This window comes from Lissotriton vulgaris, chromosome 1_2 (genome assembly GCF_964263255.1).
Source record: "Lissotriton vulgaris chromosome 1_2, aLisVul1.2, whole genome shotgun sequence".
NCBI classification, from domain to species: domain Eukaryota; kingdom Metazoa; phylum Chordata; class Amphibia; order Caudata; family Salamandridae; genus Lissotriton; species Lissotriton vulgaris.
This window is the reverse complement of record NC_141686.1, coordinates 200,164,356-200,236,444: the sequence shown is the minus strand read 5'-3', so window position 1 is coordinate 200,236,444 and position 72,089 is coordinate 200,164,356. Positions and strand designations below refer to the sequence as shown.

Below are 72,089 nucleotides of genomic sequence, written 5' to 3'. Positions count from 1 at the left end.
TAATCTTAACAAACTGGAAGAACACGGCGAAAGCAAACTTCAAAACATGGATCAACTGGGTCACCTTCCTAAGAGGAGCAGACAACATCACGGGTAACCTCTTGAAAGAACACTCGCCCCAAGAGCACATGTGGAAACAACTCGACGAACATTTAAAGAAGCCACACTAACCCCCCCCCCAACACCCCCCCCCCTCCTCTTTTTCTCTTTTCTCTCTCATCCCTCTCTTTCTCTTCAGCACTGTTGTAAGACTGCCAATGTATATGCCACTTTATTTTTCAATAAAAAATCTTTAAATCAAAAAAAAAGAAAATTACATTCAAAACAAAGACTGTTCGGGTGTAGTTACGGGCAACAGATTTCCAAAGGGTTTCTTTGAAAACACTTGAATGTATAGGCCTGTCTGGACCAATTAAGAGATATGCACTACAAGTACCACAATGCACTTGGGGCAGCCGAACATCGGGCCTGACAAATTATCAGTTGGAATTAACTCATAAGATCCTACCTCCTAGAAGTGACCGTATTTCTGTTTCCCGGTAACACAGATGACGGCAGAGAAAAAAGTCCAAATATTTGTGTCCAGGAACATTTACCATTCAGACCCAACTCGTTGTCGGGGGTCCTTGACTTAGTGACGGCAGGCTTGGAGTATAGAAAAATGTGCACCATGTCCGTAAATACATTTGGGGTGGAAGGTCAGGTTGCTTCAACATAGAGAGCACCCGAAGAGTCAGAAAGAAGTATGCACGTGCTGAGTCAAAGCTGTTTAAGCCCTCGGGGGCAGGTGATGCTGTGACCATTACTGAGTTTTCTGCTAATAGTTCTCTTTCAAGGAATATATTTTCTCAAGAGTCAAAGTATGCAATCTTCATTTTGAGTGGTTTTAACAATATGCTGCTTGATGAAAAACATCTCCATTATGCTGCTGCCCCCACGTGGCCAACGTGGGGCACAACAATTGCGTGTTCGTGTTCCGTCGTCCTACCTCTTTCCTTTCCATTTTCTACCACGGCCTAATTTCTGCCGATAGTTAACTTGAATCCCTCTTTTTTACGCGTGATTATTAGCATTAATCTTTCCTCAAACACCATCGTCAAATTATGTGCAGTTAACGTTCCTTAGGGGGCATATTTACAAGGGCTTCATCTCCATTTTTTTGGCTTAAAAAGCGGAGATAAAACTATCGCCCTATTTACAAGGGGGTACAAACATGCATAATCGCATGTTAGCACCCTTTTTCCAAGCGCCTCCCTTTGCTGGGCGTCACTGGGGGTACCCCGGATGGACTACCTTGCAAATATCTCTGATGTTCACAACGCAATATTTACAAGGCAGCACACAGGATTTTAGCAGACGTTAGATTTTGGCGAAAACTGCAGTTTTCGCCAAAATCTAACGTCTGCTGAAATCCTGACTTACCTATGTTTGACATAGGGGGTGGATTATGCTGATACGACCACAGGGTCGTATCAGCAAGGTTATCGCCGTTTTGCAGGGAACATCGCTGGAAAACCAGCGATGTTCCCTGCAAAACGGCGATAACCTCATTATCTCTAGTATTATTATCGCCTGGGAGAAACGCGTTGTTAATAACGCGCTACCAGGGCGATACATTCCAGAGATAGCCTGTGATAAGAAATTCATCGCTAAGCACGCCAGCGATAATTATCGCTGGCCGTTGATAATATACAACAACGTACTTTAAGCACTGTGTGACTGAAAGCTGAGTTGGGCATACAACAGACATGATAAATAGAGCTCAGTCAGGAGCTTTGCTTGCCCCTAATAACCAAAGCACTTGACAAACTATTGAAAAACCTATCCTGTCATCCAACATAAATATCTAAAAAACAAACAAGACTACTTACTGTGGTGTTGCGGTCTAGCCTCCCCGCATCAAGTGACTAGTGCGCGTGAGAACGTGACGTGGGGGGCGGGCATTCTGACCGCGGCACAGCGAGATGGAGAACGGTTCTCCCCTGTAAGGATTACACCTAAATAAAGTATAGCAGTAATTCACCCACAAAGTCTCTGCCAATTATTCGAGGGGCATTGCATCGTTACCCCACAGTAGCGACGAGGCGGAAGGACCAGTCACTGCCCAACTGCGGCAAGGTAGGGGAGAGCCGGCACCGGACACAGGGCAGGGGGAGCGCACCGCTTCTTGCGCTCTGCCTTGCCTCCACTCCTAGCAGCAGCCTTACAGCAGTGCAGCATCGGAGCACAGTCCACCGCAGTGAGCTTACCACGCCCACCTACTCTCGGCACGCAATTCGGCATGCGGCACGAGCACCACGCTGCTCCTAGCTAGGCAGCCTGCAACAGTGGCAACCATCTCTAGAGCCGTTCCTAGAGGGGCCAGCTTCTGTACAACATAGCTTGGGGGTGCAAGGGACCACCAACCGCAGGAAATAGGAGCAGCCACTACCAGACACCATTCCCATAGGGGCCAGCCACTACACAGCACAGCATGGGGCACTAGGGGCAACTACCACCAGGCCTTGGTGCAAGGAAAGCCACCTCTACTCAGGAAGGCCATGCGCAAGGGAAACCCCCTCAGGCCCACCTTCAAGAGGAGCCACCCCGACAAGTGGTCATCTCGGCACGCACCTTCCTTTCCGCCGATTACTTCTACAGAAGGGCCCCCAGTTGGCCTCCCGCGGCCTTGGCGACAATGTGGCCACACAGCAGCCTTACCCACCATTACGAGAGGTGCCCCGTAGTGGAGAGTGGCGGCATACAACCCAGAAAGCAGTGCCCTCTCAGCCCACCCAGGGGTGCACCTCCCCCAAGCCAGGTGTGGCCCCTGGGCTCCACGCATACTGTAAGGTTCCACTGTTGGCCTCCCCCTTGCATCGGGTTCTGCTCAGAGGCAACAACGGACAGAGCGGGCCTCCTACTTCCTGAGCTTGGTCCAGGAGAGGTGAGGTCTAGTCCCTGGTCATTCTGGATGTGAGACACACGAGTTGATACAGAGGAATAGGAAAATGGATTGTTCACATATATCCTTTATTTAAATTACTCTTTCTTTATTCATTATGTAATCACGCAGTAGCAAACGCTTAGAACAGAGGCCCTGAAGAAAGCCGTGGAATCATTTTCCCAGTCGGCTGAAACATGTTGGCCCCTCCTTGCAGTTATATTTGAAAACTGCTTCCTTTGCACTGTTCTTGTTTTTAGCTAGGGAAAGGGCAATACTTATTAAAACTGTTCTTGACTCTTTACCCTATTTTAAGTCACCACATACTTTTTTGTTTTGCACTGCACTTTGTTTCCATCAAAACTTTAAGGTCATGGTCAAGAAAGTGATAACGGGCGTGACCCAACTCAGAGTGGGTTATGGAAAGGTCTCGATGAAGAGACAGACCATCCCATTTTGGATGACCAAATGATAATATTTGATCTTTACAATAATTTTGATGGGAATTCAATATTTTCTGCTTGGGTCTCACTAACAATCAAATGTGTTTCTGTTAAGTAGGTTTCCTGGTTTTCATGTATTTAGATACATCCATTTGTACTATAGGCTTTGACTCACTTTGTTAGGAGTTCTCAGCTTATTGGAGCTTCTGATAGCTCTTATATAGACCCCCAGTTTTTCTTGTTGTTATTAATATCCACTGCTGTCCTCCCAACACACACCATATATGCACAGATCTTCTCCCTAACCAACCCAGTGCTCTTCCTGCCTAATCCCGGGGAGCCGGCCATGAAATGGGCTGATTGGAATGTGTACTTCTTGAATTACCTCTCAGCGCTGGAGGTCGGCGGTGAGGAAGAATTCTCAAGCAAGCGGCAGAAGAAGATCCTGTTACATAATCCAGGGCCGGAGGGTTTGCGTGTTTACGACCAGATGGTGAAGAAGGCCATGGCTTCGACTGAAAACAATGTTTTCCAACACTCCCTCGAAAACCTGGACAGCCATTACCAGCCCGTGATATGTACGGCCATTGAGCGTTACAACTTCTTCCAATGGAAACAGGTGGAAGCGGAGTCAGTAGAGGATTACGTGGCAGCCCTCAAGGAACTGGCCATCAACTGCAAGTTTGGCACCCTGCACGACGACCTCATACGAGACCAAATTATCATGCACTCCACCCACACAAGTGTCCAGTAAAAGATTTGGGTTAGCGGCGTAGCGGCCCTTCCAGAAATCATTGCGATTGTGAAACGGGCGAAGTTATCCAAGCGATGCTCTATCGCGGCCAAGAAAGACGCGGCACCACTAGCCACAGTGTGTAAAATCACTGATCGCAAAGTGCCACCTCCAAAGACCACGTCAGACTCTGCATCATCCTGCCAATCGCCGTATAAGGGCAGAGGTCCCGGGCGTGCCCCGCAGAGTAAACAAGGTGCCTGTTACTGATGCAGCAGCCACTCTGACATGGCTAATGACAAAAAATACCAGGCGTTCCACGTAAAATGCTCATTATGTGACATCATAGGGCACTTTGGCAAGGTATGCCTTCGGAAGGGCCCTGGAATGCTGAAGTCAAATACATCCAGGACGTCTCTGATGATCAAGAGGGAGCAGATTTCTCGGACCCAGAAAGTATTCTTTGCATTGAAGGTCACATCCTGGGGGTGTGGCAACAAAGAAACCCTCATGCCAGTTGTCGATCGGGGGCGTCCACGTTGTCATGGTAGCGGACTCCTGGTTGCCCTACACCATCATCCAACAGATTTGGGACCGGGACTTCGCCCGAGTGGTGGGCGACCAGTTTCACCCCACGGACGTCCATCCAGTCACATACACGGGAGAAAGGATCCCCATGGTTGGCTTCCAGCAGCTCCTGTTCGAGTTCAAAGGATGGCACACCACAGTGAAATTGTACGTGGCAAAGAAGGGCCCATCGGTCCTGGGGTGGGCTGACCAGGGAGTGCCCGGCATCCAGCTCAACTCCGGTAGTGGCACGCAGGTGCTCCTGATGGATGACCAGTCCATGCCGTCCTCACTCCAAGCAGAATTCCCCACTGTCTTCAGCAACCAAATTGGAAAAATTTGCAAGTTTTCCCACAAGATCGTACTTAAAGACAGAGCGGTACCAGTCGCCCACAAAGTCAGAAACATCCTGCTCAACTGCTAGAACGTAAGCGCATAGAAGACGGCGGCATCATTGAACCAATCGAATGCGCCGAATGGCTTGATCCACTGGTAGTGGCGCGCAAACCAAGTGGGAAGATCCGTCTTGCATTGATCTCCGCGAACTTAACAAAAACATTATTGTGGACAAGTTTCCATTACTCAAAATTATCGAATTGCTCACCCAGACCAAAGGTATCAAGTGGTTCTCTACCATCGACCTTAAAGCCACATACCACCATGTACCTCTCCAACCGTCATGACTAAAACTTACAGCCTTCATCACACTCTTTGGATGCTACAGGTTCATATGCCTGCCCTTTGCTCTCGCATCTGCGGCAGCCATTTTCCAAAAACTCATGCACAAGCTGTTCCAAAGTCTTCCAGGAGTTCTCTTCTTTTAAGATGACATCCTCATCATCGGGAAATCAAAAGCTGAACACGACAACATCTTGCACACCGTCCTACACACGCTCGCAGCTAATGGCCTCAAGGCCGAATTGGAGAAAAGCAAATTTGTTCTCCGCAAGGTCACATATCTAGGACATGAAATCAGCGACACGGAAATCACCCCCAAATCGGCAAACGTGGAGGCATTCATGTCAGCTCCCTCCCCGACAACCAAAGACGATGTTTGCTCTTTCCTGGGGCTGACTGAGTTCTACAGTAACTTTGTCAAGAGTCAAGAAGTTTGCTACTAAGAAGCACAGCCTATGCCAACTGCTCAAGGAAAATAATAAGTTTGCCTGGTCAGAGGAGACGGAAGCGGAGTTCTTAGCTATCAAACAGAACATCTGCAAGGCGTTTCCTCTACATGGGTTTGACAGCTTTGGATCCAGCATCCTCACCACGGATGCCAGTTACAAGGGACTGGGAGCAGTCGTTTTCCAGAGGGCTTCAGATGGCAACGAAACCATGGTGGGGTTTGCATCAAGATTCCTCACACCCAGTGAAGAGAGGTACAGTGTAATTGAGAAGGAAATGCTAGCCGGCATCTGGGCGATGGAGAAACTCCGTCAGTATCTGTGGGGGTCACGATTCACACTCCGTACGGACCACAAGCTCCTGATCAAGGTCCTCACATCCAGCGGCAATGTGACAGCCACTCCACGCATCGCGTAAATGACATTGAGCCTGTTGGACTTTGTCTACGATGTGGAGTACATCTTGGGGCCGCAAAACATAGTGGCCGATTTCCTGAGCAGGGCAGCAGCCATGGAAGAACCCGTCACATCATCGGATTGGGATGAATACAGCGTTGCATTCATCGCAGATCATGAAAACACCATCAGTGCCCAGGACTGGGCAGAAGCCTACACGCAGGACTCAGAACTATCCCAAGTCAAGCAGTACATCATGCGAAGCTGGTCGGATAAGAAGCACATCGACTCCAGCCTCATAAAATTCTGGGAAGTCCGCGAGGAATTCTCCATTCGTGAGGACTCCATATTCCTGCTATGAAGTGACAAAGTGGTGCCCCCGAAGGCTCTGTACGGCCACATTCTTCACATCAACCACGAAGGACACCTGGGCATAGTAAAGGCCAAAAGGCGGATGAAACTCTTGTCACCCTGAAGCCCCCCATGGGTGAGTTCTCCACTCCCAACAACCCCTGGGAGGACTTATCCATTGACATGGTAGACCCGGTCCTAGACACCTGGGGCACACCCAAACACCTCATCGTTGTCATGGACCGTTATTCCAAGTGACCAGAAGTCGAAATATGTGAATCGGTTGATTCCCATGCCGTCATCACCTTCCTCACCAACATCTTCTTGAGGGAGGGCATCCCCAAGTCCATCACCAGCGACAATGGACCCCAATTCACATCAGCCAAATGGACAGCCTTCACCAGCAGAAACGGAATCCAGACAAAGTGCACTCCGGTCTACACCCAGCGGGCAATGGCCAAGTGGAACGCTTTAACCGGGTGATCATGGGATCGATCCAAGCAGCCATCAGTGCTGGTAAAAACTGGGAGTCCGAAGTCAGGAACACGGTATGGGCCTACCGTATCACACCTACCTTGACAGGCTACAGCCTGTTTAAGATCCTAAGTGGCAAAGAACCCTTCACCAGAGACAACACAGCCTGGATGACCATGAGACTCTAAAGCAAATGGTCCCCAGCCATTGTCCGCAGCAACATAGAAGAGGCGCAAAGCATCTACAAGGCACATTACGACAAAAGGAACAGTGTGCGTGAAACCTCGTTGGCAGAGGGCAAGTGGGTCAGAGTCAAAAAAGGCCAACCAGGACTCAAAGGAGACAGCAAATTCAGTGAGCCCCTGCGAGTGGTAGAAGCATACACCCGCTCTGCTTTACTGAGTGAATGCAAGGTTTGGTCCCAATCCAGAATAGCCAAGTCCAATAAGAGCCTGCATTGGGGCATGAACAACAGTGAGCTAGAAGAAAGCCCCAGTGTAGCAGGAGCGAGAGCACCCTCTACAGACCATGTGAGTGCGGCCAAACCCGCAGCCAGTGTGGAGGGACAATCACCCGGACAGCCGACGCCGTGTCCACCCAGCCAGGAAGCAGACGGAGGAGGCATTCCAGGCGAGACATCCAATGCATCCAAGAGAGACCAGGAGGAGGGTGCGAGGTCAGACAGACCCCGCCGAGGAAGAGAGCAAGGGACCGGAACGCACACCCGCAAGGGCGCTTTCGCTCTATCTTTCTATCTATCTATCTATCTATCTATCTATCTATCTATCTATCTATCTATCTATCTATCTATCTATCTATCTATCTATCTATCTATCTCTCCCCCACACCTGTGGGTACAGTTACACTTGTGTCCGTAATTGTTAAGGTGCAAGATGTGTGGTGTTGCGGTCTAGCCTCCCCACATCACGTGACCCATCGCTAGTGCGCGCGAGGACGTGACGTGGGGGGCGGACATTCTGACCGCGGCACAGCGAGACGGAGGACGGCTCTCCCCTGTAAGGATTAAACTTAAATAAAGTATAGCAGTAATTCACCCCATAGTCTCTGCCAATTATTCTGAGGGTAATTGCATTGTTTCCCCACACTTACTAAGAAAAAAACTGTTCAAATTTGATCACTCCTGGGAGTGACCTTTATTGAAACTTGGGTTCATATTAACAAAAGCCCCTTTGCATCACTCTTGCACCACACAGTGTGGACTTTAGTGGATTCATAAATCCCGAGTAATGCAAAGCAGCACAAATCGCTGTGTTGCATTACTCTGCACCAGGGTGGTGTTTCCATGGATGTTGCATGGGTGTTCTCATGCAACATCCATGGTTTTTCATGCATTCCCAGATTTACCAGAAGAGGTAGACCATGCACCAAAAACCTACAGCTCATTTAACTCTCCTTGTTTTTTCCTCTTTCTATGTGCATTGCATTCTAAATGTGGTGCATTCCTGCCCTCTCCCTGTCACGCAGTGTAGCACAGCAAGGTGACTTGATGCGTTGCATGACTTGGCCTTAAATGTAGCCCTTGGAAATTCTATATAGTTTAAAAATGTTTGGGAAAGAACGCTTTGAATATTTTGTTGTGCATTAGACAAGACAAACTCTGGTGTTCCCTTTAAAAAAATGGATAGTACTACTTTATATGGAGCAATATATATACATTATTGTATCGGGTTTATTGTTGGTCAGGCACATATATAGTTTTACAAATTTAAATCTCAGTTTAAATAGATTATCCATTGTGATTTATCAGTATTTGACAAAGTAACACAATCGTACAAGCGCACATATCAGCTTAGATAATTAGTACAATTGTTCGTCGGAACTTATCAGTATTTGATAGAGTATCACAGTTCTCTCGATCACAATGCTTGGCGAATTTGGTCTTATATTTGTTTTTGTCTAGTATCACATTCTTGTTATACCACATGTTCAGATTGTAAATATTGTACAAAGGGATCCCAGAACTCCCTTGGGCGAGATGACTTTGGTAGTTCCTTTGCGTAGATTTCGCGCTGGTCCTTACAATACGTCATGTTCGCTATTCATTGGTTTATATGTCGCGTGTGTTTGCTACCCCATTTCATAGCAACGCATCGTTTGGCCTGTAATAAAGCTCTGGCCAGTAGTTTGCGTCTGGGTGGCTGTTTTATTTTATGTAGGCCTAGGAGGCAGACATGTGGGGAGTTGGGGATTGGCTTTGCAAGTATTGTTCCCGAGGCGTTCGTCACCTCCTCCCAGTATCTTCCCATTGGGGGGCATGCCTAGCCTACGTGCATGAAGTCTGCTTGTATGGCATTGCAGCGCAGGCATCTATTGTCTTCTCGGAGGCCATATCTGTGTAGTAGTGCTGGTGTGTAATATGTTTATTGCTATAATTTAAAATGGATGATTCGAAGGTTGCAGTTTGGTGTGAGTGCTTGCATGAGTGTATATGTTTGTCTTATACGTATTGGTTAATTGGTGTGTATTAGCCTTTGGCACTAGTGGTGAGGGGTTGGATTAATTGTATATATAAACGAGCACGGGAATTGGTAGTATCACCTAGTTGGGTGTGAGCAGATGATTCATATCATGTTCTCAAGAGATTATATGTACATAATTGATTATACCTATGTTGTTTTGTAATAGATTCATGGTGCAATGCATGTCCTGATGATGGTCTCGATGAATGGCTTTATGTGAGACCGAAACGTCGACGATATTGACGCTTTTTTTATATATATTATCATCACTGAATGGATTTCAAATATGTATATAATTGTTAAAAAATGTATATATGGTTGATTTGTAAATACTGTCCATATAGCTGAGAAAAGTGTCAAAACGTACTGCACATTTCAAAAAACTGAGTAGCAGTACAGATTTATGTTGCCGTACATGGATGGATATATGGAACAAGACCTATGCAAATGAAAAAGTATATGTTAAAAAATTGATATAAAAAAAGAAATTATTTTTGATAAATTGACTCTTGAGTACTGTGATTTCATGTTCACTAGTGTGACAAATTTAAAATTATAAATAGTGTAAAATTATTCCTTTAGGAACAATTGTTTGCTTGTTATTGCATGAGTGTGCAGCAATATTCCCACTCCTGTTTGGATAGTGGAGTGTCTAACAAGCTGTTCCATTTTGCCAGTGCTCCTTCGTTTTGCCTGTGCTGTTTTCGTTGGGCTGTGTTGTAGAGCTTGGTTAGGACACATTGGCGTGTGGGTGCTGTGAGCAGTAATTGTAGCGTGTTATGTGTAGGTTGTTCTTGGGGGAATGTGGGATATATATGGGTTTTATCGCAGCTCGTAGTATAAGATATGCAAAAAGCATTAGCAGTGTGTGGTTAGTGTCTGGCAATATGTCCGATGTGGTTATTAATTGGCCATTTTGGAAAACGTCTTTCATTGCAGTAGTTTTTATGTTTTTTGTTCTTCTGTCACTGTTATCTGCAGGTGGTGCTGTAGTGGCATAGCGGGAGCATATAATGGGAGCTTATTGGCCTGCCGTGCCAATGCATGCCATGCCGCTACGGTGCTGTGCACATGGTTTATCTCTGAGAGTGGAGTGCCCTGTTTTGGTTGTGATACAAGGGCGACTAATGGAGTTGGATGGGAATTGTCTGCCTCCACGGCTACATGTGGAAGATAATTGTGTGGGTGTATCCAGTAATATGCATTTTGTGCCATGGCACAAAGGTAATATAGCTGCAGATCTGGGGCCCCAAACCCACCTTGTGTATAAGGATGTGTGAGCTCTCCCCACCCAACCCAGGGTTGTCTACCCGCCCATGTAAGTGTGTTCATACAGTAGCACAATTTTGTGTAAAACTGCTGTGAGTGTGTGATGGGTATGTTCACAAATTGGTAGAGAAAGTGCGTTAGTACTACCATTTTTTGAATTGCGATTCTGTCGGCTAGTGATAGTGGCAGGTTGCTCCATCTGGCCACCTGACTTTCCAGGTTCGTAAGGGCCATACCGTAGTTTTCCCGTAGCACCAGTTCCGGGTCGCGTTGTATCCAAATGCCTAGATATTTGACCGGCTCTGTTTGCCATTGTAGGGGGAAATCTAATAGGAATTGTTATGTATCAGGTGTCAGTGGGATTACCCTTCATTTGAACCAATTTACACTCAGTTCGGAGTAGCGCTCAAAGCGCATGTATTCTCATACTAGTGGGTTTAAATCTACCTCTGGGTATCGGCTATATAGAACCATGTCATCCACATATAATGATATGCTGATGGGTCGTAACCAGAACCATAGTGCTTAATTTGTATGTTTTTGTCTGATTTTGCATGCCAGTGGTTCAAGTGCTAGGGTGAACAGTAGTGGTGATAATGGGCACGCTTGTCGTGTTGCTCTATGGATTAGCAGGAGAGCGTCAGTGTTGCCTTTAATCCAGAGCCTGGCATAGGATTCTGTGTATAACAGTTTCATCCAGTGTAGGAATGGTAATGGGAATCCCATTTTTGGAGGACTGTGAACATGAACGTCCACTCCACTGAGTCAAATGCCTTGCTTGTGTCTAGTAGGGCGGCCGCTGCGGGCAGTTCCAGTTGCAATTGGTGGAACAGTGCAAATATAGTGCGCAGGTTGTGTGCCTTCGATCACGTTGGAATTAATCCAGATTGGTCCGGCAGAATTTAATCCTGCATTAGTGGTTGTAGTCTCAGGGCTATTATTTTGGCTAGAATTTTGGCGTCTGAATTTATAGGGGACAGAGGCCAGTGGGAGTGACAGTGAGCCAGGTTTAATTCTGGTTTGAGTAACATGATCAATAATGCTTCTCGTAGGGAGGGGAGAAGGATCCCATTTTGTATGCCTCCTAGTAAAAAGCAAGTAGATGGGGGTTCAACAGGTCACTCAGGAGCATATTAGCAAGAACTTCGTTAAAATTATCGCCTTTATAGCGGCAGGAAACTGCCGCTAAAACAGCGATAATGGGCTTGCTAATATGCGTTATACAATTCCAATAGAAGCCCAGGTTAGATGAGCAGGACTTCTAACCTGGGCTTTCTTTTGGAATTCTATAACACATACTAGCAGCCCGCCCCAGCGTTGCCTGGGGCAGAAGGGGGCTGCGGGCTGCATTTTCCCAGGGCAGAACTCCCTCCCGCCTCCCGCCTCCCGCCCCCCACCTCCCGCCTCCCGCCCGGACTTCAACAACACGGCGGTGTACCCGCCGACTCACTCCCGCCTCCCGCCTCCCGCCCAGACTTCAGCAACACTGCGGTGCAGCCGCAACCTACCTCTCACTGCTCCTCCACTTCCCGCCGGCTCCTCCGGTTCTCTCATACCGGCGCTGTTGTCCTCCGGCTCTTCCTGGTTCTGCTTCTCGCCGCTCCTCCCCTCACTCAGACGTCGCGCTGCTCTTCCTGGTTCTGGTGAACGCCGGCCGCTCCTCCCCTCACGCAGACGTCGCGGCCGGCGCTAGTTGCAAGGGACTACTTTGTTTTTTAATTTTAATTTTTTAATTTACGTTTTAATTTTATTTTATGGAGCCTATGTCCATCTACACACCCTGAGGATTACAAAAATGTATTGGGTGTGTGGATTGGCACTGTGGTTCCCGAGTTTACCTTGCCAAAAGGTGCAAGTTCTCTCTTTATAATAGTAGTATAGATTAGCAAGGCCACTATCACCGTTTTAGCTGCAGTTTTCTGCTGCTAAAATGGCAATAGTTTTAACGAGGTTCTTGCTAATATGCCCCTCGTTTTTTTATAAAATTCACTAGGGAGGCCGTCTATTCTCAGGGCCTTATTGTTTGGAAGAGTTCTAATTGCCTCTTTTACCTCATCTTCGGTTATTTGGTGCATAATGTATTCTCTGTGTGCATCTGAGAGCCAGGCTAGGGTTATGTCATCAAGGTGTTTAATAGTGTCTTCATCTGAAGTGGTTAACTGTGTGGAGTATAATTGCGCGTAATATTCTGAGACTCATTCTATTATGGATGGTGTGTCATAGTGTGTTTTCCCTTGTGTGTCTATAATCTGCACAATTTGTGACGTAATGTCTAGTGATCATGTGTACTCCTTTTCTAGTGTCTGAATTTCCTTTTCTACCTTATGCAGCTGCTGCCGTATATATCCCTTAGTATACCAATGTGTTTGCCACTGCAATGTCCCCGAATTGTTACTTTATAGCCTTCCCAGAGTGTTTGGGCGCTAGTGAATGTCCCCGTGTTGTGAATGAAATAGTCTATTATAGCTTGTCTTAGATCTGTTTTAAATACTTGATCTAGCATTGCAGTTGTAGGGAAACACCACGTAAACGGTCTGGGAGTATACATAGGGAGTGCTAATACCAGTTGTACGGGTGCATGATCAGATGGTGTCTTGGGTGTATGGTCTATTGAGTTTGTCCATGAACTAACTCCCCGCGTTGCCATCCAGTAGACTATTCTTGACCACGTGTTGTGTGCTTTGGAGGTGCAGGTGCCCTCCCGTCGCCCCGGATTTCGCAGTCTCCATAGATCAATCATTCCCCACTCCTGCATTCCATCTCTAAGCACTTTAGCTGCTTGTTTACTATATTTGTTGTTGCTTGTTGATCTATCCATTGATGGGTCTAAACATGTATTGAGGTCTCCTCCCCAAACTATTTCTGCTGGCCCTAGTTCCTGTAATTATGCCCATATTTGTGCAAAAAAAGGCGGGTGATCTGTATTTGGTCTGTATGTGTTTACTAGCGTTAGCATTGCGCCGCCTAAGTTTCCCTGGACTATAATGTAGCAGCCTTGGTTGTCCTTGAATGTGTGTAAAAGTGTGAATGGGGTGCCACGCTTGACTAATATTAGTGCCCGACGGGCATACCTTGAGTTTGAGTTTAAAAATATTTCTTAAGCGCACGTACACCTAGCGGTTTCATGGCGCTGTCTAGTACTGAACCCCAGAGGAGCAGAAAAACAAGAGCGCGGAAAAGGGGTTTACGGGGAAAAGGCTTGTGTGAAAAGGAAAGTTTTCAATGTCTTGCGGAAGAGTGAATACTGGGGACAGGATTTCAAATGAGCCGGGAGGGAGTTCCAGAAGACAGGGGCGAGTGTGGAAAATTTGGATCCTCCCCACTTTTTACGTTTGAAACGAGGGACTACGAGCAATTGTTGAGTGGAAGAACGCAGCTCCCTGGGAGGAACATAAGTATGAATTTCAGAAGTGATAAAGGCGGGGGCTGAGCCGGACCGGGCATTGAAGATAATACAACCTAGTTTGAACTGGGCTCGTTCACGGATGGGAAGCCAGTGTAAGGTCTTAAGGAGGGGGGTGACGTGGTGAGACTTTGACAAATTGAAAACCAGGCGCGTTGTAATAAATTGATGTCCATAAATCCAGTATATGTAACAATTTAGGTTTATTGTAGAATAAAATCAGATCAGGTAGATAAATAGAATAAGATTGTATAATGATAGAAAAGACCCCACCAGGAGCAGATTGACTTCAGCTCAGCCTCCAGATGTAACTGTTCCAGCTTTCAAGCAAATACAATTGGAACACAGATGACATCATAGAGACATGCAGAGATAGAAATGAGAAACACTAAAGAAGGACAAAGAAGAAATGAAAGCAGGATGTAACACATCTCCCCCCTTGACAAAATAAAATAAGATAAGAAAACAAAAGAGAATAAAACATTGACAATAGAACATATAGCATATACACAGGAAGAATTATGGTAAAGTAAAAGAAAGAGATAGAACAACAAAAAGCGAAAGTACAAAAGAAAATACTGTAACCCTCATGGTACAGAATCCATACCACAGAGCAAAAACACAGCTCTTAAAACACACAACAATATGAACACCTCTAAACTTAGAGCACTTACAAGTGGTTCAATATCTAGATAAAAGATAGCGAACACAAGAAATTCTACAAAAGAGCAACCAGCGGCTCTTTAAACATCAAAGATAGCAAACACTTGCTATTCTACAAATGAGCAACCTGCGGCTCTTCACATTGAAAATAAATGAAACTCCTCTAATATAATAGAGCTCTAAAGCGGTACACATCCTAGTATATAGCAACTTTCACTCTCACAAATTCCGAATACCTGAACACCTCTAACAAAGTTAGAGCACATTGTGGTTCAGCAAAAAAAACTAGAACTCTTCAAAATTATGCAATCTCATGAACATGGCTCATCTTAAGATGCAAACCGTAAACACATGAAAATACAATGAAAAATGGCAACTCTTCAAAATTATGCAATCTCATGAACATGGCTCATCCTAAGATGCAAGCCGTAAACACATAAAAATACAATGAAAAATGGAGCACCTCAATAAATGAGCACAAAATGTGGCCCCCTTCAAAATACACATGTACACATCCCATGCACATGTCAAACATGCAACCCACAACGGATTTAAATAAAACACTTGAGCACCTCAAACAACATTGAGCATAAAAAATGGCTCACTCCAACGAATAACTAACACACCAGAAATCTGAATAGAAATTACAGAGCACCTCAACATACGTTGAGCATAAACATGGCTCTCACATTAAGGACGATACTATCTGACTGTAGTATAACTAAACACCTTGCAAAATTAAAACGATACTATCTCACTGTAGTATAACTAAACACCTCAAGCATCATGGAACATGTGTGTTCTATCAGTTCCAGAACACACATACAAAGTACACACATGCAAAGTACACACATGCAAAGTACACACATGCAAGCAAATCATATGAGAAGCAATACATGGCAATAAAATGATGCGCAGTCCACCCAAAAATACATATATGAACACCTCCCTCTGAAACATGAGAAAAGTAGTCAGATGCAGATGCAGCGATGTCTTTCTGCAAACAACAACACTTGAAAAATGTACATCAGCTGTGTACATCAGCGAAGTAATATCTTGTAAAGGAATTGCAGACGTCGAAACAATGAACCAAACTCCCCAAATGGTGAGAAACGATCCTTAGTGTTCCAAAATAAATGTTCCAGAATAATGTTTACACAGATCGTTGTGCCATATCTTCTTACAAAATCTACTTTTTAAATGTGCAGTTCTCTCTTCAAAATGTACGAAAACAGTACCTTTTCCTTCAAATTCGTATTTAAATTCAAGTTGCTGTCAGGATATTATTAAACGCGTTGATGCTTCACGACGCGATGTGCAACAAATATGGCCGCCAATGACGTCATACGTTGTGTTGCGTACGCCGTGCTGCGCACGCAACGTTGATGACATCAGCTGCTGCCATGGACAGAGAGAAGACGGAGAGCACAGCGTTGTCAAGGTGATGACCATGCTCAGAAATCGTTGCGAGCGCTCGAGCCATTGCTCCCGTAAGTCGTTGTCATTATTATTTAAAGATCGCCAAAAGAATTGAACAGCAGGAAATGTGCAAAAATCAACACGGGGCCTTAAAACAATACACGGGTTTGAAACATTTGAACATCCTTTGTCGAAGCCACAGCAGACACCGCACACAGTGCTCTGCTCACAGATGCCAGCGTCGAAAGTACAGCAGACACCACACTCTGTGCTCCACACATAAAATCCAGCATTTATCTTGGAGAGCCCAAAGCAAAACATTATGTCCATTCTCACGCTGTTCAACTTCTTTAAACGTCTAATACAAATGAATGTTGCACCTCCATTCACCACAGCAGATGGCAAAGGCGTGTCTCTCCCAAACATGGCACACATCCTTCCTTTTAAAAGTTCTTGACAATTCAGTCCAAATCAGTTTAAATCTTAAAAGTTTTCTTCAAATCATGTAGTTGTAATTTCTTCAGATTTAAGCCAAATCACGCAGCACAAATTCTAACACCCTAGGGAAACAGGCTGTCCAGATCACACAGGACACTGGTGGGGTTAATCAGGGTGCTCTCATAAAATACCTTTTCCTCCTCTTGGCTTGAAAAATTCTTCAGTTGCAGTAGTTCAAAAAGTCCTTAGTTCCTTATTCTTTAAGTTCCTTAATTGCAGATCTCCATTAAATCAGTCGTTTTCCACGCACAGGTTCTTTACCTCGTCGCCAAAATTGTAATAAATTGATGTCCATAAATCCAGTATATGTAACAATTTGGGTTTATTGTAGAATAAAATCAGATCAGGTAGATAAATAGAATAAGATTGTATAATGATTGAAAAGACCCCACCAGGAGCAGATGGACTTCAGCTCAGCCTCCAGATGTAACTGTTCCAGCTTTCAAGCAAATACAATTGGAACACAGATGACATCATAGAGACATGCAGAGATAGAAATGAGAAACACTAAGGAAGGACAAAGAAGAAATGAAAGCAGGATGTAACACGCGCCCCCTGGTTCTGGACCAGTTGGAGGCGTCGCAGGTTGTATGCGGGCATACCACAATAAAGGGCATTGCCGTAATCCAGGCGGGAGATTACCATTGCCAGGACTATAAGTTTAAGGGCAGGGAAGGAAAAAAAGCGGGAGACTTTACGAATGGTGCGAAGGGAATGGAAAGACGAGGACACCACTGTGCTGACTTGGGTTTGAAGTGAGAGTTGGTGATCCAGTTTAAACCCAAGAGTTTTTACAGAGGTTGATGGAGTAGGAGGGGAGCCCAACGAGGGGGGCCAAAAGGCAGACCAGGGACTGGAGCAACCACCTGTTAGCACCAACTCCGTTTTGTCGGGGTTGAGCTTCAGGTGGTTGTGGTTCATCCAGTCCCGGATGAAAGTCATGACAGACTGAAAGTTAGAAATGGACTCTGAGGAAGAGGATAGGGAAAAAATAAGCTGGAGGTCATCTGCATAGTTGTTGATGGAGACCTCCAGCTGGTGGAGGGCAAAAATAAGAGGAGCAATATACAAATTAAATAGCAACGGGGAAAGGGATGAACCCTGGGGTACCCCACATTTGACTGGCTGGAAGTCCGCTGAGAAATCACCCAAGCGCACTGCTTGGCTGTGGTCACTCAGAAAGGAGGACAGCCAGACCAAGGCCGATCCACCAATTCCCGCCGCTCTGACACGGGACAGTAAGATGGAGTGGTCAACCGTGTCAAAAGCGGCGGAGAGATCGAGGAGTACCAAGGCCTGGGGATGGTTGGGGTCCATACCCTCTCTGAGGTTGTCCAGGACCGATAGTACAACAGACTCCGTGGAGTGTGAGGGACGGAACCCAGCCTGCCGGGGGGCTAATACCCTATTCTCCTCAACGAAGGTGCTGAGCGTTCTAGTTACATGGCGCTCCAGAACCTTCGCCAAAAAGGGTAGGAGTGAGATGGGGCGATAGTTAACAAGTACTGAGGTGTCCGCTCCGGGTTTTTTTTAAGATAGGTAGGATGACGGCCGATTTGAGAGATGGAGTGATGATGCCCTGTGATAATGAGCTATTGAGGAAAGAGAGGGGGGGCAAGACACAAGCAGAGTAAATCTGTTTCAGAATATGTGCAGGGCAAGGGTCTAGAGGGGAACCAGATTTGACCAGCGGTAGAAGAGAGAGAAAGGATTCTTCTGTGAGGAGGGGGATAGAGCCGATGCATGCTGTGATGGGGGGGCATTGGGGATTGACAAAGGAAGGGGAAGGAGGGGGGATATTTGCTTTAATGGTGGAGATTTTTTCGAGAAAAAAAGAATTGAGGGAGTCACAGAGATGCTGGGAGGGAGAGGGTTTGAGGGAGGCTCTGTCAGAGTATGTAAGATCATGCACAATAGTGAAAATTTCTCTGGACTGATTTTCTGCGGCTAGAATTTTAGAGGAAAAATAGGCGTTCTTGGTCGCCAAGATAGATTTTTTATACTGGGCCAAAAGAGTGATGTACTGGTTTCTGAGTGTTGGGCAGTAGGCCCGTCTCCAGGAGCGTTCTGCCCGGCGGACGTTGAGTTTTTGTGCTTTGAGATCCTGACTGAACCAGCGATTAGCGTATTTGGTTCGTCTGGATGATACCTGCCTTAGAGGGGCGACTGAGTCGCAGCCTGAGCACAGCCATAAATTGATGGACTCCGCTTGTTCCCGAGAGGACAACCCGTGAAGATCCGGGCAAGAAGCGGAAAGTGTGGCAGACAGAGAAGTCACATCTGCATGGTTCCAGGAGCGCGCCCAGATGTTTTTCGGGAGGGAGGACTTGCAGGCTAAACTGAAAAGTAACGAAAAGGAAATGAGAAAATGGTCAGACCAGGTACAAGGGAAAATAGTCAGAGATGAAATCGGGCAGTTGAGGGACCAAATCTGATCTAGGATGTGGCCCTGACAGTGGGTTGGGGAATTCACAGCTGGGGCAAAGTTAAAAAAACGGAGAGACTCCGAGAATTCTTTCGATGTTGAACATTCGGCCGGATCTGAAGGCCAAAAATTGAAGTCTCCTAATACCAAAATGGCTGAGTTATTTACGACTAGGGTGGCCATCAAGTCTTGAAAGCTTGGCAGGAAGCGTTGAGGAGAAGAGGGAGGGCGGTACATCAGCACACAAGTGAGCGGAGTGCTGAAAGAGAGTGTACGGGCAACTAAAAAATCTGATGTGCCAATGAGAGGAAAGGCCAAAAGTTGAAAAACAATTTCTGTTCGGGCAATCAGGGCGACGCCACCACCCGGTTTTCCGGGGGGACAATCGGCACGAAGAGCATAATATGAAGCAGGAAGCATTGCTAATAAGGGGGGAAGGGAACTGTCACAAAACCACGTCTCCGTAAGAAAAAGGAGATCGGGTTGGTGCAGGTCCAGTAAGGTGAAGAGTTCATGATAGTGCTTGACTGCTGACCTGGTATTAAGGTAAAATGCAGCTAAAGTGGTAATGGGAGAGTGAGCTGGCGAAGCAGAGAGGGAGCCAGTGGTAGGTGAAGGAGATGGGGAAGGGGAGTGAAGTGAAGCGAGTGGAGGGGTCAATTCCAGTCTGTTGATTTGTGCGGTCACAATTTCATCCAGGGGCCACGGACCTTGGAGGTTAAATAGCTGTGCAGAGGTGTATTGTGTGGACTGAGCAGAGTGGCTGGCCCCTAGCCCCGGTCGGACACGGACGGGCGCAGACGGGCTAGCCTTAGGCGCGCCTTTGGCGCGCAATCGTCGCGCCCGCTGCGCGTCCGAGAGTGGCACATAATTTATAGCTGGAAGGGGCGGGGCCGGGGGGAACGTGGCCTCTGAAAAGGGGGCGTGGCCTGCGGCCTGGGCAGTATGCAGGCAAGGAGAGTCTGGCTTCGTGACAAACAGCGCTAAATCCGCTGTCCAATCCGAGCTGCTAGTAGCAGGTAATTGAGTTTAAAAAGCAATTTATTACAAGTGACAGAGTGGTTAAAATAACAAAGAGACTCCCGGCTTCCGCCTCAGGAGTTGGAGCAGTACTAGTAGCGGCGCTAGTGATCAGCGTCACTAAATAGTCTTGGCGGGGGCGTGGCCTCCGGAAAGGGGGCGTGGCCTGCAGCCTGGGCGGTATGCTGGCAAGGAGAGTCTGGCTTCGTGACAAACAGAGCTAAATCCGCTGTGCAATCCGAGCTGCTAGTAGCAGGTAAATGAGTTTAAAAAGCAATTTATTACAAGTGACAGAGTGGAGGATGCTACCCGAGTGGATGCCCAGCAGGGACCTATTTTTAACTCTGAGAAGTTGGTTAGGTGTTTTCCCTGAAGGCAAGCCACCTCGACTCCTTTGCAATCAAAGTAGGCTAGCACCAGCAAGTCTTCTGTGGGTTATTTAATCCTCTAATATTCCATGTGGGCAGTGTTAGTGATCTAAAGGTTGTGCCATGTTGTGGTCTAGTAGCTTTGTTCAGATTATGCTCCTGTCAACCACGCTGCTCTAAGAGCATGACAGTCGTATTGCTTGTGTCTGTGCCGTTGACAATATTTTTATCCCCTTGCCCACAACCACCTCCACCCACTCCGGTACCCCAATGGTATTGGAGACATTACCAAATCCCAACATCTCCTTCCCCCTCCATCCTGAAACGCTTCCCCAGGAACTGTATTAACTTGGTGAGGTACACACATGTGAGGAGGAGTGACCCGCCGGGAGCTCCCATGGTTGGAGTTCATGGGGTGGCCGTTTTTTCTAATATAAGAATATGTCTGAGTAGCAATAATTTGTCATCTAAACCTATCTAAGCCTCTATAGCAGTTGTAGGTCTCATCTGAGCCCATCAAGATATCTGCTTTGGGGATCATGACTTAGCAGTAATGTTCACATACTCAGTATGCTGTAACATCAAGTATTTAGTGTCTGGTTGCCCACTTATCTAATACAGTCAGAGTTCAGTGTGTAGGAGGGTTCTCGAGCTGTGTTAAGTGAAGTAGTGTGGCTCACTGGTTAGAGGCAGCAGACCCGAGAGCAGAGGACGGCCTGGGAGCAGGGTTCGATTCCCGGTGCGGCAGGTTTCTGGACCAGGGTCAGCGGACTCGATAATTCTCTCGCCTCGGTGCCCACTCTGATCAGCGATCACACTCGGCAACTCTGGGCATAAGCTTGCCTCATCTTCACTAACGGCCCCACCAGACTGCCGGGGATGCCTGGTCTCACCCTGGAGATACCCATTAAGGGACCATCTCTCAGGGAAGCCAGGAAGGGTTTCGCAGCGGTCGAAGCGCCAGGACGCCTCCGGGTAGCAGTGCGCTATATAAATGCCTATACATTTACATTTATCATTCGGGATCATCCAGTCCGGAGGCTTGTCCCTGTTCCTCTGCTCCCCCTCTGAGTTATTTCCATATTGGGTGTTTGCTTTATCTTGCTGCTGTAGTTATTGCTGCAGAGCTTTGGGGTCTCCTTAAATTTTGGACTTGCCATCAACAGTAATTCTGAGGCCGGCTGGGTATAGCATTTCATATGGTATGTTCAGATCTAGGAGTTTCCTTTTCGCCTGTATACATTTCTTTTGCGCTTCCTGGATCTGGGCCTTGAAATCTGGGTATATGGAGATCTCTGAGCCTTTGTGCCTCAGAGCATGTAGTTCCCAGGAGCGGCGTAGTGCAGCATCCCGATCTCTATAATTGAGTAGTCTTGCTATGATGGGCCGTGGTCTGGCACCTGGAGGTGGCGCCAATGATCTGTGTGCCTGTTCAACTATAAACATTTCCAAAAAGGCCTCTCTTACTAGTAGATCAGTAAGGAGTTTTTCGAAGTACTTGTCCATGTTTCCAGTGTTTGTCAATTTCACAATCCCCGTTATTGTAAGGTTGTTTCACCTGGAGCGTGCTTCTAGGTCTTCTGCCTTGGCCTGGAGAAGGTGCAGTGTTTTTCCATCTTTTTCTGACTTTCTCCGGCTGTGTATTGAGCGTCCTCGGTTTCTGATGCCCTACGTTCTACCATATCTATGCATTCTGCATGCTTGTCCAGTCTCTCCGACATTCGGTCCACTCAGCATGTTAAAGAGTCAAGCTTGTCATAAATGGTAGTTAGATGGTTGGCATAGCAGTGAGGATTTGGCTTAGGTCTCCCCTATCTCCGTTTCCCTGGGGGAAAGGGAGGGTGAAATATTCGAGGCCTCCTGCACTTCCCTGCGTGACCCTGTTGTTTTGCGTTGGTCAAATTGCAGCTTTGTTTGCAATTTGTCAGTCTTCTTCATGTCTGTCAGGTTAGGAACAGGTCCACTGTTCTGTCAGCAACTTGTGACGAAGATACTGGTTTGATGGTGTATCACTTCAGAGGTGTATGGCAGCATGTATAGTTCTATCAACTAGTTTCGTTGTGGCAGTGGCTGTTTGCCCACTTCAAGGGTCTTGGGAGCTTGTGTGTGAGTTGTGCCACTCAGTGCTCTTTAATCATGCATGAGTCTGCTACTCCGTTTGATGCTGGGGGTGTTAAATGATGTTGCACCACTGGGGCCTCGGTGAAAACATGGTATTCAGCCGGGTTAAAATACTTTGATATTGAATGGTCTCTGCACCTCACCTGTGGCCCTCATGTGTAGGCCCTGTGCTTCCCAATATTCCCTGTGGCATGTGGGCCTGGTCTCAGCATGTGCTCCGTCTGGTATTTCTGTGTAGGAGTAGATAATCAATTCCGTCCTATACTAGTGGAGGACCAGATGTCCTCTGGCGGGCCTCAGGATTATATGCTTAGGTCACTCCACACCTCGGCAGCACCTCGCTTTGTGTCCTCGTTGCTGTCTAGTGCTGTGATGACCTACGCTTGGCGGTGATGTCCCTGGCCTCCGCTTCAACTGGCGCAGGCAGGCAGGGTCAGGCAAATCCAGCGCAGCTCCTGCTCATTCAGGCCTCCCCAGGGGCGGCCTTAGGCATGTGCAAGCTGTGCACCTGCACAGGGCCACCAAACCCCAGGGGCCACCATGCCAATATATATCCTTAATATAATAATCCTGAGGATGGATACATATTTGCGTGGCGGCCCCTGGCAGGGATTTGGCGGCCTCCGGCTATGTTCCACTTCCAAAAACCCTGACCCCCTTCCTGAGCTCCGAGGGGCTCCGCCCCGGCCGGACCCCCTCTTCCGGGGCCCCCGACCTACGCTCCCTGCCCAGGGCCGCCATGAGCCTAGAGCCGCCCCTGGCCTCCCCTTCTGTTTCTTCCTCAGTTGGTGGCAATTTCAGTGCTTGTACAGCAGGCTCTTGCCGCGTTCTCCCTGCCGCTGCCTCATATCGGCACACAGCGGCTTATCACGCCGTAAGCGCAGATCGCTCGGACAGGCGCAGGCACTTCGGCACCCGAGCTCCCTCAGCCTCTGATTCCCCATGTTCCAGTCTCCATGCCGGGTTCAGCCTCTCGTCTCTGCAGTCCCATCGAGGTCACAATGCACTCACCTCAGGTGTGTCGTCGGTCTGTTGCTCGATGGTGTGTGCTCCGCACCATGGCCTGGGGGCTGTCGATTTTGCGTGAAGGGGGTCACTCTTTCCGTGTTTCCTCACTGGGCGTCTCACAGCCAGTAGACTCCCATGCAGCTGTGGTCATCTCCCCTTGTTTTCCGATGTGCTTATAAGGCGCCCTCAGATACACGATCCCCCGATGGGCGGAGGCTACTTGGTGGTGTTACTTCGGTGTCATTCTGACACAGGATATTGTAGGATTATATTTGCAGCCGAAGGAGCTTGCTCAAGAGCAGCCATCCTCAGGCTTGGCAAGCTCCGCCCCCTATAAATATGGAGCAATAATACTTTCTTATAACCTATACACAAATACAGTCTTCTGTATAAAGATTCATTTGGGCTGATTTTCATGACATTGTCACCATATGTTGCATTTAAAGAAAATGAACTACAGTTACGTTGTTAGCACAGGATCACCCATTGTGTCTTAATATAGAAGAAATGTTTCAGGGGACTTTGCTTTCAATAAAAGTGGCGGGCAGTAAATAAAAATCACATTTTAAATCTACAACACGCTAAATGGAAACATTATTCTTGAGTAAACAAGCTGTGATTCAACCACAAATTATAGCATAAAGCCCTCTTCCAAACTATATTGATTAATACATGCATCTGAGCTGCTCTCCATAGCATAAAGTTCGATGTAAGGATTAAGAGCCCTCAGGCCCTCATTTACGGGGAATTTGTGTAGGGCAGCGCCACACGGCTTCTTGCTACGCTTCCCTACACCAATGTGAAAGGGCAGAAATGCACCGTATTTATGAACTATAGTACATTCCTCTCCTTTCTCGGCACACAATTTGCTGCCCAGCGCCAACCCAGGCACTTTTGCACGATGGTCCAAGGGTGCCTGCATTGCATGCAGGATTGTTTGTGTGCAGGAAGGGGCACCTTCTTGAACAAAAACAATCTTGAGAGGCCTTTTCCTCTTTCTGGTGTGTTGCAGAATGCAGCAGGTTGGAAAGAGGAAAAGACGAGGAGAAATAAAAATATTTCACCTCATTACACCTGCTCTGGGGAGGTGTACGGTTTTGGTGCTGCACCAGGGTTTATGTAATTAAGTAAATCTGGGGCAGCGTCAAAATCCACGCCAATGGAACACCTCCCTGGTGCAGAGTAAGGCAACAAGCAACTAGCGCTGCTTGTATTACTCCGTAACTATGAGGCCATGTAAAGCCACGCAAGGTGGCTTTGCGTGGCCTCCTAGATACGATTGAGAGCCTTAACCCCTTCGCTGCGGCGGCTATTCCACCGCAGCGCTAAGGGGGCGGGTCGGCCGTGCAGCGGGTCCATGCTGGTGACGGAACCGCTCCGTCACCAGCCGCGGTTGAGCTGTGCGGATGACGGAGCGGTTCCGTCATGGCCCCGCCCACTCAATAGAACGCCCAGCGCAGGCACGGAATCCGCATCACGCAGGTGCATCGGGCGGGCCATGACGGAAGCACTCCGTCATCAGCACAGCGCCACCGCGGCTGATGACGGAGTGGTTCCGTCATCAGCACGGAAAAGGTTAAGCTGCCGGAGGGTAAAAAACAGAATGCTCCGGCAGCGAACGCCTCTCATAAATAAGCTGATCAGTGTACATGTTGTGTCACTGCGATGGCACACAACTATCTCAGAAGGATGTCCACACCTCAATAAAAGCAGTGCAATACATAAACAAGGCATCCTAAGGCCACAGATGGGGTTTGCAGCATGCACTCAGATTGCAGGCTGACAACAAAACTAAACTTATTGCAGTGAGGCATTTTTCTACTTTATAATTTTATTTTAAATGGCAAATTCGTCTGAAGGGCAAAATGCACATTGGTGATGGACTCTATTTACGGCCATGCTGGGCTTCATCAGCCCTTATTCTTACAGGAAGCTGCTTGTTCTGTTTTACAAAGATACACGATGGATAAGACTGAGAGCAGAGGGCTAGCTCGTCTGCGGCTCTGTCTTCAGTTGGGGGTCACAGGCTGAACTGGAGTGTGTCGTTGAGATTCATTCTTTCGGAGATTGGAAGTTCATTTATTTAATGTTTTTTTATTTATTTATACATTTTATATTGCACAAGCAGTACCCAAACTGGATAGAGCACTTTACTATATACAAGGCGTGTTTCATAAAGTATAAAATGATAGAATGCAAAGATATTGATGCATTAGAGAATGACAGCAGATCACTACTTAGAATAACATTATCTGAAGACTTTTGTGCATTAACAAAGCCATTAACATTGGAATATACTATACATTGCAGCAGTGATAACAGATGAGTAACAGGTAGTCTATTGATGCCATGCTCGGGATAGGGAAGTAGCACATTAGATCCCAGGGCTGTTATCATTGTTGAGATTCCACCATGGAGGTTAGAAGTGAGGAGGAGGGGTTATATAAAATGTCTTTAAGGAGAAGGGCTTTAAGGTCTGATTTAAAGATAACCTTCGAAGTTGTAAAGTACACAGGTTCCATATTCTGGTCAAACTTCCTGAGAAGGTTCGCATTGCGAATTTTAATAATGGTCATAATGGTCTTGGGATTTAGCAGTATGACTTCAAAATGTGAAGATGGGCTATAGCCCCGCCCCCCCCATAGCTTAGGTTTGGCTGCCAGGTAACCTGGGGTGGATGTGTGTAGGGCCTCGTGACTGATACAAGGCGTCTTGTAGATGAGCCTAGCTTCAATGGGCAGCCAACGGAGAGTAGACATCATTGGTGAGTGACGTGTTCATTCTTTTTGGCCACATAGATGAAATGTGCTGCGGATTGTAGAGGAGTGATTGAGGAGGTCTGTGGGAGACCAGTCAAGAGAGAGTTACAGTAGTCGATTCTTGATAGCACTAGTGACTGAATAACAGTTTTCAGATCTTGCTCTGGAACGTAGCAGCAAAAACACGAGAAGTAGATTTCGAGAAACCTTTGTCTATACATGATTCAATAATCTGCACTTTCTTGGGCCCATCGTTGGTTTTGCTCATTGCTGATGTAAAGGTACATCTGTATATCATTAGCACAGGAGGGCTAGGGGGGGGGGTGAAACAAGGACACCGGTGTTCTTCAGGGGTGGATGAGGTAGATGCTGAAGAGTATAGATGTAGGGCAGACCCTTGTGGGGCTTTACACTACAGTCAGACAGGCAGGACTTGCCTTGGGTCACTGATATCAGAAGAATGTAAATAGGATGGGAGGAGTCTGGGGATTATTTATTGCAAAGCATCAGCGCTGGGGGTCTAGGCGATCAAAGCTTGCTGCCCGCTGACTGTCCAAGGTGGCTGTGGAGGAAGTTTTGAATCTCTTGCCAAGCATGCTCCTGCGCCCTGGCATGGGACAGCTCCTCTCCTCCCCAGAGTAAGGGAAAGGGGCTGCGACCCATGAGGGTCTCCCTGCACAAGGGCAGTCCTGGGGGCTCAAACAGGTGCCCAGCTCCTGGGTAGGACAGCAGTTTTGCTTCTTCTCTTCCATATTTCCTCATCCTTTCTATTGCCTCAAGTGCGAACTCTGCACTATTGGCACTCCTGTCCTCCTCTCCCGCCACGAAGAGGATACCACCCCGGGCCTTCTCCACAGGGATTACTGCCCCGGCATGTGCCTCTTCGCGGTGTGCTCCATACAAGCCGGTGGAGTCCAGAGACCCTCTGTCGCTGAAAAGAGTGCGCTCGACGTAGTAAGGGGCACCCTGCATGCGGCGCCCCCGATAACGCAGCACAGTTCCATAGAGAGCGGGAATGCCGTTGATGGACACAGTCGCTGACACTTGGTTGAGAAAGGCTGCCATTGCCAGTCCAAGCTCCGCCCCCTTGGAGCTGCCGACGACTCCAATTCCAGGTCCCTTGACCTGAAATTACAAAAAGACACCTTGTATTTAGAAGGCTACAGAGATAGTCTGGATACTAGTCTGTCGTTAGCTTAGCCGGACTACCGCAGTCCAATGGAGTACAAGCCTCCTGCCTTGTGTCTTGTGCATGCCGTTCCCAAGTTCCTACCGGGTCATTCAGATCTCCCAGACAAGGCTGGACCTATGAAGCCCCAAAAGGATTTAGGAAGAGAATCAGGCAACAACATGGAGGGCCTCATTCACACAGAGACAGTCTGCACCAAAGGACATATTTACAAGCTACAGACCGGGGTACTCTGCATCAAGAGGCGTATATACTAACCATTGAGAGAGGCAATCTGCACTATGAGGCATATATATTACTATAAATGGAGTCAGTCTGCACAGGGAAGCATAGGTCATGACTGTAGAGAGAGGCAGCATGCCCCAGGCACCATATGTACAGAGGGAAGCAGTCTTATTCAAGAGGTGTATGTACTACCTGTAGAGGCAGTCTCCACCAAGAGCCACAGGTCATAAGTATAGAGGGAGGTAGTCTGCACCAAGTGCCATATGCACTAGCTATTGAGAGAGGCAGTCTGCACTAAGATGCATATTTACTAGCTATAGAGGGAGACATAGCTCCTATGTTGGAAGACATTCTGAACTGAGAGAAATAGATCCTCTCCATAGATGGAGACAGTTTGCAAAGGGTCAGAGACTGGAACGGGTACATAGCCCATTATGTAAACGCACTACAGCCTGGACTGTGGAATATAGGCTCTAGGTAGGAGGCGCAGCCTTTACTAAGGAACAAAGGTCATAACTATGGTAGAAAACAGTCTGCACTAAGTCATGGAGCCCCTAAACAAATGTTTGTAAGTTGGCACCAATAGTCAGAGTGTACTATTTACGGATGTAAGAGTCTGGACTTTGGCAGTATGAGACTAATGGCTGGTGTCATACATAAGGCTAAGTCTACAGGTGCCCCATGTGTATATAATGTAATTTACCACAATACTAACAGCACCACATCTGCAGAGCTTCTACACCCAACCCTGATACTACACGTTGCCCTCATCTTTACCTTATCTCTTATTATAAGCCTAACACTTGCATTGATCCTCACTGTAACCCTGTACCACATACTTCCCCACAATCTGCTCTTTACTACACCCCTATTTACCTACACCCTACACCTAGTACTTACCTTAAAACCAAATCTTAACTCTATTGGGATGACTGTAATTCTGGCAATGTAAATGCCAAGCCGACAATGATATTCTATTGTACTGCATGGGTCAATGCAATTACTTTCATTTAAGTGGATACTGATGTAATACATTTGAGTACACTTTAACTACAGTACAAAGCAGTCTACACCGAAGGCACTCAGGCCCTAGCCTAGGAATGTAAAAGCCAGAACTAAAAGACACAAGCCTTAATCTCTGGTTATGACAGCCTAGGATGAGGAGACAAAGACCAAAGGTAAGGGTGTGACAAACTCCACTATAGGACATATTGTCTGTTATAAACTGTGATTTTATATCGTATGTATTTGTATGTTTTACAGCCCTGATGAAGTTCACATGTAGTGAACGAAACGTGTTGGCTGCTCTGTTTTATGTGTCAAGATATATACAGTATATCTTGGAAGCTACAAGAAAAAAGATTGGATCTACTTTGTGGACACTAACTGGGCGATGCACTTCATATGTTTTTGTTGAACTATAGGACATATTTTCTGTTATAAAGGGATGATGATCATGCCTAAAAATGAAACAGCGTTCAGTAAACAAGTGCTCCCCTAGATATTGTGGAAGTCTGCCAGCAATAAGGGGGAGACCCTGGTGTCAGAGGTACCAACTAAGAGAGGGGGAAAGCCCTTACTTAGGAGCACATGACCAAACTTTATGATGGCACGCTTTTCTAGAAAAAGACTTGTGTACACAGAGGTTCACTTCAAGAAATGGCCTCTGGGGACATATTATGTATTGGAAGCACTTTTAATGTTTGCGCCATGGGGGAACATAGAAGTAGGTGTTCCAGGTGCAAACCACCTTTTTGTGGCCTACTGTGAATGCACCTCCCAAGGACCTGTTTGCATCTGCACCCACGTCTATAATATGATGCTGACACAGAGGCAAAGAGATTTCCTCATTTTCATGGGGCCATACCCCTAAATAAATGAGAGATCACTCTGTCATTATTAGCGATGATGCTAAATAGGTGCCAACAGGATCAGTATTACAGAAGGGGTCGTACTAGTGTCTGAAGGCCCCTTCTGTGTAATACCATTGTGCCCCAGGGGAACACAAAGCAAGTGTACATGCACGTTGCACCCAAGGGCACAATGTATAAAATGGCTCTTGGTTTTGATTTTATGTTACTGTAATATTTGAATCCCTGCAAGTGTATTGTTCTGAAGAAGGACAGGAAGGTAGGACTGGAATCTCTAGCCAAATCCCATATATACATATTTGTATGATAAGGTAGGGACTAATTAGAATAACCAGCCAAAAAAATTGTCTAACCTAAACTAATGTTCTAAGTATTGTTGCATTCTCTGCACTCAAAGATTAAAGCAAGTTTCTGACAAATTAAAAGTAAAAAGCTATATATGCATTTTTATAACAACCTGTACAGTTGTAAATTATGTGCCACAATTAAATGCACTTTCATGTATGGAGGGCAATCAGCCCCCAAAAAAAAGAGGGACACATAGTGAATGTGAAGAGGTAAATATCTTAAGCTAAGAGGGAGACAAGCAGCTGCTTTAAGGGATAGAAGCCCTAACTCCAGAAATGCCAGATTGTCTGAACTGAAGGCATATGCCATGACTACAAGTGGACACGGCGCATGTCCTAAAGTGTAGAGTTCCCAAGTAAACTAATTTAAATATTTATTTGTATTTTTTCTCCAGCACCATTCAACTAGGAGTTTTACTGTATGTTACATAGAAAAAATCTGTGAGTAAAATATTCTAAGTTAAAAATTATTGAGCATTTAATGTATTGTTTATAGTATAGCATATACTCATGATGGTAAAGGTAGGAACCAGGCGAGCAAAAGACATTGGAAGACCTCTGACCATACGGTTAAGCAGACCTGTCTGTATTAAGGCCACATACCCTAAACAGAGCGAGAGCCAGGCCACCTGGGATAAAGGGCTGATTTCATAACCATAAGGAGTTGGGACCTTGACTGTAGTGGTAGTCAGACCAGCCAGCATGAAGGGACAGAGGTCCAAACTGTAGGCAGAGCCCGAATCAAAATGCTTAATTTTATGCTAGGCATCCAGGGCAGCTGGCACTGAAGGGCATAAACCTGCGCGGAAGAGCAGGGTAGGGCACCTGCAGTTAACAGGAATGTATAGTGGAATGAGGTCGGCTGCACTCAGAAACAGTGGGGTAAATGTACAAGCCCCTATCGCCACGGGAACATCACTTTTAGTGACGTTCCCGTGGCGATAGGAGCTTTGCCTATTTGCAAGGCAACGTTAAGCCACTTAACGTGGCTTGATGCTGCCTTGTAATGAAGGCCTCCTTTCACCCTTTGCTAAGCGTGAAAGGGGCGGGCAATGGGTGTTGCTGTTGACATTCCTCCGCAACACCCATTGATTCTGACGTAGCAGGCAGCACCCGAATTAAGATCAGGGGAAACCTCATCTTACCCTGGCGCAACAAGGAGAAAAGTTAAATTTCTCCTCGTTTTTGCTGTATTAGGAATCAGCAAAAGGCCAATGATTGTTAATGTACCGGAAGGTCCCCCTTCCTGCACTTAAATCAGTGGTCTTCAAAGTCGGCGCCCCTCCCCCCCCCCAGTGTAGAAAAACAATTTTCCGGCCCCCCTCAACATTTTTCTAAATTTTAACTAGCAATGTTTAAATATTTCTAGACTTATTTAAACATTGCAGCTAAGTTCTGTTTTAGAAATGCAAACAAATACATGATTTCCAAACATCCTATTCCGGTGAGGCAGGCCTTACTAATGTGTGAAAGTATCCACAGTGTGGTTATTCGAAACGGTAGTGAGGGTCTTGGAGAAAATTTTAAGTCCTTTTCCTTTTGACACCTTCTCTAAGCCTGGATTTAAATGACAAAGGATGTTAATGGTGCCCAATTACAGACGTGCTTACTGCTGCTCAATTTTTTAGGCTGAAAACAAAGCATAATGTTTCTTCTGGCCAGAGTATGGCGCCCCCCTTGGGATCACTTGAAGCCCCCCTAGGGGGGCCCGTCCCCCAGTTTAAAGACCTCTGACTTAAACAATCATTTTTAGAAAATGCTGTTTTGCAACTTCAGCATTAAGCAGCACATATAGTGGTTACAAAACGGCATTTCAAGATTGTTTATGTGCAGGAAGGTGGACCTTCCTGTAAATAAACAATCTTGCAGCACATATAGTGGTTACAAAACGGCATTTCAAGATTGTTTATGTGCAGGAAGGTGGACCTTCCTGTAAATAAACAATCTTCCCCTGAATGCAGACACCCTTTCACTAATGTGCAAGGGTGCCTGCTTTGGCGCTAGGCTTAGCACCAGCACAGGGGGAAACGCAGTGCTGCACCAAACTCTTGTAAATATGGTGCAGCCATGCGTTTCAGAAATGGCAGAGCGTGTTGTTAAGCCAAGGAGGCTAACGGCATGCTCCGCCACTTCTTTGTACATATGACCCAGAATCCATAAAAGTAGGGGCACCAAGAGACAATATGTTAGATGTCCTCCCCATCTAACCTGGGCTTCTATTGGAGTTCTATAATGTATATTACCAAGCCCATTATCGCAGTTTTAGCGACAGTTTTCTGCCGCTAAAACGCCTGTTCAATACAAAGCATGGAGGGTTTTCCTCCCGGAAGGCCCGTCAACTGAAAGTGATATCCCAGCCTTCACACCTCATGTCCCTTCAGCAAGCTCCAACAAAAGAGTGGCTGTGGGTTCAGGACGATAAGATTGATAGCCTCCCTGTTTTTTTTCCCATGCGCTCACCTCCACTTTTATCACCTAGTGTCTCATCTTCATTCTCTGTGGTATCCCAGTTCACAGGTTACGACACTCTAGTCCAGGGTTCACCAAAGTCAGTCCTGGAGGGTCAGGTCCATGCCAGATTTTTAGCATATCCCCATGTAGGTAAATTAAAAATATGGCCCTCCATGACCGACTTTGGAGAACCCTGCTAGTCCCAGTCTCTCCAGAAGTTTCTCAAATGAGTACAAAGTCTAGCATTCTCCAATGGGGAGAAACTTTGGGAACTCTTCAGCCCAAGGCCTGTGGACCACACCAGAAGTCAGTCAATCATCCAATTAGAGGAAGGTGTTGGTGATTTACTGAGCACACCTGTTCTTCTCCCATCTGATCCAGGACTGTCCATTGCAAACCAGAGCAGATGAACAGGTGGCACTGGCCTCTCTGAACCATCTGGGAGGCACCAGATCTCCTTAGCTGGCCTCTCTGGCAGAAGACACTGAACTTGGTGTCTCTGAGAGCGATATATCTTCCAGGGAGGGAGAATGGGCTTTTCTGCAGTAGAATAATATGTGCACACATAATGTTCTGATTTCAGTTTTCAATAATCACTTGGTGTCATGAACTATTGGCTCAGGTCATCAATTTCTTTCTGTTCTTTTAGCTTTGAAAACACTTAACTGCTAAAGACTGTGTCAAGTAAGATGGACAAGGTAGATATTGACTCGGGTACTTACCGGTAATCTTCATTACTCTGAGAAATAGTCTTACTTGCCCCAGTCCTGCATTCCCTCCCTACTTAGCCCCTTCTATGATAGGTGAGCGGAAATTTTTGTTTCTTTTTCTTAGGGTTTGCTTGTCAATTACAGGAAGTGTTAAGGGTATTTATTTATCTATTTATAAAGAAAGCCCCAACTATATGGGTGTGCGGTAGCCAACTTTTTGTAGACATTGAGAGCTGGACTAACATTATTTTGTGGTATGGTTGAGACACTGTGCACGAGCTATGGAATAGCTCAACTAGTAAGAACTGTGGTGACGACAACCATGATTCAGAATGATAAAGATTACCTGTAAGTAACTGAGTCAGTATCTCATTCCTAACTGTGTTTTGTTTACCAGTCTATGTTGTCTTTTCACTCTCTCTGATTCTTTCTTCATACTATTGTTTTCTGCTGTTTTTTTGCTAGTTTCCTTGTTAAATTCTCTTCTATCTTTCATTGTAGTACCTCCGTTATTTCTTTCTTTCCTTTCCTTTTCTTGCACTCTCCATTTCTTGATTGTCTTTTATTTGCAGCCTATCATTCCTCTCTCTTACTCTCTCTTCCTCCCTCAGCACCCGCCTGTATTTCCCTACCTAGATGCATCTGTTGTTTTCCTCTGCCATTGTCATTCTTTCTATTCAGTATTAGCTTTATTTTTCAATTCTCTTTTCTTTCCTAGCTTTTTCTTGTCCCTTGTCACGTCTCGCTCACACTTTGTTTAATGCTCTTTTATTACTACTTCTCGGACTCTCACTTTGTGTCACACATGCTCTCATGTTCTGTGTTCTCACCTTTGAATCTTTAATTATCTTTCCTGTTTTCCTTTATTCTCTCCTGATTATTCTGTTTCATTAAGTCTCTAACTTTCTCTCGTTCTCTCTCTTACACTTTTGTTCTCTCTCTACTCTGTCTTTTACTACCTAGCACTACCAGTTGTTTTCTCTCCTCTATTTTTTTGTAGTATCTCTGTTGTTTTTAATTCACCTTTCCTTACTGGCACTCTCTTATCTCTTCTCTATCCTTGATTTCCCACTATTTTTCTCACTTGCTCACTCTTGCTCCTCCTGCTCCCATGTGTCTTTATCTGTTCTTCTCTCCTGTTTTTGCCTGTGGGTTGCCATTTTTCTTTTTTGTTCCTCTTTTTCTTTCTCTGCAATCTGTCTCTTATGCTATCTTTAATCAAACATTCGTCTTGCTTACTTTCCTCTCCATCTTTCATTTCTTTCCTTGTTCTCCTTATTTCTTCTTCACCTGCAAATGTTTTTTTCTGTTTTCCATTCGGCTCCCCAACTGTTTCTGCTCCTCTTCCCCTTCATTGAGCTATCTGTCTTCTTGTTCTCTATGCTGTTTTTGTGCTACTTTTTTTTATTGTCTTTCCAATTTTGTTCTTTTAATATGTACTGTTCTATTTATCCCTCCATCTCTATTTCCCTTCTGTTTCTCGTTCCTCTATCTGTCTTCTGTTTATTTGCTGTTTATCGCTAATCACCTATTTTACTATTATCTTCATTTTCTTTCTTATATTGTTTTCTATCATTCTTTCAGTTTAGTATCAGTCCTCTCTGTGGAATTTCCCTTCTTCTCAGTATTTTACTCTGCCATTTCTATCCTTGACATTTTGATATGTTTTTCTCCATTTACTTTCTCTACTATCACTTTATTTCCCTTGTTCCTCTCTTCTGCATAAGTAAGCAGCCTGAATTACCCCTTTTATTGAGATAAACCAGCTACAGAGGCCTTTTCACTACTGTCTTTGTACTTTCCTTGTGTACTGTCTTGTCTCACTCATATAGCCTTTCTCTGATTTTGAAATCTGATACAATAATTGTCTTTTCTTTATTCGTTATCCTTTCAATGTATCCTTTTTATACCTGTATAATAATCCATTCCATTCTCTTTGTTTTGTTATTCTTCTTGTCCTTTACTCTCTTTATTCGTGAGTACGCCCTCCTTATTGTTTGCATGGTGCATTTATCCCTTCTGTGTTTCAACTAATCCTCTACTTTTAATAATTTCCCTCCTGTTTTATTTCTGTTTTTACTTCTCTGTTATCTCTCAATTTTCCCATACCGTCTCTGTTAATCTTTTCTTTAATTTGCTTTCTTGGTCAATCTAATTTCTTCTTCTCTCTGTCCTTCTTCGCTCTGTTTTTACCGCCTTTCTGTTTTCTCTGATCCTCCCCTCCATGTCTGTCTTATCTTTCCCACCTGTTTGTATATTTTCTCTCCCGCTCTTGTCTCACATTGTTTTCACTTTTCTCTGTTATTCTTCTACATGCCTTCTGTCTCTATCTAATCTTTCGCCACAAGCCTGTGCTTCTCCTTCCCTCACAGTGTTAGTTTTTGGGTAAATACAATCAATGGCCCTGTTGCCCAGACCTTGGGGTGGGCCAGCAGAAGATTTGCTGCTTCTTCGAAGTACTCCAGGTCCAGCTCCTTTGCTGATTTGGGCAGGTCTTCATAGCCGAAGTATGCCAGCGCTAGAGTGGCGTAGCCACGGCTAGCCAGAAGACTCGCTCGGTACTCAACCAGACCACCGGTGCCGCCGGACATATCGATCACTCCTGGAAACTTGTGGTTCCCTGAAAACAAGAACAAGTGTAAGAATAAAACGTGATATCTCTCATTATATATCTTTGCAGTCTAGGAAGATCCCCTGCTCTCTATAGACCTCATATTGACCAAGTCCTGATTGTGCACAAAGTGTGAGCTTAAGTTTTTACCATCTACAAACGTGTGGTGAATACAAGAGTAGATTAAGCACAATAACACAGTGACTTGTTCTTTCTCTTCCATTGTGACAGATGCTAAATTTGGTGCCACACCCTGGTGTAACCCAATACCAACTGTTCTGCACCATGAGATTTTATCATGCAATATACTAGAAGTACAATATGCAAAAACTGGACAACAATAGGACATTAACTAATGAAAAACTGTAAATGCATCATGTGATCCTGAATTGCCCTCAACAATTCTGGCGACATCATGAACCATGAGGCCAAAGGCAAGCCCGTTTGAGCCTGTCCACGCGGACCGCGCCAAGCACCAGGAACCCTGGCCCCCTGCATTCCCACAGATATTCCACCGCATATCTCTGTGCCCTGAACCCTGGACTCAACAACTGCTGCCTGGCATCGACTCGTACCACAAAGAGACCTTTCACCTGCACCCACTTCTGGTTCACCTCCACCCCAGCACTGTCCACCACCGTGGCAACCACAGTCACGCCAGCTTGTCTGCCGAGACCTACCCGGAACAACTTAGCTGAATCCTGATCGAAGCCAGATCGCTCGGCATACACGCCACCGAAGTCTAGGACACTATCTCCTCCCTCATCCACAATGTAACCTTCATTAAAGAGACCTGGGTCACCCCTGCATTGGCCCCTGACATAGCCATCGCAACATTGATTGGCTACAAGATGAAACTCAGGTGGCATTGCCATTGTACACAAGAAATTGATCACCTGCACAATCCTGTGACGAGACCATCCCAATCATGAAACACATGAACTTCAAGCTCCGCACCAACAACAAAACCACCATCAAAGGTACCCTCGCTTACAAACCACCAGGTCCACAAACCGGCCTCAGCGACGCCATCGCCAAATTCATCACCCAGCTTGCCATAGAATCTGTACAATATGTCCTCCTGGGAACCTCAACTTCCACCTAAAAGACCCCACCGACACAAACTCCACTGACCCACTGGTATGATTGGACAACATTGGCCTCAAGCAACTGGTCACAGACCCTATGCACATAGCAGGGCACATACTGAACCCCAAATTCACGTCCAGCAATAGAATCAGATACAGCCATTCCACAAAACTCACCTAGTTGGACCACTCCATCGTACACTTCACCCTCGCTGGACCACCCTCAACTGCCACACTGTCCCGCTCCACAGCTGGGCCAAGGTCACTGAGCACCATTGATTTGCAGCCCACAGCATCACACAGCCCAACACCACCAACAACTTGAACCAAGCAGTAGAGAACGCCTGGATCACCCAAACAGCCGACCGAGTAGCTCCTACTAGAACAGCTAAATGCACAGATCAACCTAATGTACCAATTGGCACCTTCCGAAGCTCAGCACATCGAAACACAGATGCAATTAACTGGTGAGAAAACGGCGCACCAGCAAGAACCACACTGACCAAGCCACCTTCAAGTTCGCCCTCATCAACTACCACCACCAGCTCAAAGCCACAAAAAAAGAGGCCCGTAACTGCCGAATAGAGACCAGCACCACCCAAACCAAGGAACTCTTCACCATAGTTGGAGAGTTCACCTGCCCGTCAGCCACCAAAAACAACTTTGCTACACTTTCGCCAACTACTTCCTCAACAAGATAGCAACCATATACACAAACTTCAATCCCCAACCTACCGGCATCCTCAACATGCCAAAGACCTCTACCTCCGACCACCTGCTTATCACATGGGAACAACTCAGCACACCTAACACAACTATGCGAATGGACTCCATCCACTCTGGAGCAGCCACCAAACCATGACCCCACTGACATTTTAACCTTAGAAGAGACGCAATCAGCCACCAGCTCACCACTATCTTCAACATCTCAATCACCACAGCCACGTTTCCCAGTGCCTGGAAACATCCAGAGCTTAGACCCCTCCTCAAGAAACCCTCTGCAGACCCCAGCAAGTTCCAGAACTACTTGCCCATCTCACTGTTCCCATTCACCATCAAAGTCCAGGAGAAGGCCATCAACATCCTACTCACTGAACACCTGGAAAGAAACTACCTGCTGGATTTCTGGCAATCAGGTTTCAGAGTCAATCACGGCACTGAGACAACCCTCATCACCACAACAGACAACATCTTGCTCGATAGAGGAGAAGCAGCCACCCTGATCCTGCAAGACCTCTCAGCAGCCTTTAACACTGTCTCCCGCCACACACTCGGTTGACTGCTCCAGATCGGAATCACAGACAACGTGCTGAGATGGATGGCATCCTTTCTCACAAGTTGCACCCAGAGATCCCGTTTCCACCTCCTTCACCTCCCAACCCAAGCACACCATCTGCGGCATCCATCAAGGCTAATCACTCAGCCCAACCCTCTTCAACATCTACATGACACCACTCGCCGACATCGCCAGATCCCATGGCATCAACATCATCTCCTACGCCGATGTCGCACAACCCGTCCTCTTGCTCTCAGTGGACCCCACCTCGATGAAGTCCAACTTCCACAACTGTATTTAGAACCCTGCAGCCTGGATGAAGAACAATTGCCTGAAGCTCAACACGGACAAAACCGAACTCCTGCTCTTCAGCAGGCAAACCGCATTCTGAAACGACTCCTGGTGACAATCAGAACTCAGACCAGCCCCTGCGCCAAAAGATCATGCCCACAACCTTGACATTATCCTGGACAGCAAACTCTCCATGAAACGTCAGGTCAATGCTGTCTTCTCAGACTGTTTCCACACTCTCCGCACACCAGCAAAGTCTTCAAGTGGCTCCCCTTCAGCACCAGGAAAACGGTAACGCGTGCCCTATTCACCAGCCAGCTGGACAACGGCAACACATTCTATGCAGGCACCACCACCGAACTCATGAAAAGACTCCAGACTATCCAAAACACAGCAGCAGGACTGATCCCCAACCGACCCAAGAGGAACCACATCACCCAGATCCTGAAGGACATCCACTGGCTCCCCGTCCAGAAGAGATGCCAATTCAAGCTTTCGGGGAGAGGATGTAGCCCTATGGCTAGAGCAGTCGACCTCGAATCTGGGGAACCGGATTCGAGTCTCTGCAAAGATGCTAAACATCCTGTGATTCTGGGCAAATCACTTAATCTCCCTGTGCCTAACAAAATGAATGTGTCCTTCTGTAATGAAACTGGTGCTCATCTGAGGCACTCTGATACCCGATGTATTGGGTCTAGTTTGTGCTATATAAAACTCATAAACAAAAACAAAAGCTTCTGACCCACGCTTACAAAGCCCTCCACGACCAAGGGCCCACTTACATGAACCATTTCCTGAATTTCCACCAATCATCAGAAACCTCAGCTCTGCTCATCTTGCCCTCGCACAGACACCACACATCCGCTGCTGCCGCTCCGGAGGATATTCTTTCTCCCATCTCGCCGCCAAATCCTGGATCTCCCTCCACCTCCGCACTTTACCCTCACTGACCCATTTCAGGAAGGGGCTCAAGACCCGACTCTTCGACTAAGACGCGCAGCACAGCGCATGGATAATCTCTCAGGTAAAGCCATGCTATAAAAACACCTGATTGACTGATTGATTGATTGTTGAAAGGCTGAGTGGTTTGTAAATATCAACCAAATTCTAAGATGGCAATAAAGGAACATATTACAATTATCTGCTATATATCTTTATGTTACAGGTTTCTTTCGGAGCAATTAGCATGTCAACAATCTTGTTTTACAAACACTGAAGATTTATTGAAAATTGTTTGTAAAGTACTAAACTAGACTGCTGGATGACTGTCCATAGAGACACATATTTAATTATGTAGTTAAGAATAAAGGACTTCAGGTAAAAATTGTTTTTCTATAGAAAATACATTTTTGCAATAGAAGTTAAAGTTCTGCTTACAAGGCAGTGCTAACAATGCGCACTGATTGCAATCAAATAAAAGGCAGTGATTATTTTCAGAATTTGTATTGATTTACTGTTGCCTTTGTGATTGTAAAGCTTTCCAGTGTCCTTCATTAAGACCTATAATGATTCATGCAACAGAGCTTTTGACTGTACCCATATGTGTTTCCTTTGCTATGGTTTATTGTTAGTACAGTATTCCAAGAAAGCCCCATGTCTGCCATCATGGTATAGTAAACATACAGAGGGCGTTCCAGGATGGCTGCCATGGCATACATATGCGACCAAATGTGTGCAGATGCACAGGCTGTCATATTGGAATATGCACATGTTCAGAGTCAAAATGATGTCTCTCACGGTGAGAAAAGCCAGTGAATAATGCGGACTGACCAACTTCCCCATCCTTTATGCTGCAGTGGACGGAATTAAAATGTGAATGACTGCCTAACACACCAATGGGCAAGACGTCTGACTGAAAGCCCTTCTTTGTATCCTTAGATGTACGTGTTTTTCAATGAGGAATAGTTCTGAAAACATGAAATGAAATGAAAATGAAATGAAATGAAAATGAATTTTGTAAAGCGCACGTAGCTGCCCTGAAGCGTCCAAGCGCTGAGACTAAAACAGAGGTGCAGTTAGATGAGAGTGATGTACCAGTGAATGTTCTACTTATTGAACAAAAACGTTTTTAATTGCTTGCGAAAAGAGGCGAGTTCTGGATTGGAGAGTATTCCACATCTTGGCCACGTTATATGAGAAAGAGCGGCCTCCCGTTCTAATTCTCTTTATTTTGGGTACCGTGGCCAGGGTGGCATAGGTTGAGCGCAACTGTCTGACAGGGTGGTACGGGGTGACGAGGGATAGATTGATTGCTGGACCAGTAGCCCAGAATGCCTGATGAGCGAGGCAAAGGGACTTGAAACTGATTCTCTCCCTAACGGGGAGCCATTGTAGGCTTTTTAGCCCAGACTTAACAGATGTCCTGCAGGGGATTTGCAATAGTGTCCGGGCAGCACAGTTTTGGATTGTTTGTAGTTTCCGCAGGGTGAAATCAGGTGCTCCCAAATACAGGGCGTTCCCGAAGTCCAAACGGGATTGGATCAGGCCCTGTATCACGGTCTGTTTTGCTTGAAAGGGTAGCAGAGGAAGGATCTTTCTAATGATTCTGAGGAGGCCAAAGCAGGTGGCAGATAATCTGGTTGCCTGATAGTCAAATGACAAAGACCTATCTAACCAGATACCAAGGCTCTTAATGGTGTCCTTTGGTGCCGGTGGTGGGCCAATAGACAGGGTGGCCAAATCGAGTCGATGGAAGCAGGAGCAAGCCGACCCAGTAACATGAGCTCCTTCTTGTCTCCATTGAGTTTGAGACAAGACTTGGTCATCCAGCTTTTGACCCTCTCCAGACAGCCTGCCAGATCAACCACACTGGCTGAGGAGCCACACTCTTGAGCCAGAGAGACCACCAGCTGAGTATCATCCGCATAGGTAATGATCTTAATCCCATATGGGCGGACGATCTCAGCCAACGGTCTCATATAGACGTTAAATAACGTCGGGCTCAACAAAGAACCTTGAGGGACTCCACAGCCCAGATGTTTACTGGAGGAGATGGCATTGTCATAAAACATAAATCTGGAGAGACTCTAGGTCTTATCCTAGATAAGTGTTCTGATCTGTGCATGAAAAGGTTCCATTTGTTTGGGCACTTAGAGGCAGATTTACACATTTTTCCCACAGGGCAGCAAAAATAATTGCTGCGCGACATTGCCTGAAAGGGAGATAGCAGAAATGTGCAATATCAGCTAATGTATGGCATATTTCTGTTGCCTCCTAGTGTTGGCGCAATGTGTGCTGCCTGCCGCCAATGCAGGCACCCATCAGCCTTGGTGCAAGGGTGCCTCCATTCCAAGCAGGATTGTTCTTGGGCAGGAAGGGATTTTTATTTAATGTTGATTTTGCAGTGGTGTTTGCGGATCCTGGGCCTGGTTTGGCAGCCTCCATCACAGCCACTCAAGATGTGTGAGCCCTGGCCAGGGGATGTAATCCGTGTGCAAGCTTCATAAGCAGGTGACTGCAAACCCATGGCCAGCTTCAGAACCCATGTTGGCCCATTTGTGTGTTCTGAGGACCCAAGGGGGCATATTACCGTTTTCGGCCGAAAAGCAGCTATAATTTCATCGCATTATCAGCAAAGGCATGCTATCACGTGTTTTGCTGATTTAGCGCCCATTTCAACAACGCCCAGCTTTGCATCTCTAATGAGATGCAAAGTGGGCGTTCCGTGCCAGAAAAACTGGAGAAATTTTTTCTAAACAAACTTTCTCTAATTATCATTTTGCACGCTAACAAGCAGAGCGTTAGGAAAAGTAGCACTAACCACAGTTAACGCTACTTTTCTAACGCCTGCTTGTGACCTGACTTAGCCATTTAATCCAATGGGAGGTGGATTACATGGCTAAGATCACCCTGCCCTATCAGCAAGGTTTTGCTGGTAGCAGTGTGATTATCGCTGGATTTCCAGCGATAATCACACTGTTTTCCAGCTAATGCATGGATTCCTATCGCTTGGGAGATAAGCGTTGCTGATAGTACACTATCTCCACTATAGAATCGAGCGTTAGCCTGCGATAATTATCCTCGCGCTAAAAGCGCTGAGCGATAATTATCGCAGGAACTTGCTAATATGCCCCAAAGCTAGGTGTGCTGATGCAGCAAAAGGTTGAAGAAACACATGTCAGGAGCTGCTTTTATCTATTCCAGGTTGGCTATGATGGTATGTTACCAATCCAAAGTACATGGGAAGTTTTGGAATGATCCATCAAGCAGGGCTGAAAAAAAGGATGGGGGATGTCACAAAACACATTTTCCCTATTGATTTGGAACTTTAGGCACAGCTACAGCCCAAAGTGCTGAAATGATTACCAACAAATTTGGCAGAAAGCCAGCTCTTGGTCCACGAAGAGTGCTTTTTGTGATTTGGTGTAAATCTGTTCAGTACTTTATGAGCAATTAATTCTCAGAAACGGTATGTATCACGTCATGGAGGATCATAGTGAGATCTGATTGACTGTCATGACATCATCATGGCTGTGGTAGCAGCCATCTTAGGACTCTGGACTTAGTCCTGAGTCTTAGAAAGAAACAACAACAACAAAAAACCATAAGAGGGCATGCTAGGGTACCCTGACCCACGAGACCCTTGTGACCGGTGGTGGTTTCCTGGAGGGTCCCTGCCTGGGGCCAGAAAAGTTTTCAGCTGCAAAAAAAAAGAAAACAGACCTCTGGAGTGTGCCCCACAGGGGCAGCACAAAATTTTCTTTTTGGCGTAGGTGGCACTTGACCCCCCCCCCCTCCTCGAGCCATAATGGGGCCCGGGGACCTCATCCTCCAGGCCCAAGGGTTTCATAAAAGGGGAGGGGGGCCACATGTCCCCACTTCCATTAGCCTCTTAGGTCTCCCGGGACCTCATGCCCCAGGGTCGGCTCACATACTGTATCCCAGGGTGCCCACCCCCAGGGCACGGTGGCTTCTCAGTCCGCAAGAGCACTGACAAGGAAACAGAAGTCTGCACCCACCTGGCGGGAAAGTGGTTCTGTCGGGGAATAACAATTACTTTGTTCAAAGTGAACTTGGTGTCAAAATAAACAGCCAACTCACCCTCCATTCACAAATCAGTTCCGTGGTGTCCTCCTGCTTCCTCTCTCTCCGCACTATCCGCACTGTCTCCCGCTTCTTTTCCCCCCAGGCACTTAAGATCATCATGGCCGCACTTGTGATATCGAAACTGGACTACGCAAACGCTCTTTACCACGGTATCCCCGCGTACAGTTTGCGTAGACTCCAGACCGTCCAGAACCAAGCAGCCCGGCTGGTGTACGGCCTCCCTCGTTATTACCACTCCACCCCTCTTCTCAGGGAGCTTCACTGGCTCCCTATAAAGGAACGGGCCCTATTCAAGATCGGCTGCATGGTCTTCCAGGCCCGCCAGGGCACTGCCCCCGCCTTCAACTCCTCACTAATCAAGTCTTATGCACCTGCAAGAGAACTTCGGTCTTCCTCCAAGTCCCTTCTCCAGATCCCTCGCTTCACTCGCAAAAAGTGGGGCGGGGCCAATTTCTCCACCCTGGCTCCAACCTTCTGGAACTCACTTCCTGACCACCTCCGCTCTGCCACTCAGTATCTCCCCTTTCGCAGAGATCTGAAAACGTTCCTCTTCAGCCAGGCCTTCCCCACTTAAACTCCCTCAATATCCCCTTCACCTCTCCCTGGTCTTTCCCCCCTCAGTTGCTGATCCCCTCAGCGCCAAGAAACCGCAAGGTGTACGCTGCGCTCTAGAAGTATTTTAAATTAGAAATTAGAAAGTATATAATACATGTTGAACTCTTAAATTCCAAAGACATAAATTACAATTACAATTTGAACGTTGGTTCAACAACAATTTTCAAGAACCAAGGGGGATAGAAGGGCACACACCACAGAAGCAAGGCAATTTAGGCAAAAGGGACATTATTTACTAGAATGTTATATACAACAGACAATGAATATGGCTGTCAGTGAAACATTACATTAAGGAATTTACAGAGAAGAATAAAATAGTTTTCGTTGTTTTATTTGTCACCCATGTTGATAATATATGCATAGCACTTTTGACTTCACACATCACCATAAGTCACTTATTCTGCACTTTAATCACCTTTACATCGTGGTCTATGTAATGTTTCACTGACAGCCATACTCATTGCCTGTTGTATATAATATTCTAGTGAATCATTTTACTTTGGCCTAAATTGCCTTGCTTCTGTGGTGTGTTCCCTTCTATCCCCCTTCGTTCTTGAAAATTGTTGTTGAACCAGCGTTTAAATTGTAATTGTAATTAATGGCTTTGGAATTTGAGAGTTCAAGGTGTACTATATACAAAGAACAAAGTAATTGGTATTCCCCAACAGAACACTTGTTTTATATATCAACCCACCTGGCGGGAGCTATGAAAATGCAGGCATGAAAACACACACTGCTTCCCCCCAAAAGACAGCCAGCAAAAACAGCTGCTTCCTCTTTGCGAGGGTGCACATTATAGTTACCTTAGGGCATAACTTATAGTTACTTGAGATAACTATAACTGATACATTTCAGTGGTTTAAAATGGTATTTTTTAACTGATATTTTAACCTATGTATAACATCCCTTTAACCTTATGTTTTGTCAGTGAATTTTAAATATATATATATATTTTTCCTCTCTCGTTTTTTCAGTGAATTTTATATATATATATATATATATATATATATATATATATATATATATATATATATTAATACAAAGTGCCTGTGACACAAGAGGCACACTGCAGGTCTCTCCCATCCGGGCTGCAAAGTCTCAGCACGCTTCACCACACTGCATAAAAATGACATGCCCGACGCGTTTCTGGGGGGCTCACCCCCCTTCATCAGGGGCTGCTTCCAGTCAATTCTCGATGTGAGTCACGTGTTTTATGGACGTTTTCCATCAGGCAAATCCCCAGACAAGCATGTGTCTTCATTTGGATGGAATTCTGGGATTTGGAGTCCGTGGTGATACAAGCACATCGAGAGGCTGGTTGCATAATGCTTTTAAGTTCATACCTTGAGTAGGCTGCTTTTGTGCTTCAGCGCGCTGCAATAAAATGACGAGTCCTGCGCTCCTTCACAGCCAAAAGGTTTGGATGCTTTGAGTTTCATCCCGCCGCTCACCAGTGCAGAGCGACAGGCGATGGTGCTCTCTCCGCGGTCAGGCCACCGCGTGGGGTATTAATACAAAGTGCCTGTGACACAAGAGGCACACTGCAGGTCTCTCCCATCCGGGCTGAAAAGTCTCAGCACGCTTCACCACACTGCATAAAAATGACATGCCCGACGCGTTTCTGGGGGGCTCACCCCCCTTCATCAGGGGCTGCTTCCAGTCAATTCTCGATGTGAGTCACGTGTTTTGTGGACGTTTTCCATCAGGCAAATCCCCAGACAAGCATGTGTCTTCATTTGGATGGAATTCTGGGATTTGGAGTCCGTGGTGATACAAGCACATCGAGAGGCTGGTTGCATAATGCTTTTAAGTTCATACCTTGAGTAGGCTGCTTTTGTGCTTCAGCGCGCTGCAATAAAATGACGAGTCCTGCGCTCCTTCACAGCCAAAAGGTTTGGATGCTTTGAGTTTCATCCCGCCGCTCACCAGTGCAGAGCGACAGGCGATGGTGCTCTCTCCGCGGTCAGGCCACCGCGTGGGGTATTAATACAAAGTGCCTGTGACACAAGAGGCACACTGCAGGTCTCTCCCATCCGGGCTGCAAAGTCTCAGCACGCTTCACCACACTGCATAAAAATGACATGCCCGACGCGTTTCTGGGGGGCTCACCCCCCTTCCTTTTATATATATATATTCTCTTTCTCTATCTCTCGTGTCGTTTTTTGTTTTGCTTATAACTTTGGTGCCATTTGTAGAATATTCACAAAACGTTCCCCAAAAAATATCGTCCACCTCAGCTCCTTTGTGGAAAGTTTCAGGCCGATCCATGAAGTGGAGTCCAGAAAACGTGGTGCTTTCCTCATGCTCTTTCCTTAGGGAAATTAGACAATGATACAGAAATAATAGCTGAACAGAATAATACCAAATTTAACAGCAAGCTAGGGGATAGATGTAGGTGGCCGTTTCAGGCCATTTACCGATCGGTAACGGCCGATTTTGGCCATTACCGATCGGTTAATGGGTGACAGGTATGTAGGGGGCATTTTTTTACCGATTCGGTAATTTTACTGAATCGGTAAAATAAAATTTCGGTAAATTTACCGAATCTGAGGCTCCCAGATGTAGGTGGGACTCTTCTGAGTCACAGAGGCCTTACAGAATCGGTATTCTACCATCAAAACCAATTTGATGGTAAAATACCGATTCCGGTGTGCATACACATGTGTGCATGCACACCTATGCCATGTGACAGGCAGACCTGCCCTTAGGGCATGTATGCCTGCCACATGGCACCCAAGCCTGTTTTGGGGGTGCCAGAGGGTGTCAAAGTGACACCCCCTGCACCCTTGTGAAAATCGTTATTTACCGATTCGGTAAATACCGAATCGGTAATGCCCATTCATTCCTATGGGCTTCAAAGCCCATAGGAATGAATGGGCATTACCGATTCGGTATTTACCGAATCGGTAAATACCGAAATCATCCGATTCGGTATTCCAGCACATCTGGAATACCTACCCCATAGATTTACCGATTTTTAATTACTGAATCGGTAAAATTCGGTAATTAAAAATCGGTAAATCCCCAGATCTTTACCATAAGTTGTGCTTTTTAGGATTTGGTTTCAATCTGGTAAGTAGTTTTTGAGAAAGTAAGGTTCGAAATGTATAGATATCTAGCAGTGTGGGACTCTTGTAGGGCCTGAAAATCAAAAGATAGGATTTGGTTGGCTGCCTGCAACATCAGCAAAGTAGTTGAGCAGCCATGTTAGGACTTGGGGGCTCAATACCCGTGTCCTGGAAAAAAGAGTAAATACCATATAGGGGCCAGGGTAGGGATACCGAGAGGTCAAAATTAGAAACAAAAATGTAGTACCGCCCATTTCTATTATAATCCCCCTGGAGAGGGCCATGGTCAGTGCCAGTGGGCCAGTGCATTCATTTATACTTAAAATATGGGGAGGAGGGGCCAAGTATAATCTCTGGGGACCCCACCTTACCTCTGGCCTGTGCAATTTGTGTTTTTTTTTAAAGTATATCATTATGGATTGGGGGGGACTGTGTGTGCCTCCCCGCAACTTTTGCCAGGTATTGGCTACAGGAACCTCATCCCTTGGAGCCGACAAGCATGATAAGACTTCTGCTGTGCGATACAGAAATGTACCCCTTACCCACAAAAGCATGGGCAGGAAACATTGCATTGCTCTTGGTGCATGAGCAGAAATGCAGGCTGCTCCTGTAGGGCAGGAGAACATTCACTATTGCTGGCTGGAACTGGCACCCGGGATGAGTGTTGGCTGGGAAGTCCGCAGGGCCATGAGGACATTGAGCCACCACCTGCAGCCCTCAACTGATACAAACGTTTTAGGTGCTCTGGGTGGGACTGGGGCACTCACCCAAAAAAATGCTTATCCAGCTTCCACTAGCACCCATCCTGGGAGCTGTCTGGGGATCCGCAGACCACGGGTCGTGGGTCTCCCCCCTCAGTCATCCCATTATGATGAGGTGTAGGTTCCCTGGGTAGTCGTTCATAAAATATTCACTGCTCTCGATATCTGCACCCCATAATTACCTGCAAGGGTTTTTCCATTTATTCTTTGTTGTGGTGCTCCAAGGAGAGACACTGGCACCACAGAAGATTTATTTAAATGGTATAGGAAGCTGGAGGTAACGCAGAAGGCCCCGCCTCTGTCATGAACTTTTAAACAGTAAGTACTGGGGGCCTCATATATGAGGCCCTAGCGGCACTTTTGCATTGCCAGAACGTCACTTTTTTTACATTCTGGTGGCGCAATGTGCCACTGGCATATTTATGAGGCCACGTAAAGCCATGTTACGTGAATTTTCATGGCGATGTAAAAATGTACCTCTTTCATGCAACAACTTGTGTAAAAGGGGCGTTACATGGCTGTTGCTGGGGGCGTCCATGGCTTTTTGACACTGCCCCAGAAGTCTGAGGAAGCTTCAAAAACGTACGCTTACCCAGGGGAGGCGTAAGGGAGGCCCAACAAGGAGAAATATCTTTATTTCTCCTCGTCTTTCTACTTTCTATGTGGGCTGCATTCTGCAGCCCACATAGAAAGAGAAAACGCCTCTTATGATTCTTTTTGTGCAGGCGCAGGGGAAAAAACAGCAATGCACCATATCTAATAGATACAGAGCATTCTTGCCCTTCCCTTTTGCTGTAGGGCAGCAGTTTAAAAGTGTGTATATAAATGTTATGGTCAAGTACACTGCTGTAGAAGTGCATGTACTGGTGTAAACATCATGTCACTGTTCTCATGTGATAATCATCATTGAACACTGGGTGTCCGGTAGGAGGATGATATTGGGAATTTGGGATAGCAATGCCACACACAGCTATAAAACATATTTTGTTAATCTAGAGTTAACAGTTGTCTGCCAAACAATCGCACAAATGTAGGGTATCATGAACACCTAGGCTATCTTTGAGAGTTTCTCATAATCTCAGATGGGCCCTGTAGCTGAAGTTGCCAGGTAACTAGGGATTATGCGAAATGTGGAAAGACCTCATGGGAGTGTACTCTCCCCCTGAGGACTCTGGCTATTCAAAGCAGTTGAAATCTCCTGGTGAAAATAAAACCATAAATGAGGACTCCTCGGAACCCCACAAACTCATTTGCATAGTGCTTCAACATTCATAGCTCAGATCCACCCTCTTCAAAGCATACATGATCTCTCTGTCCAACACCATCTGCAAAAACATCAACATCCTCTCCTTCACATATGATACAAAACTCATACTCTCCCTCTTGGACAAGACCCCCAACTCAAGAGATAAGTTCACCATCTGCATGACCAAAGTTGCTAACTGGATGAAAGTCAACTTTCTCAAGCTCAACTCAGACAAGACAAAAGTGGTAATCTTCTGAAGAACACCCCAACATAGGACTCCAAATGGTGTTGGTGTGGGTCGGTCAAGCTGAAACACATACCCACACCCAGAGCCCATGCCAGGAACCTTGAAATAATCATCAACAGCAAACTGGATATGAACGCACAAGTGAACACCGTCACTGCATACTGCTTCTACACCCTCAAGATGCTGAAGAAGGGCTCATAAGCAACACTAGAAAAACTTACTCATACTGCAGTCAACAGCAAATTGGACTATGGGAACACCCTATACGCTGAGATCACCAAGCAATTCAGTAGAAGACTACAAACCATCATGTACTCGACAGCCAGAAGTCATATCACACCACACCTTAGGCAGCTACAATGGCTCCAGACAACAAACACGCTCAATTCAAAATCTTCACACAGAAATTCAAGGCACTACAGAACTTAGGACACACCTACCTGAACAGTGGCATCTCCTTCCATCAGCCACCCAAACACCTCCACTCCACGGGACTCCGACTCGCATAGACCCCATGCATACCTAGAACCAGATCAGGTTGGGCTTTCTCTTACATCACTCCTTGAGAGTGGAATGACCTCCCACTCCACATCAGAGCCTCCTCCTCTCTTATTGAATTTCGAATAAAGCTGAAGACCTGGTTTTTTAATTAACCAACCTACCGGAGGTTGGGCTAAGCACACACACCTGCTCAGCATCAGGATAACTTTGTAGGAGAAAGTGCGCTTTATAGATACACCTAACAAACCATAACATGTGGTAAATTCATATGCAAGGTACTCCCCTTTTATAAGTGCAATCTCAGGGTCCAACTCATAATGCTGCAGTTTTTATAGCCCTTGGATTTACCATACAGGCCCTTCTGACTCGCTCACTTTGAAGAAATACAAAATATGCTACTGAGGTGTATTTCACTTTCTCCCCTCATTGCACGAAGAGGGGCAACACTTGTTATGTGTTTCCCTTTTCATCATCTGTTCTTGCATGAGTTTCGCTCAAGAGTGTCCTGCCATCAATCATTGGGCTGGTGTCTGACAGTGAGAAACCTACACACCAGGTAAGCAGGGCGCATCCTGAGTGTGCGGGCAGAGGGAGCTCATACAGTTATAGTGGATGAGATGGCCAGAGCTCAGTAGCATCTCAGAGAAGTAAAGAAGATGAAAAGGGACTCAGTGACATTTCATACATGGGCATTAGAAAAGCGGGAAACAGATAACGTTTTATTAAATGAGGATAAGCAAATCTCGTCCTTTTCAGACAGGTACAGGTAAAAGGTAAGAGCTCAGAACACTTCATACAGAGAAGCAAAGTAGCATTTCATACAGGGATTCGAAAATAAGTGAACTTAGTAATATTTCTAAAGGTGCAGCGGATGGGATAAAGCTTCCTATATTTTATCCATTTAATGGTATGGGGAGCTCATAATGGAATCTCACACAGGTACAGAGGGTGAAAAAGAGCTCAGTGGCACATCTATTGCATGTACAGAGTAGGGGGAGCTAAGAAAACATGGTATACAGGTACAGAGGGTCACGTAGAGCTCAGTGGCTTATTAAATGTGTGTACAAAGGATTGGGAGCTCCGTTAGCATCTGCTGTGCCTCCACTTTCTCGCACTGACATGCACATATCATTGTAAAATGTGAGAAGCTTTCCTTCATGCATATTTTCTCTCCTGTAATCTTCCATTTCAGAAAATGAGAGAAATAGAGTTAATTTTCTTGGTGACGTTTTTCTAGTATTTTATAAAATGTATTACACCGTAGAAGGAAACCATACCAGGATGTACTAGTACAATTACAACTCAAACAGCCTGATTCATCAAGCATAATTGCGCTCGCAAAGGGCCAGATTCTGAGAATCTGGCCCTTTGCAAGTGCAATTTTTGCTTTTGGGATTCATCATCCCAAAAGCAAAAGTCTCTATTTAAGAACTCGCAAATTTGCGAGGAATAGCATTTAAGGAATCTCTATTAGAGATTCCTTAAATGCTATTCTTGAAACATTTAAAAATTGCGATTTCGCAATTTTGGGCCACTATTTACCGCGAGGTCAAACCTCGTGGTAAATAGCGAAAACTTAGAAAAATGCTTTTAAAAGCATTTTTCTAAGTTGCATGTTACACACACACATGTCCTTCGGACATGTGTGTGTGTGTAACATCTGTGTAATTTAACATTTCAGGGGTGTTACAGGGTGTCATTTGGACACCCCTGCACCCTTGAAATCGCAATCTCATTTGCGATTAGCTAATTGCTAATCGCAAATAAGGAATGACTCCCCATGCATTCCTATGGGCCTTTAGGCCCATAGGAATGAATGGGGAATTATTCCTTATTTGCGATTAGCAATTAGCTAATCGCAAATAAGGAATCAGTAGGACTCGCAAAAAATATTGCGAATCCTACATGAATCCCGTTTTGCGAGTCTGGAATAGCGATTCCTTATGATTCGCTATTTCAGGCTCGCAAAACTTTACATTGATGAATCTGGCCGAAAGTCTTTTGTTCGGGCGTGTTTAGTGGCCTGTTTATATCATGAGTCTCTTATTGTTTGGTGTTGCAAAGTTATTCCTTCATGATCTAATGATTAATTATGCACACAAAGCAGGTATTCCTAAATGTTTCTTATTTTATGTGTCATATCTTTACTAATGATGATTTGTTGTTAGTTCTATGATCTCATTTCACACAATGTCTAGAGTGTGATTTTCACGGTCGGAAAACCTATAAAATATGCCCTTTCTGGGATGTATGCCAGACTTTTCTTGACTTTCAGATTGAGCAATCTCTGTGTCAGACTGTTTATTGACTCTATACTTCGACTTTTTCTTTACCTTAGAATTGAATTGCCTATTTATGTGATTGGCAGTAAACCTTATGTTGATGCTTTCGCATTTGTATTTTTGATGGATTATTGATAATAAATGTAACAAACAATTTTTGCCTTCTTTAACGACTCTTAACCACATCCCTGCGGCGGCTATTCCGCCGCAGCGCTAAACGGGCGGGGCGGGCGCACGGCAGCCGCATGCTGGTGACAGAACCGCTCCGTCACCAGCCGCGGTTGCGCTGTGCTCGTGACGGAGCGGTTCCATCATGGCCCCGCCCGCCTAATAGAACGCGCCGCACAGGTGCGAAATCATCGCCGCGCAGGCGCGGCGGCCGGGCCATGACGGAACACCTCCGTCATCAGCACAGCGCACCCGCAGCAGATGACGGAGAGGCTCCGTCATCAGCATCGAACCGGTTAATTATTAATAAACCTTGATAATTTTGTCTTTGGATTTTGCCCTGTGTAAGTTTTCTTTAATGGCAAAGGCCCACTGTCCTGTGGGACTCACAAGGCCTCAATCCTGTGACTCAACCTATTGAACCATTTAGTTAAAACATTGAGAACATCTAATGCATGTACAGAGGATGGGAAGCTCAGTAAAGCATGTCATGCAGGTACAGAGTGTGAGGTAGAGCTCTGTGGGACAACTAATGAGTGTAAAGAAGACGTTGAGCTCATTTCGACATGTCATACAAGTACAGAGTGTGAGATAGAGCTCTGTGCGAAAACTATTGAATGTAAGAGGTTGTTGAGATCAGTAAGGCATGTCTATACAGGCACAGAGGATGAGATGGGGCTCTGTAACAATTAACTTCTATTACACTTCTCTTTTCTATGCCAAAAAACTCCAATCCTGTGAAACAGCAGTCAAAAGGAGATGCCCTAGGTGTAGACCAAAGAATTCCACATGTATGTACACTTAAACATCATATGTACTCATATCACTGTTTCCAATGTTTTCGCCAACAGTGGGCGACACAAGTACTCGTACCTAAAAATAGGAATACATATATTATAACAATTTGTGTTCACCTGGTGGAAGGAAAAGGGCGCCACGGACTCTGCCGTCCTTGATAGGTATTCTCTGTACCCCTGGAGTAGCATACCACCTCTCTACTGTCTGGCTGGCCATGGGCTGAACTTCATGACTCGGCAGTGTTTGGAAGGAGTCGTAAAGATCCAGTGTGATACGGAAAGGACTGCCCATGACGTCTCGCTTCACAAGCTGGCGGTAAGGCTTCTCTGGTTTGAGGAACCAAATGAGACCCATGGGCACCACGCCCCTGTAATACCCTCCTGTGGCACTGGCTTGCTCCAGATCCAGCTCCCCCTCCTCATCCGCCCTGTAGAATGCCTTGGAGCGGAACGCGACTCCCTTCTCATCAGTCAGCGATGCCTGGAGGGTCACTAGCTGGCGGGACGAGAGGCCGGAAACACGTATTCGGAGATGCTCATCAGCTAGGGAGACCTCTGGTGTCACAATGAGACGCGACATGGCCAACGATCAGTTCTCTGTCAATCTCTCAATGGCTGGATCTTCAAAGGTGGGATCTGCAGTGGTTAAAAGAAGTCTGATTAGGATTGAGCAGAAGTGACGGGCAGGGCACAATCAGAATATGAGGAGTGTTGTGAATGGTGTAAAGAATGTGAGGTCAAAAAGTATACGGCTACCTTTATGGTGATGCTGTTACTCACAGGGCTTCATTACAAACTGCTTTGTAATTCCAATGGAGGCAGTAACAGGAGTCATGAACCCATCAGAATTAGAAATCCGTGGCAGATTTGTGGATCAGGTGTCGTTCACCTGGGGGCTCAAATTACAGAAAGTATATGTAACATCAAGTAACTATGCCTCCAGTGTTACTAAAGGGGTGGCAAGAGGGAGCAGAGGAGGTGTAAATCAAACCATATTAGAACATTGGAATGTTGGGAGCTCCATTGAAAACAATGGAGTGCTCTGGGCTTATAATGGCTGGTATAAGCCTGCAGCTCCAACAATCCAATGTTTCTTTGTTCACAGCTCTGTCTGTGAACAAAGGCTTCAGGGAACCTGAGGGGATTCCAGTCCCCTCACGCTTCCAAAAGGCTTTGTTTTTTTTGTTAGAACATTCTGTCCTCTAGTGACAGAATGTTCTAATAGCCTTATAGCCCTTCGTAGATGGGCTATACCGCTATTAAAGTCCCTCTCCCTTGTTAAAAAACCCTTGCCTTCGGCTCGGGCCTTTAATGCTGGAAAGGGCCTTTAATAGCCGGTATATCCCTCTACGGCGGGCTATAAGGCTATATTGTGTCTAAATGAGATCCTAATTCTGTAGCTTTTTTTCTTATTATCTTATTAGTAGCAGAATCAAAAACTGCTTGGATAGCTATTATGATACAGAGGCCTGCATGACAGTGCCACGTAGGCAGGTATACACCCCCAGACCAGCACATCTGGAATTACCTGGAAGTAATTAAGGAGGCAAACAGTGACTGATGTCTTGGTGTGAGGGTTTCGGTAATTGTGTTAGGGTGTTGATAATGGTGTGAGGGTGTTGAAAAGTCTTATTACAAGTACCCCAAATTGGATATTGATATTTTCTGCTTTTAGCTTTTAATAAAATCTACAACTCTGGGGTTTAGAATTTACAGTGTGCACCAAAAAGAAATCTTTTACAAGTTTACCCGTGTAAAATCGCAAATAACATGGATTTCTGTACTTTCCATACCAAAGTCACATATGCCAATGTTGAAGAAGCATTTTTGCTCTGTTAAATTTCAGATAAGATCAGTTGAATTTACCTGGAAAAATTAAGGACATGCGGTAATTACCACAAAACATATAAGTGTAATCCCTGTGGAAATGGAAGTTTGCGTACGCAGTTGGAAAATTTTGGAACATTCCTTATCAGAGTCGAAGAGAGAAACCAAGTTACCATGAAGATAACTTTATCCTAGTGCTAAGTCCTGGCTGTTCTCCAGTCTCACAATGAGGGTAAATTCACAGTAGAGCCCAAGTCAAGTGGCATGCCTGAATTCCCACGTATCCAAGTGTAGAAAAGGGTGTTGTGAGTGTATTGACCATCACAACCTTGGATCTCAGCACTGTTAGGAAAGCCCTCAGCATCCAGATTTCCATAATTTCTAACAGGTTTGTGTGCAGGGATGCATCTGATTGGTACACAATGTGCCTCCTACCCTTACTCTGAAGAGTTGGTGGTGGCTAGCTAGGTTAGGATGAAGAGGCATGCCACCAAGGGGCTAGAAGCATGTGACCCTCATCGCATGGTTGGTATGGGAGTGGTATGACATAGTCTCACAGCTTGTTCCAATGCTCCGCCAGATCAAGTGGTGAGAAACACAAGTAACACAGGCCTAAAGGTGCCCACCCGTGTTGTTGCTAACACACATAGGGGCATATTAACAAGGGCTTTATAAAAATATCGCCCTATCAACAACAGGGTGCTAACATGCAAAATCGCATGTTAGCACACTTTTTCACTACGCTTCCCTTTGCATCTCTAATGAAATGCAAAGTGGGCGTTCCAAAGCCAAATAATAGGAGAAATGTCGCTTGGAATTATCAAGCTTCACGCTAACCCTGTTAGAGACAAAAAAAGTAGCGCTAACCATGGTTAACGCTGCTTTTTACGTCTGCTAATTTTCAGACTTAGCCATGTAATCCAATAGGAGGTGGATTACATTGCTAAGTCCGCCATGGGCTATCAACAAGGATATCCCTATCCTTGTAGTTTTATCGCTGCATTACCAGCGATAACCTCCCAAAAATGCCACTATCGCTGGATTTTTTATCGCCTAGGCGGTTAGCTTTGTTAATAACGCGATAACCAGGCGATATTATCCAGCGATAGCTGGCGTTAAAAAAATTAATGCTAAGCGCCCTTAGCGTTAATTTTCCCTGTTCCTTGTTAATATGCCCCAGAGCTCCTAGTATAGAGAGAGCAGAAGCTTTAGTTCAGAGAGAGAGGTGTGTGCGTGTGTGTCTGTGTGTGTGTGTGTGTGTGTGTTGTGCTCTACTAACCAAGGACATGGCTTAGAAGGGGTTGAGGATTGTGTAGCATCTTCAGTTTGAAGTCTCAAGGGCAGCAGTGATAATTGATGACTTTTACACAGGGGAGGCTGGTGAGCTGTGAAAGGGGTGAGGCGTAAATATCTTCTTTAAATTTCCACAAGGAAGTGGCTGAAGCAAACAAATCTGACTTTAAATATGGGTTCATGGGGGTTTGTGCCTCTCGTGAACATGTTGAACAAATCATGCAAAAATGCAGCATTTTACCGAACAATTTTCACAATACATTACCTAAAAATACAGAGGGTCTGAATGAGCAGTGATGAAATATTATTATTATGTCTGTGCCAAGATACCCGTAGGGTGATAGTAGCGCTATGTAAGAACACAATACAATGCAATACAATACAATACAATGTCTGTCATATGGCAGACAAGACTCACTCACCTGCCGTATGTTGGGCTCATTCGCCAACCCCTCCAAGTCCCCCAGAAAACTTTCATAAAAAATATGGCAAAACAGTGAATTTTCAGCATAATTTTGCCAATTATTTGCTAAAGGGCTAAATGCATTACAAACTGTGCCAAAGAAATCTGAGTATGCACTGCCACATGCCATCTTTTTCAAATAATGTTTCCTTCCTGTCTCTTTAAAGCATACTCTCAGCTATATGTTATCACTTGATTTCTACTTGGGAGAGGTAGGGTGGATGAATGAAACATTCTCAAATCTCACAATCACAGGTGGTAGGAAGCAGACGACAAGTCCTTCAGGCTTTTACTGTAACGCCACTGCCAAATTATTTAGAGCTCACAGGCATCAGACTCCTTACAGCAATCTTACATGCTCAAGCCTCAAATGTAAGGATAGTAACAATAATAGCATTGAAAGTTTAGCAATATACAGGAGCCTTCTGATATGTCATGGAATAACAGCTATAGCAGTCAGTGCCATCTGGTACGAAGGAACCACAATCATAACCTTTTTAAATGAAAAGCAGCAAGCCAGTTTCAGAAAATACTGCCATTTCACTATCAAAAGACAAGTTTTCATTTTGCACACGTAACTTTATTCCCACAAACAAAAGGTTATTTTCATGAAAAAGGGCCGTATTTGTGAGCCTCAAATGAATGGTGTCCTTTCAGCCTAGAGCTCCCAGGTAGTGCTGTCGGTCAGCATGACTCCACCTTTCATCATCTGACCCTGTTGGTCTGAGTTTGTGGTTCTAAGCACAGCAATGGCTCTTGGCAGAGCACAGACACCAGATTGGCAAACCGTGAGGCTCTTGCACCTGCAACTCACCCAGATGCATGCGGCATATAGCCGCCCTGCTGCGCACACCTAGCTGCTTAGGATGGCACAGCAAGAAAGGGGCGCTACAGACACACTGGGACATTATTTAAAGGAGGGTTGTGCTTGGGCCATCAGAGAATGGCGTGTGCCCCAGTCCTGCATGATTTACAGCCTTCCACCTCTCCTATATGTTCCCCACTTGTTCTGATGAGCTGTTTTTGTGTTGCCTTTGTGCTACTATTGAGATCTGTTAATTGTTATGTTGCACTGTGGTTGTACTGTTGTTTTGCTGGTGCGTTTTTATGTTTCTGTTGTAGGGTTGTCTTATTGTGTTGGGTTATTTTGTTATAAATGTGTTCTTTTCCGTTGTGCTGTATATTTTCTTTAAAAACTTCAACAAACGTGCTGTTAGCTGCATCACATTATACAAAACAACAAGGGCACCCATTCGAGTCAGCACCTCGGGGAACATATTTATAAAAACAACAATGGTCCCATGCACAATAGAAATAAGAGCACAGAATGAATATTGACACAATGGAAGCTATATTAAGTACTGACTTGTCCAGCCGGACAGTGGTCCAATTTTTACTTTAAACAACAAATGTTTTGAAGGGATACCTTCAACAAATCCATAGAGGAGGGCACAAGCCTGTACCCAAACATATACAATTTGGCATAGTGAGGAAAGTATCAGGTTGCTGATATCTCCGTGCACTCTCTAATTCAAGTTGAGAATTACAACTAGTTCGTGTTGCGCAGTCCTTGACGCACTGTGTCTGGCAGTGCCTTTAATAATGAAGATAATGTGTGATGTAGAAATCACTAAGGACGCGTCATTTAACATGAAACTCAAGGGGTTTCTTCACTCATTTAACATTGATTAGTTGTCGTACATTAAACCAATCTTCTCATGTTTGTTTTCATCTTCTATTTATTCATAGTTGAATCATTATCTTTGCTTTTAGTAGATCAAAATTCATTTCCAAACATAAGCCAATATATTGCATTACTTCATGCTTGCCCAATGCATTTCGGGTTAAGGGTTAACCCTTCATCAGGGGCGTTCACTTTTTCAATCTTCCACTCCCTTATGCCAATGCGTTTCGTCGTATGCCGTATGCCGGTGTGAACCCACGACTCCTCAGGCCTTAGTATATCTTTCACACGTCTTTTCTGAAGAGACTAGCCGATTCAGAAAAGACGTGTGAAAGATATACTAAGGCCTGAGGAGTCGTGGGTTCACACCGGCATACGGCATACGACGAAACGCATTGGCATAAGGGAGTGGAAGATTGAAAAAGTGAACGCCCCTGATGAAGGGTTAACCCTTAACCCGAAATGCATTGGGCAAGCATGAAGTAATGCAATATATTGGCTTATGTTTGGAAATGAATTTTGATCTACTAAAAGCAAAGATAATGATTCAACTATGAATAAATAGAAGATGAAAACAAACATGAGAAGATTGGTTTAATGTACGACAACTAATCAATGTTAAATGAGTGAAGAAACCCCTTGAGTTTCATGTTAAATGGCGCGTCCTTAGTGATTTCTACATCACACATTATCTTCATAGTGAGGAAAGTAGTCAGAGAATAGAACAAAGTTTTTAGGCAGAAGCTGTAGTTTTCTGGAAATATTACAGTAACAGAAATTCCTTTTAACACCATTACTAGCCTAACATAGCAGTTTGCACATTTCACAGTATATGGTGTTTTAAAAGTCGACGGCGTTTCGATCCCATTTAAAGAATCACAGGGATCATCATCAGGACAGAATTATGCCTAAATATTACAAGCCATGATAGCCTAAAGGGAAAAGAGAAATCAAAAAATCATACAAGGTACAGTATAGGAAAAGATTTAAGAGCCGTAATAGTGACTTGGTTACACCCACATAAAGTAGTGACAGGACTGTTGCCTTAAGTTTGTATAATTAGATTGCGCAATCGGTTGATTGCAAGGGCTTTCTGTGTCCTTCCACTTCTAGGAGTGGGTCACTGTCCTCACTGCCCTTACGTAGGTCACTTTGGCATACACCTTGTTCCCACTAAAAAAATCCCCTCCCCTTTCCTTAACCTACAAACACTATCTAACTGAAATGTGGACCCACCCCCACTGTACTCTGACGAATATATCGATAAGATCTGTGCCGGACGCTCTCTGTTCACGGACCAAGACGATATTACGGTCTCAGGGAGTCCCAACCTTCTAGATGACCTTGAAAAACAAAAAAAGAAATTTGTACGCCTTGAGCTTATGACCCTTATGCTAAATGAATACTTAAAATCCAAAACTATACCATTGGGGTTACAGGTATGTAATATCCCAGGGGTCTTCACGGATAACCCTAAATATATCACCGGTTTCATCCATATAGGAACTACATGCTCCAGACACTGGCTAGTTCTGGGCATAGAAACAGACGGTGAGGAACTTAAGAAACTAGCTGACATTATCAAAGATTTAGAGAAGCAGATCTCTGAAAACGACACCATTACTGCCGCTAAAAAACTACTCGAGAAAATTGAGAAAAATATACCTGAATTTCATTGCATAGAACAGAACAAGAAATCTGTAAAAGTTAAAAAAAGACATTAGATCTTTTATTCAGGAGAGGACATACCCCTATCTCCAAAAAGACTTTTACACTAACCGCAACTTCAACCAGAACCTATAAAACCGCAGACCCTGGGGTCAGTTCAACCGGAGGAATATGGTGGTTGGCTTTACTGACTCCTTTGCTGATTCCTCCGATAACTCTGACTCGTGTGAAGGCCCCAGTACTGCCAACCGTAACCCCAACCCACATTTTTTAGAGAGAGGACGAGGGGAAGCACCCAAAAGGGGCCGGGTAAAACAGCAAGCAAGATGGCACAACCCCCCAGGGGAGAGACAAACGAGGAGCAAGTTCTATCAGTGGTAATGGACACTGATCCCTCAGACATGACTATCCCTCTATTTTATCTATCAGAACACAATCTCTCATCACAGGAGATTTCCATCTTAAGTAAAGGACTCTCGTTTGTACCTACTGTCTACCCCGACTTCCTGAATCTCCAGTCTGAACTTATGGGGTTCTTCCGTAAGATAAGACTTCGTGCATTTTTTTACCTTAATCCCGCTCAACCTAGAGCTGGCCTTACCCCATTCCGACCTCCATCATCCTTCTCTCCCACGTCCGGTATGATACCCAAAGAGATCATAACTTTTGAAAAAGTCATTCTCAAGGAAACCACAACTCTGGCAAAAGCCCACACGTTCATTCCGTATAACATCACACTTGATGAGAAAATGGCCATTTCCTCACTACGTGATAGGAGTGACTTAATTATTAAGCCTGCTGATAAGGGGGGTGGCATTGTGCTGCAAAACATAGACAATTACAAAACCGAACTGTCACGACAGGTTTCCAACACAGACCACTACTGCAGACTTCATACCAAACCCACCAGAGAGCTACAAAGCCTAATAAAACATGTCACGACAGAGGCATTCGAAACCGGATTCCTCACTAAAAATGAACTGAATTTCTTAAACATTGACCACCCCAGAACCCTGGTTATTTATACCCTTCCAAAGATTCACAAGAGGCTGGAAAATCCCCCCCGGCCGTCCCACAGTCTCTGGTTGTGGTTCTGTGTTGGAACCCCTTGGACATTATGTAAACAACTTTCTGGAAGATTTTGTACCCAGCACAAACTGTTATGTTCGGGACAGCATGTATATGATAAATCTTATCGAGAACAACCCCTTTGACCCTGCTAGCGAAAATCTATGCACTCTAGATGTTGAATCGCTTTATACGAACATTCCCCAAAAAGACTCCCTAATTGTCATGGAGAGAATTTTGAATACCCGACCACGTCCCCACACTGTACCAACTCTGTTCATTATTCAATTGCTGGAAATTTGCCTGACCCGTAATTTCTTTATGTATGACAATGAATACTTCCAACAGGTGTAGGGCACTTCCATGGGTGCAATTTTTGCTCCCATCCTGGCTATTCTATACATGGACTGGCTTGAATGTGACATTATGCTACCATCAACCAACCCATTCCACCTAGGGGTGGTTGAATGGAAACGATATATAGACGACGTCTTTATGATCTGGGGCGGTCCAATTGAAGCCCTGCCACTATTCCAACATTGGTTGAACAACAACTGTAATGGTCTAACCTTCACCCTAACCCACAGCAAAACCAATATCCCTTTTTTAGATCTTTGTGTACAGCATAAGGATGGTTTGTTGTTTACTTCCTTGTTCCGTAAGCCAACGGAGAGAAATACGCTATTAAGCTATAACAGTTGTCACCCTCAAGCCCTAAAAGATAGCTTGCCCTTCTCCCAGTTTTTGAGGTTGAGACGTAATTGTTTCCTCAAGGTAGACTATTTCAGGGAGGCGAACACACTGGCTGAAAAACTTAGATTTAGGGGGTATCCACGTCGCATAGTAAAAAATGCCATGAAAAGGGCCTGGTACTGCCCATGTGAGACACTATTAGAACCAAAAGAGAAAAAGCCATCTGACAAACTGGTTTGTGTCACTACTTTTTCCCCGGTGTCCAACAAAATTCGAAAGAGTATCAGAAAGAATTGGCACATTCTTAACTCTGGGAATCTAGATCTAGATACTCCCATGTTTGCGTTCAAGAGAAGCAAAAACTTAAAAGATCACTTGGTGAGGGCTGCTCTCCCCCTCCCGAGATCGGCCAGCTCCACCCTTATTGACCTGTGGTCACTCCCTCCACTGAAAGGACATTCCAAATGTGGCTGCTGTGTAGTATGTGACTTTTGCATTGAAGGGAAAGAATTTGTCTTTGGTGAAATTAAAAAATGTATTGAGAACTTTCACTAACTGCATCAGTTGTAATTTGGTTTATGAAATTCTGTGCCCGTGTGACTTGATCTACGTGGGACAGACTAAACAAAAAATCAAATTAAGGATCTCGCAACATCGGAGCAGAATGTCGATTCTCCAATTAACATGTAGAGAGAATCTTGATTTCATTAAAGACATACGGAGGCTAACATTATGCTAATCCAAGTGGGAATGGAGTAATAGAGAGGTTCAATAGAGTTCTCAAGAGTGCTATACAATCTGTTGGTAAGGATGACAAGAAATGGGAGATTGAAATTTTTAAGAAAATTTGGATGTATAGAACAACCATTAATTCAATGACTGGTTATTCTCCTTTTGAAATCATGAGGGGAAGAGCTCCTAGAACTAAGGTGAATCCCTCATGGTTAGTGAAATCATCCTCCTCTAATGTGGATCTGAAGAAAGTCAAAGAGAACCTTACTCGTACCCATTGTTCAAATAAGAAGTACTTTGATGAGAAATTTGGCTCTAAAACCGATAATGCCCCTCTCGTGGAACATTTCAGTGATAAAGGACACACCGAGAATGATGTAAGATGGACTGTGATCAGCCAAGTGACCTTGCCCCCAAGAGGTGGTGACCTATCGAAACTACTAAACAAAGAGGAGCTTAAATGGATCTTGCGAACTGACAGCTTGAATTCAGGACTAAACCAGCAGGAGAGCTGGACCAATTTAACATAAACTATTGAAAGTTGGGTTAGCTATGTCTATTAATCAGTATACTTTGTAGGTTTTTAATCGCAACACAATTTTAACTCTCTACACTATTTCTAATCTTTTCATACTTTTTGACTGTTACTGCATGTTATCACTCACTTACCAGGACTGCTGGATCGCCCTACACTTATTTCCACCTTCACATGTGGCTCATATCCACCCATAGGGGGTCTAAGTATCTAGGTGCATGCAAACTCACACCCAATATGGCCGCCGCATTGTCCTACTTTTATTTTAATTACGGCATGTGACTCTCCCTTAGCCAACTGCATGCGTTGATATAGCTTGGTCTTCCAAGTCTGCCACTGCAACGACCAGGGAAGCTATTGCAGCCCATTGACAAGGTAAGCCTCCTGCACTTGTTCATCTGTACCGACAATCGGGTGTAGAGAGGCTCCAGCCTCTAATTCCTTGTTCTTTTATTTAGGCTCCTTCCCCCCCACGCGACCGAGCATACAGCTGGCGCGCCTTAAGTACTATCTCCTGAATATCGGGTAAGCCTGGTTTTATCTTCACTCTCGCACTACCACGCATGTCGCCTCACAGACTTCTCAACTCCTTGCCCTTTTTCCATTCAGGAGACTGATCTACGTTTACCCGGCAATACAAGGAACCTATTACCTAGATCGTTCCATTCCTTGGGTAAGAAATCTATTGTTCTCACTCCATATTTCGGTAAAATGAGCGATAACCGCACTTCCTAACGACCCGGTTTCGTTATCTTTAGATCCTATAACACGCTGTTCTCTACCTGGCCGGCACCCACTGTGGTCAGGCTGATCCCCGTGGTAAGCACCTGTTATCTGCGGCATGCTCACTTCGTTTTCACTGGTATCGGTCATCTCACCCTTAGTCTCACGACCATTTCGCCATTTATTGTCATCTGTAGATCCTCACCCTTGGCACTTTCGTCAGTAAAGTTACAACTTTGCTCACCACTAGTGTAGTGGATACCACCACAATCCTTATCTACTCACTATACATTAGTTTCTTGAGCATTACTTGACGTAATACAGATTGCAGCATGTACTTCTGTCTCTTATAACTAAGGGCACAGCCCCTCTGACCCTTTATGCCTGATTCTCTAAGCACTGGTCCTTAAGGCAACAGTCCTGTCACTACTTTATGTGGGTGTAACCAAGTCACTATTACGTCTCTTAAATCTTTTCCTATACTGTACCTTGTATGATTTTTCGATTTCTCTTTTCCCTTTAGGCTATCATGGCTTGTAATATTTAGGCATAATTCTGTCCTGATGATGATCCCTGTGATTCTTTAAATGAGATCGAAACAGCATCGACTTTTAAAACACCATATACTGTGAAATGTGCAAACTGCTATGTTAGGCTAGTAATGGTGTTAAAAGGAATTTCTGTTACTGTAATATTTCCAGAAAACTACAGCTTCTGCCTAAAAACTTTGTTCTATTCTCTGACTACTTTCCTCACTATGCCAATTTGTATATGTTTGGGTTCAGGCTTGTGCCCTCCTCTGTGGAATTGTTGAAGGTATCCCTTCAAAACATTCGTTGTTTAAAGTAAAAATTGGACCTTTGTCCGGCTGGACAAGTCAGTACTTAATATAGCTTCCATTGTGTCTATATTTATTCTGTGCTCTTATTTCTATTGTGCATGGGACCATTGTTGTTTTTATAAAAAAGTTAGCTGCATCACATCCCATTAAAGGAGCAGATGATAAACAACATTTTACAAACACCAGAATTGGAAACACCGCTGTAGCTCGCCCATAAAATGTTCAAACCATCTCACAGATCATGCCTTAAAATCAGGGCCACTGGAATTATGCGGCAGGGGAGGGCCAAATTATGCAGCAGGGTTCAGTAAATTATGCAGCAGGAAAGGGCAAATTATGCGGCACAAATAACCACATTTTGTAATAGTATTACTTCTTTATTTCATCAATGTTCAACGTGATAACTCTCTCTGGGCATTGGCTGCACCTCATTAGTACCAGTTTAACATCCAAATATAGCAATAAGCAACAGAAAGGTGTGCAGTCTAGCTTTGCAAAGAGCCTTGCACTGAGGGGCAACACGTGTCATCGCATTTTAAGTAACTCGTGAACCGTTTGAGCTAGAAACAAAACATTTTTTTGTTATAAAATGCACATTCTGCAGCAGAGTATGGATTATAAGTCAAATGCAGCAATTCTATAACCATGCGAAAATCGCTGCGGCCACAAAATCGATAATTCCAGTGGCCTGCTTTGGAGACATCTCCCACACTGACTTTCAGCCTTCATCCCAAAAGGGAAGCCTTCCCTCACAAGGGTGCTGGATTGCTAACTAGAGTTTAAACAGACATGGACAAAGATACCAGGTCTGTCTTTAACGAATTGTCATTCACTGGTCAGGTGTGGATGGGTGAGTGGGTGAATAAGAATGGGTGGGTACATGTCTGCATGAGTGAGTGCATGGATGAGCATGGGGTGAGTGGCTAAATGCAAGGATGAAGAATGGATGAGTGATTAACTGCATGGATGAGTGGATGGATGAATGGTTGAGCGAGTTTATTGTTGGATGAATTAGGGAGTGCATAAATGGATGAAACAGTGAGCGCCCCAGTGAATGGATGAGTTTGTGGATTAACTAATAAGTAAATGCGTGACAGCTAGTGTTCTTGTTTGCTGCCACAGCCCATAATGTGATTTGCACCGTCACTTAATAACACTTAATGCATATTCAGATTTGCAGCATCAATCAAGAGTGATTCGTAACTGTTCAGATTTTCCCAGTAATCATTAATGACTGCCCAGATATGCACCAACACTCATTAATCATAAATGAATGTTCAGTTTGCACCTTTAGTCACACTTCCTGGTGCATGTATATATTTGCACCATCACTCAATAAGCCCTGGTTCATGTTCAGATTTGCACCATCATTCACTAATCATTAGTGACTACTCAGATATGCACCAACACTCATTAATCATAAATTAATGTTCAATTTGCACCTTTAGTCACACTTCCTCAGTGCATGTCTATATTTGCACCATCACTCAATAAGCCCTGATGCATGTTCAAATTTGCTCCAGCATTCACTAATCATTAGTGACTGCCAAGATATGCACCGACACTCATTAATCATAAATGAATGTTCAGTTTGCACCTTTAGTCACACTTTCTCAGTGCATGTATATATTTGCACTATCCCTCAATAAGCCCTGGTGCATGTTCAGATTTGCACCATCATTCACTAATCATTAGTGACTGCCCAGATATGCACCAACATTCATTAATCATAAATTAATGTTCAGTTTGCACCTTTAGTCACACTTCCTCAGTGCATGTATATATTTGCACCATCACTCAATAAGCCCTGATGCGTGTTCAGATTTGCACCATCATTCACTAATCATTAGTGACTGCCCAGATATGCACCAACACTCATTAATCATAAATTAATGTTCAGTTTGCACCTTTAGTCACACTTCCTCAGTGCACGTATATATTTGCAGCATCACTCAATAAGCCCTGATGCATGCTCAGATTTGCACCAGCATTCACTAAACATTAGTAACCGCCCAGATATGCACCAACACTCATTAATCATAAATGAATGTTCAGTTTGCACCTTTAGTCACACTTCCTCAGTGCATGTATATATTTGCACTATCACTCAATAAGCCCTGGTTCATGTTCAGATTTGCACCAGCATTCACTAATCATTAGTGACTGCCCAGATATGCACCAGCACTCATTAATCATAAATTAATGTTCAGTTTGAAACTTTAGTCACACTTCCTCAGTGCATGTATATATTTGCACCATCACTCAAAAAGCACAGGTGCACGTTCAGATTTGCAGCAGCATTCACTAATCATTAGTGACTGCCCAGATATGCACCAACACTCATTAATCATAAATGAATGTTCATTTTGCACCTTTAGTCACACTTCCTCGGTGCATGTATATATTTGCACCATCACTCAATAAGCCCTGGTGCATGTTCAGATTTGCACCATCATTCACTAATCATTAGTGACTACTCAGATATGCACCAACACTCATTAATCATAAATTAATGTTCAGTTTGCACCTTTAGTCACACTTCCTCAGTGCATGTATATATTTGCACCATCACTCAATAAGCCCTGATGCATGTTCAGATTTGCACCAGCATTCACTAATCATTAGTGACCGCCAAGATATGCACCAACACTCATTAATCATAAATTAATGTTCAGTTTGCACCTTTAGTCACACTTCCTCAGTGCATGTATATATTTGCACTATCACTCAATAAGCCCTGGTGCATGCTCAGATTTGCACCATAATTCACTAATCATTAGTGACTGCCCAGATATGCGCCAACACTCATTAATCATAAATTAATGTTCAGTTTGCACCTTTAGTCACACTTCCTCAGTGCATGTATATATTTGCACCATCACTCAATAAGCCCTGATGCGTGTTCACATTTGCACCATCCTTCACTAATCATTAGTGACTGCCCAGATATGCACCAACACTCATTAATCATAAATTAATGTTCAGTTTGCACCTTTAGTCACACTTCCTCAGTGCACGTATATATTTGCAGCATCACTCAATAAGCCCTGATGCATGTTCAGATTTGCACCAGCATTCACTAAACATTAGTAACCGCCCAGATATGCACCAACACTCATAAATCATAAATGAATGTTCAGTTTGCACCTTTAGTCACACTTCCTCAGTGCATGTATATATTTGCACTATCACTCAATAAGCCCTGGTGCATGTTCAGATTTGCACCATCATTCAATAATCATTAGTGACTGCCCAGATATGCACCAACACTCATTAATCATAAATTAATGTTCAGTTTGCACCTTTAGTCACACTTCCTCAGTGCACATATATATTTGCAGCATCACTCAATAGGCCCTGATGCATGTTCAGATTTGCACCAGCATTCACTAAACATTAGTAACCGCCCAGATATGCACCAACACTCATTAATCATAAATGAATGTTCAGTTTGAACCTTTAGTCACACTTCAACGGTGCATGTATATATTTGCAACATCACTCAATAAGCCCAGGTGCACGTTCAGATTTGCACCAGCATTCACTAATCATTAGTGACTGCCCAGATATGCACCAACACTCATTAATCATAAATGAATGTTCAGTTTGCACCTTTAGTCACACTTCCTCAGTGCATGTATATATTTGCACAATCACTCAATAAGCCCTGGTGCCTGTTCAGATTTGCACCAGCATTCACTAATCATTAGTGACTGCCCAGATATGCACCATCACTAATTAATCATAAATTAATGTTCAGTTTGCAACTTTAGTCACACTTCCTCAGTGCATGTATATATTTGCACCATCACTCAATTAGCCCTGGTGCATGTTCAGATTTGCACCATCATTCACTAATCATTAGTGACTGCCCAGATATGCACCATCACTAATTAATCATAAATTAATGTTCAGTTTGCACCTTTAGTCACACTTCCTCAGTGCACGTATATATTTGCAGCATCACTCAATAAGCCCTGATGCATGTTCAGATTTGCACCAGCATTCACTAAACATTAGTAACCGCCCAGATATGCACCAACACTCATTAATCATAAATGAATGTTCAGTTTGCACCTTTAGTCACACTTCCTCGGTGCATGTATATATTTGCAACATCACTCAATAAGCCCAGGTGCACGTTCAGATTTGCACCAGCATTCACTAATCATTAGTGACTGCCCAGATATGCACCAACACTCATTAATCATAAATGAATGTTCAGTTTGCACCTTTAGTCACACTTCCTCAGTGCATGTATATATTTGCACCATCACTCAATAAGCCCTGGTGCATGTTCAGATTTGCACCATCATTCACTAATCATTAGTGACTGCCCAGATATGCACCAACACTCATTAATCATAAATGAATGTTCAGTTTGCACCTTTAGTCACACTTCCTCAGTGCATGTATATATTTGCACCATCACTCAATAAGCCCTGGTGCCTGTTCAGATTTGCACCAGCATTCACTAATCATTAGTGACTGCCCAGATATGCACCATCACTAATTAATCATAAATTAATGTTCAGTTTGCAACTTTAGTCACACTTCCTCAGTGCATGTATATATTTGCACCATCACTCAATTAGCCCTGGTGCATGTTCAGATTTGCACCATCATTCACTAATCATTAGTGACTGCCCAGATATGCACCATCACTAATTAATCATAAATTAATGTTCAGTTTGCACCTTTAGTCACACTTCCTCAGTGCACGTATATATTTGCAGCATCACTCAATAAGCCCTGATGCATGTTCAGATTTGCACCAGCATTCACTAAACATTAGTAACCGCCCAGATATGCACCAACACTCATTAATCATAAATGAATGTTCAGTTTGCACCTTTAGTCACACTTCCTCGGTGCATGTATATATTTGCAACATCACTCAATAAGCCCAGGTGCACGTTCAGATTTGCACCAGCATTCACTAATCATTAGTGACTGCCCAGATATGCACCAACACTCATTAATCATAAATGAATGTTCAGTTTGCACCTTTAGTCACACTTCCTCAGTGCATGTATATATTTGCACCATCACTCAATAAGCCCTGGTGCATGTTCAGATTTGCACCATCATTCACTAATCATTAGTGACTGCCCAGATATGCACCAACACTCATTAATCATAAATGAATGTTCAGTTTGCACCTTTAGTCACACTTCCTCAGTGCATGTATATATTTGCACCATCACTCAATAAGCCCTGGTGCATGTTCAGATTTGCACCATCATTCACTAATCATTAGTGACTGCCCAGATATGCACCATCACTAATTAATCATAAATTAATGTTCAGTTTGCACCTTTAGTCACACTTCCTCAGTGCACGTATATATTTGCAGCATCACTCAATAAGCCCTGATGCATGTTCAGATTTGCACCAGCATTCACTAAACATTAGTAACCGCCCAGATATGCACCAACACTCATTAATCATAAATGAATGTTCAGTTTGCACCTTTAGTCACACTTCCTCGGTGCATGTATATATTTGCAACATCACTCAATAAGCCCAGGTGCACGTTCAGATTTGCACCAGCATTCACTAATCATTAGTGACTGCCCAGATATGCACCAACACTCATTAATCATAAATGAATGTTCAGTTTGCACCTTTAGTCACACTTCCTCAGTGCATGTATATATTTGCACCATCACTCAATAAGCCCTGGTGCATGTTCAGATTTGCACCATCATTCACTAATCATTAGTGACTGCCCAGATATGCACCAACACTCATTAATCATAAATGAATGTTCAGTTTGCACCTTTAGTCACACTTCCTCAGTGCATGTATATATTTGCACCATCACTCAATAAGCCCTGGTGCATGTTCAGATTTGCACCATCATTCACTAATCATTAGTGACTGCCCAGATATGCACCAACACTCATTAATCATAAATGAATGTTCAGTTTGCACCTTTAGTCACACTTCCTCAGTGTATGTATATATTTGCAGCATCACTCAATAAGCCCTGGTGCATGTTCAGATTTGCACCAGCATTCACTAATCATTAGTGACCGCCGAGATATGCACCAACATTCATTAATCATAAATGAATGTTCAGTTTGCACCTTTAGTCACACTTCCTCGGTGCATGTATATATTTGCACCATCACTCAATAAGCCCTGGTGCATGTTCAGATTTGCACCAGCATTCACTAATCATTAGTGACTGCCCAGATATGCACCAACACTCATTAATCATAAATGAATGTTCATTTTGCACCTTTAGTCACACTTCCTCGGTGCATGTCTATATTAGCACCATCACTCAATAAGCCCTGGTGCGTGTTCAGATTTGCCACGTCACCCAGTAATACTTCTTGCCTGCTCAGATGTCAGCATCACTCATCAACACCCAAAGCATGTCCCGCTTTGCCTCTCCACTCTGTAACCTCAGTACCCCACCTAGCTCGGTAAAGCTTAATGTGTCTTCAGATTATCACCACCATTTATTAACCCTCAATGCATCCTCAGAGATTCCCCATCACCCAGTATCTTTAGAACATGCTCACTATGGGTTCATCCGAACTTTGAAACACAGATTTACCGAGTTGTGTTATTTCAAAGTTCTGAAGAAGTAATATGTAAGTCGCCTGCACTTGAGTTTGGCTGGAGAGTTTTTAGGCAATATTTGTAGTAAATGCTACAAGAAATCACACAATAAACTTAAAACCTCCTACATGACTTAAACACAAGTGACACCGAGTTGAGATTCTATAACCGGGTAAGGGGTCTTTCTTAAGTATGGTACAACACCATAGTTTCCATATCTGTAACCGCCCTCCACCATGTCCAAAATCCTTTTACCTTTTTCCCTCTGTTCCAGGTGGCCTTGGAAAGTCCGTGCGCTCTTCACAAATCCCTCTCTCTTAGCCGAGGTGAGTTCTGCTTTCTATGCTGAGTATGTCGGCCTTTGGCCAGGCCCTGTCAATAATTTACCGGTGGCCTCTATAAAGGTCTATCCTCCACATGCCAACACTTTCAAGGTATCAGACAAGGTCCGTCGTTCACTCACACAATAACTCCCTGTCAGTGGAGCAGGCAGCACACCTGTTCTCAAACGTCCCCTTCGGAGCAGGTCGGGCCTTCTCTTTACGCACAGCGCGCGCCCTTCGCCCTGTGCTCAAGGTCTGTCTCCCTGTTAGAGCTGATCACGCCACTTTTTACACACACTGACTGCTCTCTGCCCTATAATCAAGGGCACCTTATCAGAGCATCTCTTTACATGCAGGTTTGCAGCCTTCACCCTCGCCTCAAGGTCCTCCTACCAGAGCAGGTCAGGGCGTCTCTTTAAGCAGTGTGCG

At 44.9% G+C, this 72,089-nt stretch overlaps 1 protein-coding gene across 1 annotated transcript; it reads right to left on the bottom strand.

Moving 5' to 3' along the window:
• Positions 1 to 25,485: 25,485 nt before the first annotated feature.
• Positions 25,486 to 71,672, bottom strand: LOC147734925 (acyl-coenzyme A amino acid N-acyltransferase 2-like). The gene is made up of 4 exons (XM_086953107.1): positions 71,593 to 71,672; positions 53,352 to 53,870; positions 35,655 to 35,857; positions 25,486 to 27,569 (listed from the first exon to the last, which is right to left on the bottom strand). The coding sequence occupies exons 2-4, from the start codon at positions 53,812 to 53,814 to the stop codon at positions 26,973 to 26,975; spliced, it is 1,263 nt and encodes a 420-aa protein (XP_086809233.1). The 5' UTR covers positions 53,815 to 53,870; positions 71,593 to 71,672; the 3' UTR covers positions 25,486 to 26,972.
• Between the last annotated feature and the right edge of the window lie 417 nt (positions 71,673 to 72,089).

Bases quoted from the DNA above. Each gene is read 5' to 3' on its own strand.
- LOC147734925 (XM_086953107.1), bottom strand. From the start codon at position 53,814: ATGTCGCGTCTCATTGTGACACCAGAGGTCTCCCTAGCTGATGAGCAT. The intron at 35,858-53,351 runs GTGAACACAAAT...TCTTGTTTTCAG, and splicing joins CGCCCTTTTCCTTCCACCAG to GGAACCACAAGTTTCCAGGA. The intron at 27,570-35,654 runs GTCTGGGCAACA...TTGTAATTTCAG, and splicing joins TTCTGCTGGCCCACCCCAAG to GTCAAGGGACCTGGAATTGG.